A 66,291-nucleotide genomic window follows, 5' to 3' on the forward strand; every position below is an offset into this window, starting at 1 on the left:
TATACATACATATATATATATATAAATACATACATATGTATATATATATATATATCTATATATATATATATCTATATATATGTATGTGTATGTATTTATATATATATATATGTATACATACATATATATATATAAATATATATATATATATATATAGATATAAATATATATATATATATATACACACACACATACACACATGTATATGTACATATAAATATATATATATATATATATATATATATACACACACACATACACACATGTATATGTACATATATATATATATATATATATATATATATATATATGTGTGTGTGTGTGTATGTATATACATATATATGTATATGTACGTATATCTACATACATAAATTATATCATAACCCATGTATCTATAGATGCATATCAGATCGCCATTTAAGATAGAGAACATATATAAATAAATCTAAAATTATATATATAAAAAATGCATATATATATATATATATATATATATATATATATATATATATGTGTGTGTGTGTGTGTGTGTGTGTGTGTGTATGTGTCTACAGTATATGTTAATGGTGGAGGAACTACTAAAAACCTAAAAGTATAATTTACACATGATATTTTGTTTTGCCATTTTATCAAAGTTATTTCACACTTTTTCAGTCATGTTAATAAATGATACAGCAAGTGTTTTTTTTTTCTTGGTTTGCGTCAACCATCTTAATTTGATCTGTTAATATGTCTCATGATGTAATGTCAAAGAATTTAAAATTTTATATGTGATGTCATATAAGGTTTTTAGTTGTCGTCTTTAGTCTTTTTATTTTTTGTGAGTCACCTGCTGTTTAAATTAGTGACCACTGATTTTTCTTTCTTTACGATCTGATACCAATTCAAATTCAGGCTAGTACCAGTGATACCAGTCCAATACCTGATGAAAATATACCTAAAATCTAGGTGTAATTCACGCGTTGCTGCCCTTGGGGAATCATCTTCAAACGACGACAAATAACAGGGCAAAACAAACGGTGGTGTTTTTCTTCAATTAATGTGTTCTTATTTAATTTTAACTCTGTATTTAGTGTCTCTCAATAGCCCACAACAGCGTTTCTCAAACTTTTTTTTCACCATCTACCATCTCGGAAAAAACATGGTTCTCCAAGTATCACCATAATGATGAACATTAAAATACAATAGCATAGTAGGCCTAAGCATTCATTAAAAACAACACAGAGGATTTATTCAACACGTATATTTAGTATGTGTGGCCACTGTAACATTACACACAGTTTGAACAGTAACACTGTGTTTGAATGTAGGGAAATAAAACACTGTACTTTAATCAAGTGTTTCTTTGGCGTGCCACTAGAATCACTAGCCTACAACAATAGGATACATTACATTTGCTGTTTTATAATACTGAGTGACTCATTTTATTTGCCAGTAATCTTCTTAAATAAACAAATGACAGACTGAATGACTGCGTATTACATACTTACCTGTACTTACCTGGTGTTGAAAAAGTAGTTCCCACCAATAGTGTTTCATTTAGACAAGCTCTCAATTATTTACTTACTTTACAGTACATTGTGTTCCTGTTAAGGATACACATTATTTCAAATAACTGAATGTAACATTAGTATCGATTTTTTAATTTGAGAGTTGATATTAGAGCAGGCATTCTCAAACTGTGGTACGGGGTCTATCTAGTGTACACCCAAGAAGCCCTTTATTAAAGTACAGTGTTTTATTTTCCTATATTTAAACAAAAATATAATATATACAAATATAAAATATACTTGGTAAATACAACTTCTGTCTTGTTTTTCATGAATAGTTGGGCTTACGACGCTACTGTATTTCCATTTTGGTCATTATGGTGGTACTAGGAGAGCCAAGTACTTCCTGAGGTGGTACTTGGTGCAAAACGTTTGAAAACCATTGTATTAGAGCACAAATATCTGGTATCGGCGGTATCGATAGTTCAGTATCGCATCGATCAGTGGTTTAAAGTAGTGCTTGGATGTATACTCTCACCTTCTGGCTTTTTTTTGGCACACCAGCAGAATCTCAAGTGATCTAATACAATACGTCTTATTGCAAAACACAATATTTACTTGGCATGAGCGTTTTGAAGAAAGAAAATATTGTAATGGCACAACTCTACCACAAGATGGATCACTACGACTACAGTCACTGTCTTGATGTTGCGTTTGAGGGAATTGGAAACCCTTCATTATTTTCTTAAGCATGATTGTGTATCCAGGCAACATGTCATCATTAGGACAACAATTAGCATCTCTAAACTAACACAGCTTGATATATAAGTCATACAATACACTTTCAACTACAATAAAAAATAAAAAAAAAAATTATATATATATATATATATATATATATATATATATACTTTCAACTACTATAAAAAATTAAAATAAATTATATATATATATATATATATATATATATATATATATATATATATATATATATATATATATATATATAAAACAAAAAACAAACAAACCAAAAACAAAACAAAACAAAACAAATAAATATTTATATACACACATACAAATATGTACAATAATATATTATTGTAGGTGGCAGAGTATTGGCGTACTTATTTCTCAAACTGTGTCAGTATAGAGGTGCTAATATATGTATATACAACTGTATAATGAGGTACAACATTTAAGGTAGTTATTAGAAAGAAGTACACACTGTAAGAAATTGTGCTTAAATCAAACAACCGACAAACATGTTGTTATGGTAGAAAATAATCTTAGACACCAATATGTATGATTTACTAGATTATTTTATTATACATCATAAGCATTGATAAAACTACAGTATGAGACATTTAATTCATGATATGTTTATGTTTGTTTAATTGATGAATACAAAATACTAAAGACAAAAATAAAGCAAATTATTTAAATAAATAAATATTAATCCCTCTAGTATGTTATCAAGCAAAAATATCCCCGAAATGCTACATGAATGTCTTGAATGCACAGTTAGCCGTATTGTGCCAGCTAATTTACTGCAATTGTCCCTCGTCTATCGCTGTTAATTGGTTCCAGACATCCATAGACAAATGAATTTCTGCAAAGTATGAATTATTAAATATAAATCAAATATTTTCCTAGCAAGGGAGTGAAAAAAATGTTTACGAGCTTCCAAATATGTTTTTCCAACCTGATGAGAGCCCTCAAGACATGAAATAAGACCCTTAAGTTAAAGTTAAAGAACCAATGATAGTCACACACACACTAGGTGTGGTGAAATCTGTCCTCTGCATTTGACCCATCCCCTTGTTCACCCCCTGGGAGGCGAGGGGAGCAGTGGGCAGCAGCGGTGCCGCGCCCGGGAATCATTTTTGGTGATTTAACCAGACAATTCCAACCCTTGATGCTGAGTGCCAAGCAGGGAGGTAATGCGTCCCATTTTTACTGATCTCAGGGCGGACACTCTAACCACTAGGCCACTGAGTAGGTCACTTCGGTCACTCTTGAGTCATGCTGACTGAGGCGTAGCCAATGATACTGAACAGCGCGCTCTGATTGTTTAGGTCTATTCTAGTGGCTGTACTATTCCGTTTTTTTGTTTATTTAGCCATTTTCATGCTTGATAATGCTTACTTTAAGACCAAACATTTTTAGAATATTGTTTAAAATTTCATTTGAATACCCCCCAAAAATATGGTAAATCGCGATGTGGCGAGAGACGACTGTATACATGAAATTCCACCAAATATGTATAACTTCACATACAAACTACACCAGGGGTGTCAAAAGTACGGCCCACGGGCCGGCCCATGCCCGCTAACAGGTTTTATCCGGCCCGTGTGATGAGTTTGCAAAGTATTAAAATTAGCTGCTTTTTTTTCCATCCATCCATCCATCCATCCATCTTCTTCCGCTTATCCGAGGTCGGGTCACGGGGGAAGCAGCCTAAGCAGGGAAGTCCAGACTGTCCTCTCCCCAGCCACTTCGTCCAGCTCTTCCCGGGGGATCCCGAGGCGTTCCCAGGCCAGCCGGGAGACATACTCTTCCCAACGTGTCCTGGGTCTTCCCCGTGGCCTCCTACCGGTTGGACGTGCCCTAAACACCTCCCGAGGGAGGTGTTCGGGTGGCATCCTGACCAGATGCCCGAACCACCTCATCTGGCTCCTCTCGATGTGGAGGAGCAGTGGCTCTACTTTGCGCTCCCCCCGGATGGCAGAGCTTCTCACCCTATCTCTAAGGGAGAGCCCCGCCACCCGGCGGAGGAAGCTCATTTCGGCCGCCTGTACCCGTGATCTTGTCCTTTCGGTCATAACCCAAAGCTCATGACCATAGGTAAGGATGGGAACGTAGATCGACCGGTAAATTGAGAGCTTTGCCTTCCGGCTCAGCTCCTTCTTCACCACAACGGATCGATACAGCGTCCGCATTACTGAAGATGCCGCACCGATCCGCCTGTCGATCTCACGATCCACTTTTCCCTCACTCGTGAACAAGACTCCTAGGTACTTGAACTCCTCCACTTGGGGCAGGGTCTCCTCCCCAACCCGGAGATGGCACTCCACCCTTTTCCGGGCGAGAACCATGGACTCGGACTTGGAGGTGCTGATTCTCATCCCAGTCGCTTCACACTCGGCTGCGAACCGATCCAGTGAGAGCTGAAGATCCTGGCCAGCAGGACCACATCATCTGCAAAAAGCAGAGACCTAATCCTACAGCCACCAAACCGGATCCCCTCAACGCCTTGACTGCGCCTAGAAATTCTGTCCATAAAAGTTATGAACTGCTTTTTTTTTTTAACAAAATAAACTTGTGTTCTAAATGTGTCCACTGGATGTCACAATAGCAATTCTGTTAGGCAAGCAAACGGTTTATACGGAGGCCAAGCAGGAGGTACACAGTAAAGGGTGACTATGGCTCCTCCTCCTCCTCGACCCACATCAAACTTAAAACCTGCCGTTTTATGTCTTCTGCTTCAAACAGATCGTTATTTGGCACCCTTACTCCCCCAAAATGTCTCTGTCAAACACGAGAAAAGTGAACTGAACCCTTTTGAATAGTTTTTACCTCTGTTTCTTACGGTTTGTTGAGTTAGCACTGGATTGATACGTGGACATGACAAAGGAGGCATTTGATACATCGAAGAGCCTACATGTTCTACTGATATGTTGGATCCACTATGAACTGGACTCTCACAATATTATGTCAGACCCACTCGACATCCATTGCATTCGGTCTCTCCTAGAGGGGTGGGGGTTACCCACATATGCGGTCCTCTCCAAGGTTTCTCATAGTCATTCACATCGACGTCCCACTGGGGTGAGTTTTTCCTTGCCCTTATGTGGGCTCTGTACCGAGGATGTCGTTGTGGCTTGTGCAGACCTTTGAGACACTTGTGATTTAGGGCTATATAAATAAACATTGATTGATTGATTGATTGATGTTGTGTTTTTGTTCAATCTCAGAAACACTGTGACTTAAAGTTTAATCCTGGCTTTGTAGATACACTGAGACCAAGTCTAGGCTCATTGTGTTTTTGAAGCTGCACCAATTTCCTCAGAATTTTCAACAAACTTGAAGTTTTTTGTCCAGAGGATTATTTGTGATTTGTACGTTTTCAGAATGTGCTTGTTCTATTTTTGGCCAAAGTAAAACAAAGAAAACAACTTGGAGTTGTCTTTATTTTTTAAGTTATCGTGCCATGATTTTACCATTACGGCCCACTTGGGAATAGATTCTTCTCCATGCGGCCCTTGAGTTGAAATGAGTTTGACACCCCTGAGCTACACCATCAATTATTCCAATAACAACATAACTTTCATAGGCTTGACCAAAAATCATGTGAATACATTTGTGCATTAATGTTGTTGACCCCCTCCGCAGCTACGGTATGAACCCACTCTCAAGGCCAAAGGTCAGTCAGATGGCATGCGACTAAATTGCACCTAAGAACACATGACACAGGGGCCCAGAATAACTCCACCCTTGGAGGGAGTCACACAAACACACACTTGCACACTTAAAAAAAACCCTGCACGGGATGAACAAGGGTGTAAGTTTGAAAATGTTCACCAGGTGGCAGGTGGTCTGTATGATTGTTATTATTTTACAACATATTAAAAAGAATGAGTACACATAAAGTGGGACTACACTGCTGACCCCGGTAGCAGCAACGAGACATTTTGACCTGTGAACATATATGCACGTATCATATTCAGCATTTCAACTCTCAATCACTTCGGAGTGCTTGGCTTCAGCTGCCCGGGTGCCGAACGGGACAGGTGGTGTGGCCCGGGAAGACGCGCTGGCTCTCCGCTAGTCAATAAAAATAACTACAGGGCTCCATGATGTCACCCGTGAGCAAATCATAACCCCAAAGAATTCAAAGGGTTAAAGGATACGGCAAAGAAATGTTGCAGTTGTAAGATGCAGTCGGCCGTCTAATTGGTTATTCTCACCGCCATTTTTTAAGTGGTTTAAGAGGTATTCAAGCTTGAGCTCTATGAAGTCTGCCTAGCAACAAGCGGTCATGCTAGTGTGCGATAAGTGGTACAAAAAGTGGAAGTATTTTGTTTGGATATTTTGGCCACCTTTATCGTGTAAGTCCAAAAAATGTGTGCCCTACTGAATTGTAACTTTTGGTGGAAACAAAACTTTGGAGTTGTTTTGCTAGTATTAGTCTAAGTAGTGTAGTGGTTCACTTAGCTGGAAACAGAACCAACTCCATGCAGGCAAAGTTGGTTCAGTTTTTACTAATTATTTAAATGGTTATTTGTCTCCATATGTGCCCTGTGATTGACTGGTGACCAGTTTAGTGGGTATCCAACTTCTCTCACCAAGGTAGCAGGGATAGGTTCCAGCTCCGTACGACCCTTAACCAGGGATACAACAATTATAGATGTTGACTGTTCGAAAATAGTCTGAGTAATAGTCAAGGTTTCTCTTTCTCAGAGAGTAAATGGGACAATGAAAAAGGAGGATTACCTCCAAATTCTTCAGGACAACCTAAAATCATCAGTCCGGAGGTTGGGTCTTGGGCGCAGTTGTGTGTTCCAACAGGACAATGACCACAAACACACGTCAAAAGTGATAAAGGAATGGCTAAATCAGGCTAGAATTAAGGTTTTAGAATGGCCTTCCCAAAGTCCTGACTTAAATGTGTGGACAATGCTGAAGAAACAAGTCCATGTCAGAAAACCAACAAATTTGGCTTAACTGCACCAATCTTGTCAAGAGGAGTGGTCAAAAATTCAACCAGAAGCTTGTGGATGGCTACCAAAAGCACCTTATTGCAGTGAAACTTGCCAAGGGACATGTAACCAAATATTGACATTGCTGTATGTACACTTTTGACCCAGCAGATTTGGTCACATTTTCAGTCGACCCATAACAAATTCATAAAAGAACCAAACTTCATGAATGTTTTTTGTGACCAACAAGTATGTGTTTCAATCACTCTATCACAAAAAAATAAGAGTTGTAGAAATTATTGGAAACTCAAGACAGCCATGACATTATGTTCTTTACATGTGTATGTAAACTTTTGACCATGACTGTATGTTTATAGTTATAGTTTATTATTCTTCGGTCAATGGTCAACAAAATAAACAAACAGTTGTACATTCATAGATTGAAAATGAAAATGTTGCAGACTGAAAGGGTTTAGGCTGAAGTTGAACACTTATTGCGCCTAACCCTATAAACAATGTCAAGTTCAAGATGAACTTCCGAAAATTATGAAATGTCTTTTGTACAACATATTATAAATACACATTATACACAATATGAACACTGTTCAATTATATACACAGTAAAGGCATGTGAAATATCCTTGTACACGTGTTAAAACTTTGTACCAATTTATATACCATATACAAACAAGTATACTTCCATTATTATTTATATCCCACATTTATTATTTTAATTAACATTGATCATAGTATTAACTACTGTGTTGATTCAAGAGTGATATATTTTTTCAAGACATTGGTCTTAAAGTGTTTTTTAAATGTCTATTTATTCATTTTTAATAATCTATTTCCCATGTTATAGTACTGTTATTCTACAAGCCACTGATGTTGTTAGTTTTCTACACTCGGTATATTAACTTACTGTGTCTATATCTTATTCAACACAGACAAGAGGAAGCAATCTCTAATGTTAAGTGGTCACTGAATCAAGCCCTTGACCGGAGTACCTGTTGCTGTTTGTTTACACTCATCTTACTCAATGCTAAACCAAATAAGCGACACATTTATATTTATGTAACTCCCGACCAACTCAATTCTTCAATAAAGCCCCACTTAAGAACTTTCAGTTCTCTTTGATTTTGGAGGCGCCGGTGGACCAAAGCGGTAGAGTTTTGCCTGAATGTAGACCACATTTCGCATGACGACCAGCGCATAGTAGAGATGCGCGGATAGGCAATTATTTCATCCGCAACCGCATCACAAATGTCGTCATCCATCGGCCATCCACCCAATCAACATTTTATCAAAACCACACCCGCCCGTTGTTATATATCTAATATAGACGATGCAAGGCATTAGTGAGGTTATAAAGCTTTTACCTGTTAAAGAAAGGAGACTGATCCAATGCAGCAGAGACATTCAATGCTTGCCACACATTAGTGGCTAAGAGATATTAATGCGTGATAATATTATTTATCATTATTATAGTATTATTGTCAATTCCATTAAGAAAGTGTTGACTATTGTTGCCAATGCCCTCAGATCAGGAGTGCGTTCCTCACACTTTATGTGCGCAGGTGCAGAAAGCAGAACGAGGCTTTTAAGAAGTTAAAAAAATGTTTTAGAAAGACTAGGCCTATATTTTCGTTAGGCAAAAAAAAAATTCTGAATTTATTTCAATGAATATTAACTTGTTAACGTTATAATGCTCAAATAGGGACGAGGGCGGGGTGCACAGTGAAGCAGTGAACAATTTCGCGACAAAGATGAACCTTTATTGATTGATCTGCAGCCATGACAAAATATCAGACAATCTCCATTGTCAACGACAGGCAGGAAAATAAAGATAAACACATAGCCTATGTTGTAGGCATAGGCATAGGCTCATACGTTTTTAAGTTGAAATAAAAAAAAATGTGCCTCATAAGCCTTAGGCTGTCAATCACGCGCACAAACTTAAATTATACAATAACATATGTATGTCATCCCTATTTAAACAAAAATAAATTAAATAAATAATAATAAATTACCTGCAACTTATTGGCCAAGGCAAATAGCTGAAGGGGGGAAATCAAACCCATCAGACTGCACTTTATCATCAAACTTGAATTATTATGAAAATAGACGGTCGCGACAAACAAAGCAGGCTAAATAGCCTTACTTTGGCTACCCCTGTGGTAAATTTTAAATGTGCTTTATAAATAAAGTTGATTTGATTTGATTTGATTACATTGTCGCCAATCGGAGATGCGCTTCACTTGAAAGCGAGGCCAAATAATTAACACACAGTAGTATATCTCGAATAGAAAAAAACACAATAAACAACGCAATTGCCTTAATTCCTTTGCATTGTAGTGCGCCCAAACAACACGTAACCATCAAAATTATTCAGCTGACCGAACTCAATATAGGTTAGACATGGGCTTTTTTGGTATAGCCTAGGTAACGTAGACTAATTTGTTTAACATATCCAACCGTATGTCTACTTACTTTTTTTTTGTTAGCACTATGCAGGAATAAAATGGCATCTACAGTGCCAGGATTCATGCGAGAGCGCCTGGCCTCTAAAATGCGCCCTGCTGCGCTGAAGGAGCGCTCACTTGCGGCACTGTTGCTGGGACGCATAGGATTCTCTTGGCAAGGTGTTGTAATCGTGGGAATGATTGTCCTTGTTTCCCCCAAAAGGAAAGTAGATTTTCCTCTGCTGATCCGTCGAGATGGAAGTTTGTAGAGGAATAATCCTCTACTTCATTAACAAGCACAGGTGTATCCTCCTCCCATTCTGTGAAGTCAATCATTTTCTTTTTCGGTGATGCACCATCAGCTCCACCTAAAGGACCGATAAAATCTATACGTTTTTCGTATGTGGGTAACAACATTTAACTATGTATATATATTTCCGAATTGGTTCAACCCCAACCGCCCGAATCTATTTACAATCTATTTTTTTCGTCATGTCACCCGCCCGACCCGCGGATTATCCGCGGACTCCGCGGTTGTGTCCGCAAACCGCGCATCTCTAGCGCATAGTGTCGTAAATCGTTAGAAAATACTTACGTATATACTAACTGACACAATAAAACCACAAAGATTCAGTCTGATTTATTTTCCTCAAACTTTTTATCTGCGGTTTGCAGTCATCGCATTGTTTTTTTCTTTATACAGTACTTTTGAGTTTGTTGCTTGGCTGGTTGTGTCAGTGTGGAACTATCAAGCTGGTGGCTATGTATTGCTACCACGCTAATTTCCGATAAATAGCATTAACACTATCATTTTGATTTGAGCACCGAAAGGTACTTACTAGTCCTGAAGGAACAGAACCAAGGCAGCATAGGTCTGGAAAAAAAAATAAAAAAAATCTGCGGGCTATAGAGCGTCCTCTATTCGGGCTCCAGTACTATGGAATGCCCTCCCGGTAACAGTTAGAGATGCTACCTCAGTAGAAGCATTTAAGTCCCATCTTGTTTACTCTACCCTTTAAATAGACCCCCCTTTTTAGACCAATTGATCTGCCGTTTCTTTTCTTTTCTGCCCCCCTCTCCCTTGTGAAAGGGGGGGCACAGGTCCGGTGGCCATGGATGAAGTCCAGAGTCGGGACCCGGGGTGGACCGCTTGCCTGTGCATCGGTTGGGGACATCTCTGCGCTGCTGACCCGTCTCCGCTCGGGATGGTCTCCTGCTGGCCCCACTATAGACTGGACTCTCACTATTATGTTAGATCCACTATGGACTGGACTTTCACAATATTATGCTAGACCCACTCGACGTCCATTGCATCCTGTCTCCCCTAGAGGGGAGGGGGTCACCCACATCTGCGGTCCTCTCCAAGGTTTCTCATAGTCATTCACATTGACATCCCACTGGGTTGTGAGTTTTTCCTTGCCCTTATGTGGGCTCTGAACCGAGGATGTCGTTGGGACTTGTGCAGCCCTTTGAGACACTTGTGATAGCCCTTTGAGACACTTGTGATTTAGGGCTATATAAATAAACATTGATTGATTTATTGATTGAAATCCTTTGAGCTCACGCCAGCGAGTGAAAGCCGAGCCAATGTTGATCCTTGACTGTCCTTTTATCCTTGTCTTCTCAGTCAAAAGGTTTTGTTGTTGTTGTTGTTTTGCAACTTTAGCCATGATAGCTGCAATTGCACGCAGACGCATTGACTTCCGTCTTTGCAATGAATGGGAAAAAGGGGGAATGATGTATGCCTTAAAACAAGTCAGCACATTTGTAGTTTTTTGTGTGGCAGGGTTCCTGCCACCCTCCTGAAAGTTGTTAAGTGCCAGGGAAAGCGATGCAGTCCTCCTCTGGCCATGAGAGAGGTGTCATTCAACTAGTTGTAAGTTCATCTACCATTCCAAAAGTATAGTGAAAATATTTTATGAAGGTTTAAAGGTTCCTTAGTGCTGCTTAAGTAACTTGCCACTAACATAATTTCACTCAGCTATTATGTCTTACCTTTACTTTGACGTGTAAAGGTGGGTGATGCACCATATTGGACACATTAGATCCTTTAGCACAGGGATCCACAAACTAACGCTAGCATCCAAAACCCGGCCCACAGGAAGTCCCAAGTAAAATTTTTATTTTATTTTATTTTATTTTATTATTTTTTAAAATCTTTCCTTTCTAATCCATTTTCTACCGCTTGTTACTCTTGGTGTCTCCTAGCCGCTCAGGCAAATCAAATTGTCTAAAAAGGAATTTTCCCATCGATAACGTCACAATGTTAAATGTTGATGAACATCAATGTTAATTGATGTTAAATGACAAAACGGATTATAAAGACAATGTATATATGTATATATACATATATATGTATATATATATATATATATATATATATATATATATAAATATATATTAAAAAAAAAAAATATATATATATATATATATATACAGTATATATATATATATATTTATACATATATACATATATATATATATATATATATACTGTATATATATATATATATATATATATATACAGTATATATGTATATACAGCCTGGCCCCCGGCCAATTTTTTTTAACCCAATGCGGCCCCCGAGTCAAAAGGTTTGGGGACCCCTGCTTTAGCACCTTACTTTGGGCAGGTTTTGCAAATGGGTGGTGAGCCATCATCTTCAACGACTCCCTGGTCATTTTTTAAGTACCCAAAATGTTCTCACAGTGCCAACTTCAGCTTTTTTTTTGCCAGTACGCTGCTTTGTCCTTCTGCAATTTTTAAGCTAATGTAGCATCGTAGCGTGTCTCTTGATAGGTAACTTTGATTTCGATTCTGGTTCTGTGCAGGTTGTGCCGAATAACATACCAACATAATGTCGGTTTATAGCTTGTGGGGAGGACTGAAAGACACGGTGTAGTGGAGCCTTTGCAATTAAATGATTGTGACATCTATTGGAGTTGTGTGTGCCCCACCATTTTTATGCAAATCCTGCTAAACTGGGGTATCCCATATATGTCACCAAAGTTATCTGGAACAGGTCGTATAGAAAATGAATGAATGAATAGTCTACTTAAGTTGTTGGCTCGCCACCATTTTTAATAAAACATAGCTGTTCAACAGGTGACCAGTCCAGGGTGCACCCCAATTCTCTAACCAGAGTCAACAAGAATAAGCTCCCGCTTCATACGATTCTCATCAGGGTAAATGCTAAATAAAAATGTATAGATGTACCAACAAATACTTTTGTTGCGGTTGCCCCACATTTTTTCATAAAACCCTTGCTCTACCGAAGATCAGTCTAAGGTGGTATGCCGCTTCTCTCACCAAAGTTATTTGGAATGAGGTGGAATAGAAAGAGGATGAATAGATTGTGTAAATTGTTGGCTCCTCACCATTTTTCATATAACTTTCCAACTGGAAATCAGTCCAGGGTGTATCCCATTTCTCTAACCAAAATTAGCAGTTCCAGCTCTCTGTGACCAAGAAAAGGGTAAGTGCTATATAAAATGAATACATGGCTGGATTGTCTAAGTCAGGGGTCCCCAAACTGTGAAACCGGCCCGCCAGCGTCCTAAATCCGGCCCGCGGGAAGTCCCAAGCAAAAATAAAATAAAAAATTATTAATTTTTTTGAAATTATTATTTTTTTGAAATATGTCCTTTCTAATCCACTTTCTACCACGTGTTATTCTTGGTGTCCCCTAGCCGCTCACATATATATTATATAAATATGTATATAGTCAAGGTTTCTGTGGTTTATCCATTATGCAGTGCTCAATACCGGTGTAGAACGGAATGTACGTTAGGTCAGGAAAAAACACAGAGCCTATTTCATCCTTACAAGCCTGTTTCGTAGGTTTCCCTGCTCTTCAGGGGATTTTATAACATATACATATATAAAATATAATAGAATCCCCTGAAGAGCAGGGAAACCTGTGAAACAACCTTGTAGGGATGAAATAGCCTCTGTGTTTTTTCCTGACCCGACGTATAGGCTATTTCATCCTTACAAGCCTGTTTCGCAGGTTTCCCTGCTCTTCAGGGGATTTTATAATACATATAAAATATAATGAAATCCCCTGAAGAGCAGGGAAACCTGTAAAACAGGCTTGTAGGGAAGAAATAGCCTCTGTGTTTTTTCTTGACCTAACATATATTCCTGACTATATATATATATATATATATATATATATATATATATGTATATATGTATATATATATATAGGCCAGATTTCTTTTTAAACAAAATGCGGCCCCCAAGTCAAAAAATTTGGGGTCTAAGTTGTCGGTGCCCCAGCAGTTTTCATGTAACTTTCCAACAAGAAATCCATCCAGGCCCCGAACCGAATAAACTGTAAAGAAAATAGATGGCTAGTCTAACTGAGTTGTATATGCTCCACATTTTTTTTATAACAATAAACACTGCCCAACTGGACATTGGGTCAAGGTGGTATCCCACTTCTATCACCAAAATTAGCCGGAACAGGTGGTATAAAAATAAGGGAAGCTTGGTCTAATTAAGTTCTTGGCTCCCAATCCATTTTTATAAGAAATAAAGCTGTCTAACTGGTGATCAGTCCGGGAAGTATCCCACTTCTCTCACCGAAGTAAGCAGGATTTGGCTGCAGAAACACCTGCAACCCTTCAAGATATACACAGTACAGGCCAAAAGTTTGGACACACCTTCTCATTTCAATGCATTTTCTTTATTTTCATGACTATTTACATTGTAGAGTGTCACTGAAGGCATCAAAACTATGACACCTGTGAAGTGAAAACCCTTTTAGGTGACCACCTCTTGAAGCTCATCGAGAGAATGCCAAGAGTGTGCAAAACAGTGATCAGAGCAAAGGGTGGCTATTTTGAAGAAACTCGAATATAAAACATGTTTTCAGTTATTTCACCTTTTTTTTGTTAAGAACATATCATAGTTTTGATGCCTTCAGTGACAATCTACAATGTAAACAGTCATGAAAATAAAGAAAACGCATTGAATGAGAAGGTGTGTCCAAACTTTTGGCCTGTACTGTTTGTCTAGAGAGCTGTTAGAAAGCTTATTACACGATGAACCAATATTTTGATGGGAATCTCAGTCAGTATCCATACCATTGATCTATTTCGCCATGCCTGCTCGCAAGCAACAGCCCTGGAAAGACAGAACCGACTGTTTAGGCCATGCCAGTCACCAATAGCACTTCCACCCTGAGCGCAGTTGCCAGAGAGCGTGTGCAAACTAAAGCCGGAGTCTGATCTCACTCCCATACCTGGCATTCTGAGGCTACAACACCATGCTACCCATGTGGAACCTGATCTGTCGTAAATCTTCCCTCTTTGACCATGTGACATGCCGAATTTGTGATTCCGCCCTCCCTCCTCCCGTGCCCCCGCCACATGGAGCACAAATGTCAGGCAGGAGGGCGACAATTCCTCATGTCTGGGTTGCTCTTTCTGTGAACGCAGGCCATGTGTTGGAATATGTTAGCCCCCGGGCAGCGTATCCATGATATCCTCATGCGCATTTGTGTGAATTTGTGATTGTGTGCGCGCATAACTGTCGTAACCCAGCTCTGGTTGGGCGGTGGGGCACTTTCAATGAGGGTGTCAGGAATGTAGCACTTGTCAGCCTCCCCGAGGATGCTGTTAATTCACATTTGGTTGGTTTCAGGGGGTTAGCCAATAATAAATTAAGCATACTGTATTTAACTGGGACTGGGTTTCTTGTATGTGTGTTTGGTATTTTTCACATGGAAAACATTTCATATTGTAAAATAGCTGTCTAACAATCGTAACCAAGCATGAACTTAATCCATCCATCCATCCATCCATTTTCTACCGCTTATCCCCTTCGGGGTCGCGGGGGGCGCCAGAGCCCAATCCAGTTCTTCTCAATTATTTTCTGTTCCCACCCTCCAAGAAGAAAACATTTGTGAAGTGAATTATATTTATATAGCGCTTTTCTCTAGTGACTCAAAGCACTTTTACATAGTGAAACCCAATATCTAAGTTACATTTAAACCAGTGTGGGTGGCACTAGGAGCAGGTGGGTAAAGTGTCTTGCCCAAGGACACAACGGCAGTGACTAGGATGGCGGAAGCGGGGATCGAACCTGGAACCCTCAAGTTGCTGGCACGGCCATTCTACCAACCGAGCTATACCGCCCCTTTGGCGTTCCCCCACTCGCCACTGCGACTATAAATGCTACCATTTGTCTATAAAATTGTTATAAGTACACCTCTGCATAACATTGTATCCTTAGTAGCATTAAAGAAAACAAAAAAAGACGAAAAATATAGATCGACTTACAAAAATTAATTAATATAGTATTTTAGGCTGTAACAGAAAATATTTAAAGTGCATTAATTTGCCCAAAATTTTAAATAAAATACAACCCTAAACTGGGCAGCATGGTGGAATATAGGGGTTAGTGTGTGTGCCTCACAATACGATGGTCTTTGGTTCGATCCTGGACTCAGGATCGTTCTGTGTGGAGTTTGCATGTTCTACCCGTGATTGTGTGGGTTCCCTCCAGGTACTCCGGCTTCCTCCCACCTCCAAAGACATGCACCTGGGGATAGGTTGATTGGCAACTCTAAATTGGCCCTAGTGTGTGAATGTGAGTGTGAATGTTGTCTGTCTATCTGTGTTGGCCCTGTGATTGTCACCGCCTGCTGCCACCTTGTGATTTGTATGCTCAGTTTTCCCTTGTTGGTGCAGCAGACCTGGCTCTTACTTTTTGTCTTCCTCAGAGTTCCTGTGTTTTCCTGTGGGCGGAGCTGCAAGACGTGCACAGCTGTGTCTAATCTCACCAGCACTACTTAAGCAGCACCTGGTCAGTTGGATGGCACTCGGCTATTCCACTTCTTGACTCTGATCGTATGAAGACTCCTATGCTCCTTGTATTTTTGCTACGTACCATCTTGGCTATTTCCAGTGCCATCCGGCTTGGTATGTACGTTGATAGTTTGCACGTCTTGCAACTTCGACCCAAGTTGAGTTAGTTTGTATATTAGCTTTTGTTCTTTTTGTCACGGTGCTCTTTTTGTGTTCTCTTTTTTCGCACCATCGCTTTTTGTTATATTCTATTTTTGGATCATTGTTGTGATCGCTTATTTTGTTAAGTAAATAACTATTTACTCACAAATCCATCTGCATCCTTGGGTTCCTCTGTTCCACATCTATTTGAATTGTGACAGCGATGGGGTGAGGACTTGTCCAGGGTGTACCCCGACTTCCGCCCGAATGCAGTTGGGATGGGCTCCAGCACCACCCGCGACCCTGAAAGGGACAAGCAGTAGAAAATGAATGGATGGATACAATCCTAAACTATAAAAATGTTTTGACCAACTTGAGACATCCATCTATTTTCTACCACTTGTCCAGTGGGGGTGGCTGGAGCCTATCCCAGCTGCATTCGGACGAAAGGCGGGGTACACCCTGGACAAGTCACCACATCATCGCAGGGCCAACACAGATAGATAGACAACATTCACACTCACATTCATACAGTAGGGCCAATTTAGTGCTGCCAATCAACCTATCCCCAGGTGCATGTCTTTGGAGGTGGGAGGAAGCCGGAGTACCCGGAGGGAACCCACGCAGTCACGGGGAGAACATGCAAACTCCACACAGAAAGACCCCGAGCCTGTGGATCAAACCCAGGACCTTTTTGTTGTGAGGCACACGCACTAACACCTGTTCCACCGTGCTGCTCCCATTTGATCCAAAAAAATACATTTAAAAAAATTCAATAAATAATAAAGAATTCAAATTGATCAGCAATATTATCATTGGTCCATATAGTTGCAGGTGTCTGTGGTTTATCCGTTATACAGTGCTCAATACCGGGGTAGATCGGTATTTGTTAGGTCAGGTTTCCCTGCTCTTCAGGGTAAATCCCCTGAAGAGCAGGGAAACCTGCGAAACAGGCTTGTAGGGATGAAATAGCCACTGTGTTTTTTCTTGAGCTAACGTATTCATATATTACATATAGCGTATTATTTGCGCACTATTGAGATGTGATGCACCGAAAATTCGGTCGTCTTAAAGGGGAACATTATCACAATTTCAGAATTGTTAAAACCATTAAAAATCAGTTCCCAGTGGCTTATTATATTTTTCGAATTTTACCCTTTACGCAATATCCCTAAAAAAAGCTTCAAAGTGCCTGATTTTAACCACCCGTCCATTTTCCTGTGACGTCACATAGTGAAGCCAACACAAACAAACATGGCGGAAAGAACAGCAAGCTATAGTGACATTAGCTCGGATTTCAGCGGCTTAAGCGATTCAACAGATTACGCATGTATTGAAACGGATGGTTGTAGTGTTGAGGCAGGTAGCGAAAACGAAATTGAAGAAGAAACTGAAGCTATTGACCCATATCGGTTTGAACCGTATGCAAGCGAAAACGACGAAAACGACACGACAGCCAGCGACACGGGAGAAAGCGAGGACGAATTCGGCGATCGCCTTCTAACCAACGATTGGTATGTGTTTGTTGGCATTAAAGGAAACTAACAACGATGAACTAGGTTTACAGCATATGAAATACATTTGGCAACAACATGCACTTTGAGAGTGCAGACAGCCCAATTTTCATCAATTCAATCAATCAATCAATGTTTATTTATATAGCCCTAAATCACAAGTGTCTCAAAGGGCTGCACAAGCCACAACGACATCCTCGGTATAGCCCACATAAGGGCAAGGAAAAACTCACCCCAGTGGGACGTCGATGTGAATGACTATGAGAAACCTTGGAGAGGACCGCATATGTGGGTAACCCCCCACCCTCTAGGGAGACCGAATGCAATGGATGTCGAGTGGGTCTAACATAATATTGTGAGAGTCCAGTCCATAGTGGATCCAGCATAACAGTAAGAGTCCAGTCCACAGTGGGGTCAGCAGGAAACCATCCCGAGCGGAGACGGGTCAGCAGCGCAGAGATGTTCCCAACCGATATACAGGCGAGCGGTCCACCCCGGGTCCCGACCCCGGACAGCCAGCACCCCATCCATGGCCACCGGATCTGTGTGTCTCCCCTTCCACAAGGGATAGGGGGGAGCAGAGGAGAAAAGAAAAGAAACGGCAGATCAACTGGTCTAAAAAAGGGGGGCTATTCAAAGGCTAGAGTATACAAATGAGATTTGAGATGGGACTTAAATGTTTCTACTGAGGTAGCATCTCTAACTGTTACCGGGAGGGCATTCCATAGTGCTGGAGCCCGAATAGAAAACGCTCTACAGCCCGCAGACTTTTTTTGGGCTCTGGGAATCACTAATAAGCCGGAGTTCTTTGAACGCAGATTTCTTGCCGGGACATATGGTACAATACAATCGGCAATATAGGCTGGAGCTAGACCGTGTAGTATTTTATACGTAAGTAGTAAAACCTTAAAGTCGCATCTTAAGTGCACAGGAAGCCAGTGCAGGTGAGCCAGTATAGGCGTAATATGATCAAACTTTCTTGTTCTTGTCAAAAGTCTAACAGCCGCATTTTGTACCAATTGTAGTCTTTTAATGCTAGACATAGGGAGACCCGAAAATAATACGTTACAGTAATCGAGACGAGACGTAACGAACGCATGAATAATGATCTCAGCGTCGCTAGTGGACAAAATGGAACGAATTTTAGCGATATTACGGAGATGAAAGAAGGCCGTTTTAGTAACACTCTTAATGTGTGACTCAAAGGAGAGAGTTGGGTCGAAGATAATACCCAGATTCTTTACTGAGTCGCTTTGTGTAATTGTTTGGTTGTCAAATGTTAAGGTGGTATTATCAAATAAATGTCGGTGTTTAGCAGGACCGATAATCAGCATTTCCGTTTTCTTAGTGTTGAGTTGCAAGAAGTTAGCGGACATCCATTGTTTAATTTCATTAAGACACGCCTCCAGCTGACTACAATCCGGCGTGTTGGTCAGTTTTAGGGGCATGTAGAGTTGGGTGTCATCAGCATAGCAATGAAAGCTAACACCGTATTTGCGTATGATGTCGCCTAGCGGCAGCATGTACATACTAAAGAGTGCAGGGCCAAGAACCGAACCTTGGGGGACTCCGCACGTTACCTTAACATAGTCCGAGGTCACATTGTTATGGGAGACGCACTGCATCCTGTCAGTAAGATAAGAGTTAAACCACGACAAGGCTAAGTCTGACATACCAATACGTGTTTTGATACGCTCTAATAAAATGTCAATTAATATATTCTGCAGACATACCCTCATGTCAGCAGGCCAGGGAAGCTAGGGTCGATATTCTTCTCTTGATCATCTTAGGACGGTGTGAGTCAAGACATCCAGGGGGGTTTAGCTCGCTCGTCTGCGGGAACAAACTGCCGCCATTGCTTGCCGTGCTACCGAGGTCCTTTGTCCCTGAATTGCTCACACACTCCGGCAGATTCAATGGGGGTCTGGCGGCAGATTTCTTTGACTTTATCGTTGGAAATGCATCTGCTTTGAGTGTCGCAGGATATCCACACATTCTTGCCATCTCTGTCGTAGCATAGCTTTCGTCGGTAAAGTGTGCGGAACAAACGTCCAATTTCTTGCCACTTTCGCATCTTTGGGCCACTGGTGCAACTTGAATCCGTCCCTGTTCGTGTTGTTACACCCTCCGACAACACACCGACGAGGCATGATGTCTCCAAGGTACGGAAAACAGTCGAAAAAAACGGAAAATAACAGAGCTGTTTTGACCCGGTGTTTGAGAAAATGGCGGATTGCTTCCCGATGCGACGTCACGTTGTGACGTCATCGCTCCGAGAGCGAATATTTAATTCGCCAAAATTTACCCATTTAGAGTTCGGAAATCGGTTAAAAAAATATATGGTCTTTTTTCTGCAACATCAAGGTATATATTGACGCTTACATAGGTCTGGTGATAATGTTCCCCTTTAAATAGAAACTGAAACCGGATGTTGTGATGAAATATCCACTTTCCGGAGCACGCGAATGACGTAGCTCGCCAAAAGCTGATGAAAAAATCTGATTCAGGTCACATTGCGTTTAGACTGCAGTCACATTTCAAAAGATCAGATTCTAATCGGATTCAGGATGACCTGCTGATGTGGCCCGAATCTGATGCCAAAAGATCAGATTTGAAGCACTTTGGAGTGTTTAGACTGCAGGTAAAAAAAAATCAGATCTGTGTCAATTTAAGGCAAAAATATATATTTGGTGTGCAATGTAAACAGGGCCTTAGTCAGGGGCTGCCCAAACATTTTGCCCCCAGGGGCCAAAGTGAAAATTTGCCAATGGTCCGTGGGACAAACAGTGATCTTTACCATGTAACAGTACCATGAGTGAGGAATGTAGCCTTATACTGTCATATATAAATATAAATAGTAGCCTTTGTCACACAGACTGTGTGCCTAATTCAGTTAACATGCAACTCTGCTTTTATGTATATGTTTAACCTCAAAACATTCAAAAAGGCCAATTTCTGTATATTTTCAACATTTCTACGTGTTGTCTCCTAGATATTTTATCTGATCACTTTCAAAATTTACGCACCCACATTAGACGTATGGAGGACACTAAATTTAAGAAGCATTTCATTTTTTTTCCATAGACGTCAATAAGTCACACCTTTTCCTGGAGAGCAGGGGTTCTTAAATTTTAAACAAGTTAGCCTATAAAATTAAAATTAAAATCTACACATTTTACGATAAAACACACTGGCAGCTCAGTCACCAGAATTTTACCAAAGAATTTACAGTGGTCCTTACACCAAAATTATTGTAAATTGCAGTGACGTGCAATCACTGGAGGGGCCTCACCTGCCATCATGGAAAGAAAAAACATGTAAATAGAAAAAAAAAAAATTTAATTGTTATATGTATCCAGTGATTATACTATAAAGTTATTTTCCATTTAACTTCACCAGTTTTAGATTATTTTTATTCAAAATCGCTGAATTTTCACATTTGCCGTTCAAATACTGAGAAGAGACGGTGCGGTGATCAGCAGCCAGTTGAGGCACGTCACTGCGTTGTGCCTCACCATGGATTGCGGACTCAGCTAACTGCTGGCCTGCTGTGCAGTGAGACCATATTGCTATATGAATTATATTATACATTTCCATAGTTTAGTTAGCTGAGGTATATAATGTACAGTGTATTTTGTCAACAACTGTATGTGTGTAACGTATTTCTTGTGCTGAGCGATCATAAAACTACTGCAAAAGACGCACTGGCTGAGGCTAATTCACAACTCCTCCAACACGAACATTATTGTTTTTGCACTTTTTGGCTTCTTATTAAATAACTTATGTAACCTATTTTTATGGGCTTTCCTCTTTGTGATGTTAAGTTCCTGTTATGCGCTGTTATACAGTATATGCCTTGAGCTCTTATTTTGAAGGCGCTAAGAGCGGAAGTGATGACACGTTGGAGTGGAGCGGAGGTTTTTGAAAGAAGGTAAATAAAATGTTATTGTTTGTTATTTTGTAGTTTCATACAGTATAGGCGACATTTATAAACCCTCGGTTACACCTTTTTAAATTGATTCAATCTTGCACGTAGAAAGTTTAAGTGAGGGCTTTAGTTGATATAACACTCCCGTCAGGGGGTGCATTAATCCAGCACAACAGCGGCGCATGGACTTCATTTATAAGTAAAGGTAAGACCATAATAAAGTTTTTTTTATTAAATGTGCTTTTTTGTGTGCTACAGTTTGTATGTGTAAAGTTAAAGTTAAGTTAAAGTACCAATGATTGTCACACACACACTAGGTGTAATGAAAAGTGTCCTCTGCATTTTACCCATCCCCTTGTTCACCCACTGGAAGATGAGGGGAGCAGTGGGCAGCAGCGGCGCCGCGCCCGGGAATAATTTTTGGTGATTTAACCCCCAATTCCAACCCTTGATGCTGAGTGCCAAGCAGGGAAGAATGCTGGTATGAGCTTTTAAACATGACCCGTTAACTGCTGCCAATCAAATGGTGAATAAGATACTCTTTAGGGTTCATATGTTTGTAAATCTGACTGTGATGAAGTCAGTGCCTCACCAGCCATGAACCTCACCGCACGTCACTGGTAAATTGAAAAACTGTACCACTGTTGTTTTCACGTTAAAATGATTGAGCTGCCGTAAAATTCATGGCCATTTTTTACAGTGCAATACTGTAAATTAAAAAAACAATACCACAGTTTTTTTTAAACAAAATTATGATGACTGAGTTGCTACTTTTTTTTTTACCGTAAAATCTATGTCCGTTGTTTTTACAGTGTTTTACTGTAAGTGGAAAAAATGGTACCCCTGATGATTTTATGGTAAATTTCAGGCGATTTTTAGAATCTACTTCTTTGCAGTGTAGCCTTGCGGACATGCCTTCAATGATTGTGCAGCTTGAAAAAGGTCAGTATGAATATGTATTAAATTTGCTACCCACCCTATGGCGGGCCAAAGGATATGACACGGTGGGCCACATTTGACCTTCGGGCCCCACTTTGGGCATCCTTGCCCTATATCCCGTAACCCAGTCATTCTCAATTATGTTCTGTTATGGATGCCCCCAAATTGAAAAGCCTGATAATATTTATTAATCTATCTGTACAAACTACTGTAGGAATTGCCGGCATCTGCATTCGGCATATATTCACCTAAAAAATAGATGATTAAAATGAGCTGAGTTACATCTGCAACAATTTAGAACAGCTTCAAAGTTAAGTTTACTCACAACCATTATTTGAGAAGCACTGCCCGTGTATTTTAAAAATGTAATATATTAAACGTATATTGTGTTTAGGAAGAAAATAGAATACAGTATGCTGGTTAGTATGCTGCAACAGGACTTACATGGGCAGCTTTGATTATGTTGCACATAGGGTTGTACGGTATACCGGTATTAGTATAGTACCGCAATACTAATGAATTATTTTCAAATTTGTGGTATCATCCAAAACTAATGTAAAGTATCAAATGACAGAAGAATAAGTGATTATTAAATTTTAACAGAAGTGTAGATAGAACATGTTAAAAGAGAAAGTAAGCAGATATTAACAGTAAATGAACAAGTAGATTAATAATTCATTTTCTACCACTTGTCCTTAATAATTTTGACAAAATAATAGAATGATAAATGACACAATATGTTACTGCATATGTCAGCAGACTAAATTAGGAGCCTTTGTTTGCTTACTTACTAATAAAAGACAAGTTGTCTTGAATGTTCACTATTTTAATTTAAGGACAAACTTGCAATAAGAAACATATGTTTAATGTACCCTAAGATTTATTGTTAAAATAAAGCCGATAATGCCATTTTTTGTGGTGCCCTTTATTTAGAAAAGTACCGAAAAGTACCAAAATATTGGTATCGGGACAACACTACACATTAAAAATCAAAATAATTAAATAAAGGGGAATAATAGTTATAGAATGCATTCAATAAAATACGTTATTAATTTATACTATTCTAAGATATTAAATAAAACATATGTTTAACATTTTTATTAAATTTTTTTATTTTATTTTGCTAATTACTTTTTTACCTATTCATAAACGATTTCATTCTTTAGAGAAGAGAACTCCATTTTTTATTTTTATTCCTGAATTGTTTATTGTTTATTTAAAAGCTGGCTTGGTTTGTTTGCTTGATTTTTTTTAGACTGATCCTTTTTTTAAACAATTAACTATTAAAAAAAAACAAGCTAAAAAAAAAACATAAATACATCTATTTATTTTAAACATGCACTCTACATTTGAGAAGATTACACACAGACTCATCTTTGTGCAATAAACAATGAGCTAATCGTTTATGTCCATAACCCTACATGGTAAATATGTGCATTACTGTTAGGATACAGTTACAGACATGCTATACTGTTCCGTTGCGGAAGCCAGCGACTTCCCAATATCCTGATTGTCAGCGTAAACAATGAGAGAGTTTGTCTTGGGCGGGAAAAAAAACCCTGCACAGTTGCACATCACCGAGGATTTATCACTAACATTTGTGTGGAACCCTGAGGAGACCTGTCCATATGTGGCGGGCCTCTGTGTGTGTGTGAGTGCATGTGTGTGTGTGTGTGTGTGTGGGGAGATGATTTTGAACAGCTGAGATGAGTTTGTGAGGAACTGGGCAATGGGGCAGCTGTACATCTTCGTCTTGGACATATATGCACACACACACACACACACACACACACACACACACACACACACACACACACACACACACACACACACACACACACACACACACACACACACACACACACACACACACACACACACACACACACACACACACACACGCGCATAAACAGCGGTGGAATCCCAAGGTTCGAACCCCTTGAGACTTAAGCCACACTGAGACCTTAATAAAGGCCTTGTTGTTTCAGGAGGTATAGCTGCTGGTTTCGGGTTCATGTCTCTAAAATGTCTCTCTTTCCAGTTGTAGATCACATTTATCTTGTTTTTAAGCCCGGACTTTTCTCTATTCATGCGCACGAACCACACATGTGGTCGGCTTTGTATTTTACAGTATAAATATTCCCATCTATCTGTCTCGTATTTCTAGCATAAACTTTTAGTGGCGGCGTGGCAATGAGAATAGAGGTCTAAATAAAAACGGGTTGCCATTAGTGTGTCAGCTGGCCTGCAGATTCTCAGCCAATGGGACTGTTGGCTGGGTCAGGCTTGTTTTAAGAGGGGGCGGAGCCTCGATGTCCAACAGGGTCACGGGGAGTGATGTAACCTGTGTTTATTTTCAGCATATAGGTGTAAATGTAGACACACGCACACACACACACACGCACACACACACACACGCACATGCTTGTATCTATTACCTTCTTGAGACCTCCGAAAAAAATGCCTACCTCTTTTGGACCACCCTTTCAAGATATATAAAGATTTGTAATGACAACATTAGTAATATATACATACTATGCAAATAAAAAACGGTGAGCTTTTAGTTCTTGTTTTTTTTGTTGAATTTTTTGTTTGTAATTGTTTTTTTAATTTTCATTATTTACTTCAAGTTATTACAGAATGTCTCTATATAAAAAAAAAAATTTAAATATTTTTTTGTAATTAATTTTGACCAAAGGGGTCGCATTTCAATTTCTTACACACACTTGTTATTATGTATGTTGGCCACAGGGGGAGCACTACAAATTTTTACACACACTTGTTGTTTCATATGTTGACCAGAGGGGGAGCACGTTTAAAACCGACACACAGTCAATTTGAAAAATCCCTCCTTTTTGGGACCACCCTAATTTTCATAGATTTCACCACAAGGGGTGCAAATGAGACATTCTCTATTATAGGTGGTATAGCTCGGTTGGTAGAGCGGCTGTGCCAGCAACTTGAGGGTTGCAGGTTCGATCCCCGCTTCCGCCATCCTAGTCACTGCCGTTGTGTCCTTGGGCAAGACACTTTACCCACCTGCTCCCAGTGCCACCCACACTGGTTTAAATGTAACTTAGATATTGGGTTTCACTATGTAAAGCGCTCTGAGTCACTAGAGAAAAGCGCTATATAAATACAATTCACTTCACACTTCACTTCACAAAAGAAACCACATGATCTTAGTACATCAGTCGAGGAAAATGATCAAACTACATAAATAACATCCTGTAACTTATCTCGATAGATTGAAAATAAACACCAATGAGTTGACTGATGAACATTATCACATAATTTATTCAGAAAATATAAACAACGACAAATAAAGAAAACCGCAACATGTAAGTGTAAACAAAAAAACCCGACAACATTGTGATTTGTACATTTTCAGAATTTTTTATTTTTTAAACAAAGATCTGAAGTTGTCTTTATTTTTTAGTTATCGTTCCGTGATTTTACCAGTCCGGCCCACTTGGGAGTAGATTTTTCTCCATGTGGCCCCCGATCGAAAATGAGTTTGACACCCCTGGTTTATATGAACCCTGAAGAATTTTTTTTTTTATTTGGTCGCGTTTGTAATAGTACCTAAAGAACTGGAGATTCTTACTTTTTGTGAAACACTGTATGTCCATCCATCCATCCATTTTCTACCGCTTATTCCCTTTGGGGTCGCTGGAGCCAATCTCAGCTACAATCGGACGGAAGGCAGGGTACACCCTGGACAAGTCGCCACCTCATCGCAGAACACTGTATGTATGATGCTCAATGATTTATTTCTATGATTTTCTCTTTTCACCATTTCAATAACAACGGATCAGCTCCACTTGCCACAAAATACAAATGATCTTGTCACGGGATATTCAACTTAAGTGGCGCTGTGCTGTTTTTAAGTACTTTCTGCAAAAACCAAGATCATCTCTATAACACTTTAATGTTTTTAAGAATGTGCTGCAAAAAGGTGATTCTCTCGCAAGTTTTTTATTTTTATTTTTTTTATGAAACCGCAGGCCACCAGTTGAATAGCCCAAATGATGAAAAAGAGCTGAGATTGAATGAATCTTGAGGAACACCACTAGTATAACTAAAGAAGTTAATTAAAGTAAACAAGCTACAGCAACAACTTAGTTACATGAATCACATTATGAAAAAAAAGTAACTGCCAAAAAGTAGAGCACTTAAAGGGGTGCCCTACGGAATGCCTTAGTTATGTAAATCACAAGTTTGGACCGGAGTGATCTATTTTTGCAAGCAAGGTTAACATTTCAATGCAAGGACCTGCCAACAGCCACTGACTATGTTTACACAGCAAGTCAAAGTGGCCCAAATGGGATTTTTTTGAGATCTGATTTTTTCTAGCTGACTGTTTACACTCCCAGTAAAATGTGATTTTTGACTCGTGTACATGCGCACAGGCCCCAATGTGGCCCCTGTGTGGCCTCGGCGTCACTTGCATGTGCACTTCGATAAAGTGAAAACAAAGGATTGACCGGGAGGAAGCCGCTACTACTACAAAATAAAATAAAAGTCGCAAAACCTTAAAAATGACTGTTTTTCACGTGAAAGTAAATTAAAGTAGCATAATGTGTGAATTGATGTATATAGTGTACAAAACCCAAAACCAGGGAAGTTTGCACGTTGTGTAAATCGTAAATAAAAACAGAATACAATACAATTGAATAGACTGCAAAGACAAGATATTTAATGTTCGAATTGAGAAACTTTTTTTTTGCAAATAATCATTAACTTAGAATTTAATGGCAGCAACACATTGCACAAAAGTTGGCACAGGGGCAATTTTACCACTGTGTTACATGGACTTTCCTTTTAACAACACTCAGTAAATGTTTTGGAACTGAGGAGACCAATTTTTGAAGCTTTTCAGGTGGAAATGTTTCCCATTCTTGCTTGATGTACAGCTTAAGTTGTTCAACAGTCCGGGGTCTCGGTTGTCGTATTTTAGGCTTCATATTGCTCCACACATTTTCAATGGGAGACAGGTCTAGACTACAGGCAGGCCAGTCTAGTACTCGCACTCTTTTACTACGAAGCCATGCTGTTGTAACACGTGCAGAATGTGGCTTGGCATTGTCTTTCTGAAATAAGAAGGGGCGTCCAAGAAAAACACATTACATGGATGGCAACATATGTTGCTCCAAAACCGGTATGTACCTTTCAGCATTAATGGTACCTTCACAGATGTGTAAGTTACCCATGCCTTGGGCACTACTACAGCTTTTGAACTTTGCGCCTAGAACAGTCCGGGTGGTTCTTTTCCTCATCGGTCCAGAGGACACGACGTCCACAGTTTCCAAAAAACAATTTGAAATGTGGACTCGTCAGATCCAAGAACACTTTTCCACTTTGCGTCAGTCCATCTTAGATGAGCTCGGGCCCAGCGAATCTGGTGGCGTTTCTGGGTGTTGTTGATAAATGGCTTTCGCTTTGCATAGTAGAGTTTTAACTTACACTTACAGATGTAGCGACCAACTGTAGTTACTGACAGTGGTTTTCTGAAGTGTTCCTGAGCCCATGTGGTGATATCCTTTACACACCGATGTCGGTTTTTGATGCAGTACCGCCTGAGGGATCGAAGGTCACGGGCATTCAATGTTGATTTTCGGCTTTGCCGTTTAAGTGCAGTGATTTCTCCTGATTCTCTAAACTTTTTGATGATATTATGGACCGTAGATGGTGAAATCCCTAAATTCCTTGCAATAGCTCGTTGAGAAATGTTGTTCTTAAACTGTTTTGACAATTTGCTCACACATTTGTTGACAAAGTGGTGACCCTCACCCCATCCTTGTTTGTGAATGACTGAGCATTTCATGGAAGCTGCTTTTATACCCAATCATGGCACCCACCTATTCATTTAAGGACAAACGTGCAATAAGAAACATATGTTTAATGTACCCTAAGATTTTTTGTAAAAATAAAGCCAATAATGCAATTTTTTTTAGTGTTCCCCTTTATTTAGAAAAGTACCGAAAAGTATCGAAATAATTTTGGTACCGGTACCAAAATATTGGTATCGGGACAACACTAGCGCAAACAAATAAAAACATGAGGTGTCTCGTCGGTAGAACGTGTGACCACCAAGACGTGAGGTCTGTTCTTAGCAAGGGATAGGTCAGGAAGTAGGAGTGAGAAACACAGTGAGTAATACACTCATTGCCATTAATACTATAAGTGGCGTCTCTCCTGCCTTCCGTCAGCTGCAGCTGTTGATCACGCTGCCGCAACACTGAGATTTTAGCATTGCATCATCCCCCCCACTTCGCCGCCATGCCCTTGTTTACCCTGCACTTATATGGAGCCCGTTTTGCACATCATGCTACGCCGGGGTGCAACCAGCGTGGCAAAAATGAGATTCGATTGCTCTCGTCTGCGGGCACGTTTCGCTTCCTGAGCAAAGGCGACAATCCGCCGCCAGCTATTCATACAATGCGTGTTGCGGGCATAGCGAGATGTTGGTCATGTTCTCCAATGCAAGGAACGCCGCAGAGGGACGATGTAACTTCCCAAGGAGCTTGTCCACTGGCATACTTCAGAGACATTCCACCTCATCTGACACTCGTCCATGGAATTCTGCAAATTTTCCGCACTGTTCTCCGAGGCATTCTGAAGTGCCTGTCAAAAAGACTGGCGTGCCTAAAAAGCAGGCATCTGTAAAGTCCTAAAACAAGGGCGATAAGCTGCAATTTTTTAATGATGTCTTAAGCAACAAACATCTTTTATTCATGCCTTTTTGTCTTTGTACACATGAACAAATGCGCAGACTGGTATACAAATACATGCTTACCCGTTTGTATGTGTGTGTGTGTATGTGTCATTACAAAAACAGTTTGGACCGCCGATAGGTGATAATTTGCTACAGATTTGTGCAGAATCCCTTTCTCTTCCATGTTGGTATGAGCAGTGTATGCAACCTATAGTTGACACCTATGTGTCGTTCTGGGAACACACTAAATACTTCAGATGTTTCAAAGGTTTACTTGGCAACCGATGGCTTTTTTAAGACCGAGGGTACACTTTCAGCTTGGACCGTGCGCAAAGTCTTGGCGGCACATGGAAAGAAATAAAAGGCTCGTTCGGCTTAATCCTTGTCTTATTCGATAATGACAGATAGACCGCACTGGTATTAATCATAAGCTTTCAAATAGCCGCCATGACTAAACGATGTGGGTTTACTTGGATTAATTCCCAAAAATGTAATTGTTCTAACAACCCAGGTTGACTTTAGCCTACCCATGATGTCAGTTATATTATTGTAATTTTTTACACTAAAGGGCTCATATTATGATTTTTTTTTCTACATTTAAAACACTTCCTTGTGGTCTTCATTAGTGTTTTTCAACCACTGTGCCAGAAACAGTCTCGTGTGCCGTGGGAGATTATCTAATTTCACCTGTTTGGGTTAAAGATATTTTTTGCAACCCAGTAATTATAGTCTGCAAATGATGTGTTGTTGTTGAGTGTCGGTGCTGTCTAGAGCTCGGCAGAGTAACCGTGTAATACTCTTCCATATCAGTAGGTGGCAGCCGGTAGCTAATTGCTTCGTAGATGTCGGAAACAGCGGGAGGCAGCGTGCTGGTAAAAAGGTGTCTAATGATCAAACCAAAAGTAAACAAAAGGCGAGTGCCCCTTAGAAAAGGCATTGAAGCTTAGGGAAGGCTATGCAGAACGAAACAAAAACTGAACTGGCTACAAAGTAAACAAAAACAGAATGCTGGACAACAGCAAAGACTTACTGTGGAGCAAAGACGGCGTCCACAAAGTACATCCGAACATGACATGACAATCAACAATGTCCCCTGAAAGAAGGATAAAAACAACTGAAATATTCTTGATTGCTAAAACAAAGTGGATGCGGGAAATATCGCTCAAAGGAAGACATGAAACCGCTACAGGAAAATACCAAAAAAAGAGAAAAAGCCACCAAGACAAGAACTAAAACACTACACACAGGAAAACACAAAAAAACTCAAAATAACTCAGGGCGTGATGTGACTGGTGGTGACAGTACACCTACTTTGAGACAAGAGCTACAGTGATGCATGCTTGGGTATGGTTTAAAGTCATATCCAACAATTGCGACGATGACATTTTACTGTCAACTGTGTTTCGTTTTTTAATGATTTCTGCTGGTGTTGAGCCTCTGGATTTTTTCAACGCAAAAAAATGTGCCTTGGCTCAAAAAAGGTTGAAAAACACTGGTTTACATAACAAGGAATTGGTGGTTTATTGGTCAAAATGCTGCAAAGATTAAGTTTTACAGACTGTTTTCAAGCCGCTTTCCTGACCGTCTCTTCAGGATGTGCAGTTTTGTGTGCGGTCTTATTTACGTGTTTCCACTTTGACTGTGTTTTCTGCCCTTCAACTATGTTGAACTGTAGTTACTGACAGTGGTTTTCTGAAGTGTTCCTGAGCCCATGTGGTGATATCCTTTACACACCGATGTCGGTTTTTGATGCAGTACCGCCTGAGGGATCGAATGTCACGGGCATTCAATGTTGATTTTCGGCTTTGCCGTTTAAGTGCAGTGATTTCTCCTGATTCTCTGAACCTTTTGATGATATTATGGACCGTAGATAGTGAAATCCCTAAATTCCTTGCAATAGCTCGTTGAGAAATGTTGTTCTTAAACTGTATGACAATTCGCTCACACATTTGTTCACAAAGTGGTGACCCTCGCCCCATCCTTGTTTGTGAATGACTGAGCATTTCATGGAAGCTGCTTTTATACCCAATCATGGCACCCACCTGTTCATTTAAGGACAAACGTGCAATAAGAAACATATGTTTAATGTAAGATTTTTTGTAAAAATAAAGCCAATAATGCAATTTTTTTAGTGTTCCCCTTTATTTAGAAAAGTACCGAAAAGTACCGAAAAGTATCGAAATAATAACCACCAGAATAATTTTTAGTGCTTCCATATGGAGTTTACTGACAGAAATAAGTTCAAACTATACACTACTTTGTATTAGAAATGACAACAGCGGAGGAGGCATGTGCATGTACGAGTCAGTCTGCCCCACAACAAGAGGATGGAGAAAAAGAGGGAGCTTTTTGACTACACCGTCGAACTACAATGGCTATTCGGATAATATTCTACCATATAGGGATAATCCGCTGGCACACTTGGGAAAAACGTCACAAATTGGGCAACTTCCAAACGGCTTTTTTGGAGGATGTATGAAGAAAGGCAAGATTGTTTTATAAATATCTCTGCAATGGATTGATTTTAAATTTCTGGGACTTATGCAGATCCAAAATACACAAAACCAGTAGAGGATGTTACAAGTTGCTTTTGCATTAGGGTTGTACAGTAAACCGGTATTAGTATAGTACCGCGATACTAATGAATCATATTCGGTACTATACTGCCTCTGAAAAGTACCGGTCCCACACCCCCCCCGCGCCCCCGTCGTCGTCACGTTGTGTCCATTGCTGGTTTACGAGCAGACGAGCATGTTCGGCAGCGCACAATCACAGAGTACTTACAAGCAGACACAGTGTGTAGACAGAAAAGGGAGAACGGACACATTTTGGCTTAAAAACTAACGATAAAGGTGAAGTTATAACACTGAAACGACCTCAGGAAGAGGTGCTTTAAGACATAGCTAGCTAGCTAGTGGCTAAAGTCCAGCCCCATTTGGCAGTGTTGTAGCTACTTCTAAATCACTAATCCTCGCCTCCATGGCGACAAATAAAGTACGTTTCTTACAAGTATCATCCCTGCAGGACGAGGAATAGCTAAACATGCTTCACTACTCACTGGCATCAAAATGTAAACAAACACCATTGCTGGATCTACACCTAACATCCACTGTAATGATACCAAGTACAGTAGCGTATCCAGTCGATACTACTATGATTACGTCGATATTTTTTGGCATCACAACATCTTCTTTCGTTTTTTTTTTATTTCATTTATATTATGTTTATAAACTCAGGAAATATGTCCCTGGACACATGAGGACTTTGAATATGACCAATGTATGATCCTGTAACTACTTGGTATCGGATTGATACCCAAATTTGTGGTATCATCCACAACTAATGTAAAGTATCAAACAACAGAAGAATAAAGTGATTATTACATTTTAACAGAAGTGTAGATAGAAGATGTTAAAAGAGATATTAACTGAAAATGAACAAGTAGATTAATAATTACTGTTCTACCACTTGTCCTTAATAATGTTGACAAAATAATTTAATAATAAATGACACAATATGTTACTGCATACGTCAGCAGCTAAGTTGGAAGCCTTTGTTTGCTTACTTACTACTAAAATACAAGTTGTCTTTTATGTTCACTATTTTATTTAAGGACAAACTTGCAATAAGAAACATATGTTTAATGTACCCTAAGATTTGTTGTTAAAATAAAGCCAATAATGCAATTTTTTGTGGTCCTCTTTGTTTAGAAAAGTACCAAAAAGTACCGAAAAGTATCGAAAGAATTGTTGTGCCGGTACCAAAATATTGGTATCGGGACATCACTATTTTGCATAATAAAATATATTAAGTTTACTTTCATCCATCACTTGTCAGTTGAACCTTTTTTTTTTTTGTCCTTTTCAGGGAATGTCAGTTGAACCTTTAAAAGTGGCACACTATGTGTACCACTACACTACCAATGGCTGTACATTTAATTGGGCTGTTTTAACACCAAATAGCCACATTAGACTTGTCCCTGTTGTCCGTAGAAACCATTTTAAATCCCCATAATTCTAATCTTATTTGTTTGAACTGAACGTTTTCAATACTTTTACTCCCCCCAAAAAACAGGTCTTCTGCCCACTGCAGAGACTGTTTATGCCCTAAGTGCAGGAACTAAAAATCTAAGTTATCTTTGCAGGTTTCAACAAATAAGTTTTTCTTTATTTTTCTTATGCTGCTGCACTTGAAACCCCCGATTGGGGTAACGTAACATATTGTTTCCTGACACGAGGCACAGTTTTATAAAACATCTTGCTGAGCTAGCACTCCTATTCAGCATCAAGTCAGCACTACCAGTAAGGGTACGTGAATATATCCAAATATCGATAGCGTCGATACGAGATGACATTGATATTTATTTTGTAATCATCTGTGTTTATTTTCCCCAATATCGCTATTTTTTGGTTTTATTTACATGGGTCCACTTAAACAGTGTCTTCCCACCACCATCTTTAATGTAGTTTTTAGCGCTTCCATATAGAATTTACTGACACTTTAAGTTAGAACTAAACCTTAAATTGTATTACAAATGGCAACAACGGCGGATGCATGTGCATTTACGAGCCAGTCTGCCTAACAACAAGAGGATAGCGAAAAAGAAAGAGCTTAGTGACCACCGTGTCGGACTACATTGGCGGACTCGTGCAAAGCACTTTGGCTACATTTTTTTTACCACAAATGGATAATTCGCTGACGTCATCAGTGCGAAAAAAAAAAGGTCACAAATTTTGCAACTTCCAAACGGCGATTTTGGTGTAAGTATGAAGGAAGAAGATTATTTTATAAATATTTCCACAATGCCCCTGCGGTTTGATTTCAAATATTCGAGACTTATGCAAAATGTCACGACTTGGACTATGGAGTTTTTGTTTTCCCAAGATGCAAGTGAATTTGGATCGGACATGGCTTGAAGGTGGGTACATGATTTATTTATTACTATCAAAAAAGGAACAAACGAAAAGCGCGCACAATGGCGGAGGTAAAAAAAACTTGGCGAATGAAAACAAAACTTGCACAAAGGCAGAAACTGAACACGCAATTAAAAAACACTTACTGTGGCATGGGACCGTGAACAGGGCTTGAAACGAGAGGATAGCAGGGTTAGAAAAGATATGACACCAGGACGAACAACAGAAAATTAAAAGCTTAAATAACACAGACATGATTAACAACAGGTGCGTGACTCAAAACAGGTGCGTGACATGACAGGTGAAACTAATGGGTAACTATGGTGACAAAACAAAACAAAAGTGCACAAAAAGTCCAAAAACAAAACCGAACATGACTAAAACAAAACATGATCACACAGACATGACACAAATAGGTAAGAAAGGTGTAATAGGGCCCCTTTAATTGCATTTTAATTCAATATAGTCTTTAAAATAGCCATGTTTCATATAGTATTTTGTGGACTTATGGCATTTTCATTTAAGAAATTCACAATTTAACCTTATTATCATTATGCTATGGTAACTTCTTACAACGACGGTCATTCTTATTATACTTATAGATGCTCCATTTTTCACATAACATCCATTTTCTGACCTCATGTTTACCGTAATTTAGTTACAGTATTATCATTACTTTTACTTTACCTTTACTTGACTTTGGTTTCACTTACTGTATGCATACCCTTAAACGTGCTACTTCAATGTAATAGCTGTGCATTAGTAATGTGATAACTGCATCAAAATTGTATTAAAAAGAAACAGAAGAATTCAAAACATGTATTAGTAGGCCTAATTTTATTTATTTTGTTTTTCGCTAACACATACGTTTGTCATTTATAGGACCAGGTTAATCTAACTTCAATTGCATGTGCAGTATTGTGTTGTTTATATTGTATCATCATTTTAGGATAAAGGGTGTATGCAAGCAAATGTGTGTGGGGTTGAGTCGGGGGGGTGAGTGGGAGGAGCCCACTTTAAAGATGTACAGGACAGTCCTACTCACCCTCCACATCTCGCTGTCGCAGCTGTTGTGGTGCACACCCACACACACACACACACACACACACACACATTTGCAGACACACTTGCACGGCTTAAGTGTGCTCCCTCTGCAGCCTCCATTCTGACTGCTTCACTACTCTGCTCCACTACCATCTACTTAGTAGTACCAAAATCTGCACACACACACACACACACTCACTCACACTCACACACACACACACACACACACACACACACACGCACACACGCATAAGACTGTAATGTTGGTGCTACCTTGCTGGGAAAAGTCTGATTCAGTGGAAGAGTGAAGAAGTGCTCATTTACCATGAGCTGTTTGGATGTTATGTACCCAGCTTATGGACATTACCCGTCTTACTCTGCCTCTGCTCCTGCTTTCATCAACAGTCTACAGGTAGGTTCTTACCATTTATGTTGATATTGACGCATGCCATTTATTATTATATATATATATATATATATATGACTCTTTTGGCAACGATTCAAGATAACGTAAACATTTAAACAAGCCATACAAATAACACTGATATTTGCATATGAAAAAGGAAATAATTAATTGCTGCTCTAATAATGCATATAAAAATATATATTCCTACTTGTTTAGATATACAGTATATGACAAACAAGCAAAAAGGCCTCAATGTCTATGCATATGTATGGGGGCAACATACATTGTATATTTTCTATCAAGTACTTACATAATAATAATAATAATGGATTTGATTTTATATTGCGCTTTTCTATTATTAGATACTCAAAGCGCTCACATGCAGTATACTGTATATATATATATACCCAATCGACTCTGTACATAATGTATATAAAGTACTAGTATCTACATACAGTATATATTGAGTTATATGCATATTTTGTATGTCCTAGTCTACATGTATCACGGTATCGACATAAACACATACCTATTGTGTTCAAATCGACTTACATATTGTACATCTTACTTAGACAAATTGACCTACTCTATGTTCATCGATACATAGTAGACCTGTATACAGGGTCCATGGCTAAATTAAGGCCCTAAGCAGAATTTTTTTTAGAGGCCCTAACCCTCATCAAAAAAAAAAATCTATCTTTTTATGTGAAACAATTTGTACATTTTTTCATCAAACTTTGATTGAATTTTCATGTTTTGTACTAAAACAAATTCATGAGAAATTGTGTCATCTTATGTTTTCCGTGCAAAATAACACATTTAACATAGTTAAAACATATATTTGCAAATGTTCCTGAGGAACTATGAGCTGTAACCGCTGACGCAGTGTACAGTGAGAGTATTTGGGGGACATTTGCCATTATTTTCCAATCAGTGACAGAGCAGGAAGGAGCTTGGGACATTTCATATGAAGCGCTTTGTAATTCATTCATTAATATTTTGCAATACGCCCCGTATTGCAAAATATATATATATATATAGGGCCATACGCACAGTGTTTGCGTATCTGCTGTATATCTATCTCATCATCTACATATATACAGTATGTGATTACTGTATTGTATCTAGTTACGGTATGTATCAAATATCTACATACAGTATTTTGTTATATATATATTTTAAGTCTCACTATCTGCACATCTCTATATTGAGCTATTTAAAATAGGGCCTATTTGTCTGGTATCGACACACACTATCGACTGCCTGTGAAGTAATAATAGCCTGTATGTATATATGTGTACATATTATACTAAAATAATGGATATATAATTAAAAATGAATATAATTGAATAATCAGAGTAAGTAAAAGTTCGACTCCTACCTTCTGTGACAACATCCCTAAAGTTTTGTAATCAAGCAGAAATATCAAGCAGCTAAAATGCGCCAAACATGGCTAAGTATGGAGAGAGTTTTGTATGTGTCCCATTGTGGATTGTAATACATTTAAATGGGTGTAATTTTGAATTTTGTTATGGTACTTGGACATTTTTCTATAATATCCACAAAATTCAGTAAGCAGCGTGTGTTATATATATGTGACCATGACTTTTTTTTTTTGCACCGTGAGTAGAGAAGGTTGGGTCAAATAAGTAAATGCTGTGCTTTGTTCAGTTCACACACAATTCATGGTCATTGACCTGATTTACTCAAATTATCCACAAGAGGGCGACAATGTTGCATCAATAATTCTGAAAGATACTTGAGTTTGATTTGGATTCACCCCGTGGGCAAAATTCCTTACAAAACTCATGATGTCTCACAGGCCAAACTGCAGACGCAAGCCGGCAGCACTAGGCTGTAGTTTGAACACCCCTAATGTAGACTTATCTCTAAATATAGTGTACTTATATATAATGTACTGTATCTATTTAATACATATATACAGTCGTGTTCAAAAGTTTACATAATGTTGTAAAGAACATATTGCTGGGTATTGTGGCCAAACAGCTCAATTTTTGTGTCATCTGACCACAAAACTTTCCTCCAGAATGTCTCATCTTTGTCCATGTGATGTCAGATGAAACAAAAATTGAGCTGTTTGGACACAATACCCAGCAATATGTTTGGAGGAGAAAAGGTTAGACCTTTAATCCCAGGAACACCATTCCTACCGTCAAGCATGGTGTAGGTAGTATTATGCTCTGGGCCTGTTTTGCTGCCAATGGAACTGGTGCTTTACAGAGAGTAAATGGGACAATGAAAAAGGAGGATTACTTCCAAATTCTTCAGGACAACCTAAAATCATCAGCCCGGAGTTTGGGTCTTGGGCGCAGTTGGGTGTTCCAACAGGACAATGACCCCAAACACATGTCAAAAGTGGTCAAGGGATGGCTAAATCAGGCTAGTATTAAGGTTTTAGAATGGCCTTCCCAAAGTCCTGACTTAAACGTGTGGACAATGCTGAAGAAACAAGCCCATGTCAGAAAACCAACACATTTAGCTGAACTGCACCAATTTTGTAAAGAGGAGTGGTCAAAAACAACCAGAAGCTTGCCAGAAGCTTGTGGATGGCTACCAAAAGCGCCTTATTGCAGTGAAACTTGCCAAGGGACATGTAACCAAATATTAACATTGCTGTATGTATACTTTTGACCCAGCAGATTTGGTCACATTTTCAGTACACTCATAATAAATTCATAAAAGAACCAAACTTCATGAATGTTTTTTGTAACTAACAAGTATGTGCTCCAATCACTCTATCACAAAAAAATAACAGTTGTAGAAATTATTGGAAACTCAAGACAGCCATGACATTATGTTCTTTACAAGTGTATGTAAACTTTTGACCACGACTGTATGTGTGTGTGTGTTTCACAAGCTGCAAATATTCAGGTAAGGTAACACCATGAATATCAAGCTTTCTGCATATGCATATCTTGGTTTGCCTATGCTCAGTATAGAGCTTAATGTTAGCTTAATGTATGTGTAGATTATCTATTATCGTCATATTTTCAGGTATTTAAATAGGCACAGCTACAAATCTATTTTGCTGTATACCTGCTCTACATCTTGCTATGTACAGTACAGGCCAACAGTTTGGACACACCTTCTCGTTTCAATGTGTTTTCTTTATTTTCATAAAGGCATCAAAACTATGACACCTGTGAAGTGAAAACCCTTTCAGGTGACTACCTCTTGAGTCTCATCTAGAGAATGCCATGAGTGTGCAAAACAGTAATCAGAGCAAAAGAGTGGCTATTTTGAAGAAACTAGAATATAAAACATGTTTTCAGTTATTTCACCTTTTTTGGTTAAGTACATAACTCCACATGTGTTCATTCATAGTTGTGATGCCTTCAGTGGAAATCTACAATGTCATGAAAATAAAGAAAACGCATTGAACGAGAAGAAGGCGTGTCCAAACTTTTGGCCTGTACTGTATATACTTAGCTATCTTCATATATACATTAATTTACCTGTATATAATATAATAAGTTTGCTCCATATGTGCTTATCCTACATGCAGTATATTTTCATATCTCTAGTTAACAATGCACATAGGACCAGTTATATTACATTTTTGACTGGTACAGTTTCTCGCTATGCAGAATATATTTGGATATCTACAGTATCAAACTACAGTATGCATCTCATGATCCCCTAACCCTCTTGACAGACTGCCACCAGTGTAACCAGCATCTCACCTCCGTGTCGGGACTTTATGGACACTCCCAGGGGTGCAGAAGGGATGCCCGGGGCCCAGGGCACCGTCGGCGGGTCCGCAACCTCATCCTCTTCGTCCGCTTCTTCCTCCTCCTCCGCCTCCTCGTCTTCATCCTCCTACACGCCGGCAGCTCTGCGGCCAGACGGGGGTGCCAAGGACAAGCAGGAGGGTCCCGAGGCCGAGTACTTGACCTCCCGCTGCGTCCTCTTCACCTACTACCAGGGGGACATCAGCACTGTGGTGGACGAGCACTTCTCCAGGGCGCTCAGCTCCTACATGGACGGGGAGGGCAAGCGGCGGGCTTCGGAGCAGCAAGCCGCGGGTACCACAGGTAAATATAATGGATTTACTTGAAGTGGATAAACAGAAACACTTTGATACATCTCTTATATTATTGGATCACATTGGACTGTTGGTAGTGTCCTTTGTGTGTTTCCTAAAAACAAAGTGCATAGCAAAGTGTGGTCTGAAATAAAATTAAATAGTCAAAATAAAATGAATGCGCAAAAAAACAAAAAAACTATGCAATGAGAAAAAGCCTACATTTTGTTACTAATAACTAACAAAATTATTATATTTACGGAGCTTTCCACATGTAGCAGATAGAAAGACCAAAAAAAAAAAAAGAGCATTAAAAATCAACTCACTATAACGCTGAAGTTGTGGGAGCCCTAGGCTAATTCTTTGCAAAGAGAAGGTCCCCCGCATGTTGATGGCATATACTGTATACCAGTGTTTCTTAACCATAGGGCCGGGCCCAGTGTTGGACCGCGAGCGCCCCCCTAGAATGTAATATATGTGTTTTTCAGCTGTGGTCCATATAGGCAGCAGTGGTACTCAGTTGTAATACACTTTTCCACCACTTGTGGCAGTAATGACAATGTAAAACAAACAGAATAAGTCTGGCGCGAATGTCATAGAGAAATGTCTTAAGCGCAAAAATTATGACTAAAGTGGTGAAGCTGTATTTTCATTTGCGCTTTAAATTTGTTGACAATTTAGTTAAGAAACATATGTATTGATGGGAATCAGCACCTCCAAGTCCCAGTCCATGGTTCTCTCCCGGAAAAGGGTGGAGTGCCATCTCCGGGTTGGGGAGGAGATCTTCCCCAAGTGGAGGAGTTCAAGTACCTCGGAGTCTTGTTCACGAGTGGGGGAGGAGTGGATCGTGAGATCGACAGGCGGATCGGTGCGGCGTCTTCAGTAATGCGGACGCTGTATCGATCCGTTGTGGTGAAGAAGGAGCTGAGCCGGAAGGCAAAGCTCTCGATTTACCGGTCGATCTACGTTCCCATCCTCACCTATGGTCATGAGCTTTGGGTCATGACCGAAAGGACAAGATCACGGGTACAAGCGGCTGAAATGAGTTTCCTCCGCCGAGTGGCGGGGCTCTCCCTTAGAGATAGGGTGAGAAGCTCTGTCATTCGGGGGGAGCTCAAAGTAAAGCCGCTGCTCCTCCACATCGAGAGGAGCCAGATGAGGTGGTTCGGGCATCTGGTCAGGATGCCACCCGAACGCCTCCCTAGGAAGGTGTTTCGGGCACGTCCGACCGGTAGGAGGCCACGGGGAAGACCCAGGACACGCTGGGAAGACTATCTCTCCCGGCTGGCCTGGGAACGCCTCGGGATCCCCCGGGAGGAGCTGGACGAAGTGGCTGGGGAGAGGGAAGTCTGGGCTTCCCTGCTTAAGCTGCTGCCCCCGCGACCCGACCTCGGATAAGCGGAAGAAGATGGATGGATGGATGGACATATGTATTGTTAATTTAGTTGATTTATTTTAGCACAACATAATATATTGTTTATTTGGTTAGTAGTTACTTTTCAAATCGGCCTGACCTAAGCTTAAAGTTTATTTGTTAAATTGATAATATAATCTTTGTGATGAACGCATTATTTTAATTTTTTATTATTTTTTTATTTTCTATTTTTTTATATATATATATAAAATATATACAGTATATTATAAATGTATTATTATATATTATTTGACAAGGTAGTAAACTGTAAGTAGGTTAGATATAATTATTGAATAGGATCAAAATCAAGAATAAGATGACTAATTTAGTGTTAATATTGGAGTGGTAAGTCTGGCAGGATTTTAAAATGCTCTAATTGGTGTTTATTTTTAATCTATCAAGATAAAAAAAAACACTATCTAAATCGAATTACAGGATGGTATTTATGTAGTTTAGTCATTTTCCTCAACTGTGAGGTTTATTCTGTACATATGTGGCATTATCTAGAAAGATACAAATAATTGCTATAGCGACATCCAGTGGACACATTTAGAACAACAGTTTCTTTCATTCAAGGATTTCAGCCCATTTTTATACTTAGCAAACTCATCCCGCGGGCCGAATAAAACCTGCTCGCGGGCCGGGACACCCCTGCCTTATACTATTATGACACATCTATGCATCAATATAGCGATACAGTCGGCCCCTTGCAACATCAGGCTTCAAATATTGCAGCTTCGCGACATTGTAATTTTTTCTTTGAAGCATATTCTACAACATTTTTTCCCTAAGTAAAGCATTTTCAAGTATACAAATATTAATAATACAGTACTGTAGGTTTTAGTGCGACTTTGGTAAGCTATGAAGCCGCACCGCTTGATGGATTGTCGGCGCATTAAACATACGAGTATTATTATGGTGTGTGTATAAGGTAAGACATATTATCTGGCGGGTTTTTTCGCAATATTATGCAAAAGCAATTTTCTTACCTTCTCGTACCTGCTGATCTGTATTTGGGATCTGCATGAATCTTGAAAAATGGTGCGCGTCCGCCTTTGTAGTTCGTGCCGACTACGTAGTCGATAAGCTTCTTATTTTTCTCTATCTTCTTGTAATGTGACATTCATCCTCCGCTGTTGCCATTTCTAATATAAAGTAGTGTAAAGTTCTTACTTATATCTGTCAGTAAACTCACCATGAAAGCGCTAAAACATACCGGTGTAGTGAGTTTACATTATTCACCTAAGGAACTTTAGTTATTAGAGTTCCGGTCGGACGGTTTTTCACGGGGACACATTTCCGGTGTGGTTGTTTCCGGATGAGGAGATGCTGCTCCGTTATTGATTGAAGTAAAGTCTGAATGTCATTAAAACAGTTAGCTCCATCTTTTGACACTTCTTCCACTCCCGTCCTTGCACGCTACACCGCTACAACAAAGATGACGGGGAGAAGACGCTGCCGAAGGTGAGCCACGTAAATAAGACCGCCCACAAAACGCACATCCGAAAGCGACTGTCAGAAAGCGGCTTGAAGATGATCTGTAAAACATAATCGATGCAACATTTTGGATATACCCCACCAGAAAACACAATTAAATGTTACGTAGACCACAAGGAAGTGTATTAAATAATAATATGACCCCTTTGATAGTTATTACTCAGAAAAGTTTGGTTTTTTGATTTATTAACTTTAGCACTTTATATGGACCTAATGTTTTAATTTAGTAAATAAAACAGACTGCATCTGTTTAAGTCTGTTAAAAACAATACATGACTTTATAAAGCGACTTTTTTGTGTAAATATCTATCTTAATAATGTAATGCATTTAAATGAAAATACTTTACATTGAGGGCTTTTTAATTACAAACCCCAAAACCAGTGAAGTTGGCACGTTGTGTAAATCCTAAATAAAAACAGAATGCAATGATTTGCAAATCCTTTTCAACTTATATTCAATTGAACAGACTGCAAAGACAAGATACTTAACGTTCGAACTGGATAACTGTGTTATATTTTGCAAATATTAGCTCATTTGGAATTTGTGAAGGCACCATTAATGCTGAAAGGTACATACAGGTTTTGGAGCAACATATGTTGCCATCTGAGCAACAGTATCATGGACGCCCCTGATTATTTCAGCAAGACAATGCCAAGCCACGTGTTACAACAGCGTGGCTTCATAGTAAAAGAGTGCGAGTACTAGACTGGCCTGCCTGTAGTCCAGACCTGTCTCCCATTGAAAATGTGTGGTGAATTATGAAGCCTAAAATACCACAACGTAGACCCCGGACTGTTGAACAACTTAAGCTGTACATCAAGCAAGAATGGGAAACAATTCCACCTGAAAAGCTTAAAAAATTGGTCTCTTCAGTTCCCAAAAGTTTACTGAGTGTTGTTAAAAGGAAAGGCCATGTAACACAGTGGTAAAAATTCCCCTGTGCCAACTTTTTTTGCAATGTGTTGCTGCCATTAAATTCTAAGTTAATGATTATTTGCAAAAAAAAAAAAATGAAGTTCCTCAGTTCGAACATTAAATATCTTGTCTTTGCAGTCTATTCAATTGAATACAAGTTGAAAAGGATTTGCAAATCATTGTATTCTGTTTTTATTTACGAATTACACAACGTGCCAACTTCACTGGTTTTGGATTTTGTAGTTACAGATAATTATTAATTACTACATTTTAGCATTGCTTGACAGCATTAGCAATTAGAATTTTTTTTTTTTACAAAATAAAAAAGTATCAAAATGGGCCCCGCATGCTTTGACTTTTCAGTATGTGGCACTTGGAGGAAGAGGTTTGGTTGTAGGGTGAGTAGCCGGGTTGCAACATTCATTCATTTGCATACGTACAGATGGCAGAGTCGCTGATGTGGCATCTTTTGGGCCACACAGAACATCAGACAGGTGGGGTGTCATGACTGCTTTTTGGAACTGTTGTTGTCTCTTGGAGGCTGTCAGGTGCCTGTTGGCAAATGTTGCAATAAAAAATAAGATTTTATGATCAAAAACAATTATTTTTTATTTTTACACACAAAAGTACCGGTATCGATGGCCAGGTACCAGGAATTGGTACCGTATCGGTTCAAATGTGAATGGTACTCATCCATATGACCACTGTGAAACACAACTTAATTGACCAAATTACTCACTGCGTCACAAAGGCGTAGGGAAAGATAAACGAGGTGGAAAAGGGAGTTGTGCTGAGGGTTTGTGGACTTTGTGCTTATTTGCATCTATAACTGAAGTCATGCAAGTGTAAAAATAAGTATAATGTACAGTATAAGTATAATTCTCTGTATAATGCAACTATGACAAGTTCAAATTAATAGGCAGGCATAGAACAGGGGTCGGCAACTCAAAATGTTGAAAGAGCCACATTGGACCAAAAATATAAAACAAAAATCTGTCTGGAGCCGCAAAAAAATAAAAGCCTTATATAAGTGTTATAATCAAGGCAACGCAGGATGTAAGTGTCTATATTAGCTATATTAGCCTACTATCAAAGGCAGACGCAAATCTTCGTTGACAGAAATGTTGTATTTTAATTTTTATTCTACACATGTTTCCAATATTGGAAATCATTAGTAAAATGGAGGCTTTTCACAGGATTAGATAACTTCTGGAAATGACTGGCTCAGAATGGCCAAAGGTATAGATGTGTGTGTCCAAGTTTAAGGAAACGGCAGGCCGTCTTCTTCTAATGGGTTTATTTACAATCTTTGCAAGCTGGGTAACGTTTGCTGTGGTCTGGAACAACATGGCACACGAACAACTATCAGAAATGCAGCCAATATTACATACAAATAATGCCATGAGACACGCAAATATAAATTAAATACACAGAGGACCTAAGTAAAGGAAATTAAATGAGCTCAAATATACCTACAAACGAGGCATAATGACGCAATATGTACATACAGCTAGCCTAAATACCATGTTAGCATCGGTTAGCTTGCAGTCATAGATTGACCAAATATGCCTGATAAGCACTCCCACAAGTCAATAAAATCAACAAAGCTCACCTTTGTGCTTTCTCACAAAGCATAAAACGTTTGGTGGACCAAACGAGACAAAGAAGGAGTGGCATAAAACACGTCTTTCTGTGGCAGTGTCGAAGAAATGTGTTCATGTAAACAAACTAAGATGAGTTCAAGGATCGCTGAAATTAGTAGGACAAAACGGTGCTTGCCAAATACTCTCATCAGTGAAGTATGTTTAATATAAACAGTGGGATTTCTAACAATTAGGAAGGTTTGTGTCATGTTTGTTCTCCTACAGAAAATATATTAAAACAGGAAAAGTATTGCTCATACCAATGCTGATACTGATACTTCAAATTTTCAAGATTATTGAATGATTCAATTTTTGATCACGATTATAATCAGACAAAAACACAGGATGGCAGTGTAACAATATCAATTACATATTCAAATTACTTCCTACTATTAGCTCTGATATAAATTATTTGTTTTATTCCCCTTTAAAGCCCTCCTGTGTCCAAGGACTTATTTCTTGTATACATACTATATTGTACGGTATAGTACCGCGATACTAATGAATCATATTCGGTACTATACCGCCTCTAAAAAGTACCGGTACCAGACACAGTGTGTAGACAGAAAAGGGAGAACGGACGTATTTTGGCTTAAAAACTAACGATAAAGGTGAAGTTATAACACTGAAACGCCCTCAGGAAGAGGTGCTTTAAGATATGGCTAGCTAGCTAGCGGCTAAAGTCCAGCCTCAGTCTGCAGTGTTTTAGCTACTTCTAAATCACTAATCCTCGCCTCCATGGCGACAAATAAAGTACGTTTCTTACAAGTATCGTCCATGCAGGACGAGGAATAGCTAAACATGCTTCACTACACACCGTAGCCCACCTGCGTCACAGCTAATGACGCCATTCCTGAATGTAAACAAACGCCATGAGTGGATCTACACTTGACATCCACTGTATTGATACCATGTACGATAGTGTATCTAGTCGATACTACTATAATGACATCGATTATTTGTAGCATCACAAAATCTTTTTTCGTTTCCTTAAAATGTATATTATGTTTATAAACTCAGGAAATATGTCCCTGGACACATGAGGACTTTGAATATGACCAATGTATGATCCTGTAACTACTTGGTATCGGATTGATACCCAAATTTGTGGTATCATCCAAAACTAATGTAAAGTATCAAACAACAGAAGAATAAGTGATTATTACATTTTAACAGAAGTGTAGATAGAACATGTTAGAAGAGAACAGTCAATGAACAAGTAGATTAATAATTCATTTTCTCCCACTTGTCCTTAATAATGTTGACAAAATAATAGAATGATAAATGACACAATATGTTACTGCATACGTCAGGTTAGAGTGTCTTTCCCTGAGATCGGTAGGTCGTGAGTTCAAACCCTGGCCGAGTCATACTAAAGACTATAAAAATGGGACCCATTACCTCCCTGCTTGGCACTCAGCATCAAGGGTTGGAATTGGGGGTTAAATCACCAAAATGATTCCCGGGCGCGGCCACCACTCACTGCTCCCCTCACTTTCCAGTAGGGTGGAACAAGGGGATGGGTCAAATGCAGAGGACAAATTTCAGCACACCTAGCGTGTGTGTGACAATCATTAGCATAACTCAACTTTTGGGTTAAATAATTCAACCCAATAGTTGGGTTGAAAAAAAAAAACCCAAAATGTTGAGTTAAAATAACTCAAACAAGGGGTTCGTCATTTTCTGAACCAGCAGTTGGGTTGAAATTGGGTTAAAGTTAAAGTACCGCTGATAGTCGCACACACACTAGGTGTGGTGAAATGTGTCCTCTGCATTTGACCCATCCCCTTGTTCACCCCCTGGGAGGTGAGGGGAGCAGTGAGCAGCAGCGGCGGCCGCGCTCGAGAATCATTTTCCGTGATTTGTGAATTATTAGTGAATTATAGGGCAGCACGGTGGAAGAGAGGGGTTAGTGCATCTTCCTCACAATACGAAGGTCCAGAGTAGTCTTGGGTTCAATCCCGGGCTCGGGATCTTTCTGTATGGAGTTTGCATGTTCTCCCCGTAACTGCGTGGGTTCCCTCTGGGTACTCCGTCTTCCTCCCACCTCCAAAGACATGCACCTGGGGATAAGTTGATTGGCAAAACTAAATTGGCCCTAGTGTGTGGATGTGAGTGTGAATGTTGTCTGTCTATCTGTGTTGGCCCTGCGATGAGGTGGCGACTTGTCCAGGGTGTACCCCGCCTTCCGCCCGATTGAAGCTGAGATAGGCTCCAGCGCCCCCCACGACCCCAAAGGGAATAAGCGGTAGAAAATGGATGGATGGATAGTGAATTATATTTATATAGCGCTTTTCTCTAGTGACTCAAAGCGCTTTACATAGTGAAACACAATATCTAAGTTACTTTTAAAGCAGTGTGGGTGGCACTGGGAGCAGGTGGGTAAAGTGTCTTGCCCAAGGACACAACGGCAGTGACTAGGATGGCGGAAGCGGGAATCGAACCTGGAACCCTAAAGTTGCTGGCACGGCCGCTCTACCAACCGAGCTATGCCGCCCCAATTAACCCCCAATTCCAACCCTTGATGTTGAGTGCCAAGCAGGGAGGTAATGGGTCCCATTTTTTATAGTCTTTGGTATGACGGGGTTTGAACTCACAACCTACCGATCTAAGGGCGGACACTCCAACCACAAGGCAGGTATTTTTTAACCCGACATTTTTTTTGGGTGTGCTTATCATCACAAATGTCCTCCGTGAAGCTTCTGCCGTTTTTTTTTTTTTAATCCACCTGCATTTCTCCGTGACCTCACTCCGGCACGTCTTCATTTCAAGTGCGACGCACGTCCTGCCTCACAACTCATGCTATGTTTGTACGCGGCCGTAAGCGCGCAACCTCGCTCGCTCGGCGTATCTTCCTTCAAAGATGTCGCTCCCCCTACAATGGCCGGCGAGATTTATATGCCCCCGTGTGATCGGACCCTGGCCCTCGCCGCGGTGTCTTTTTTCAGAGGAATATCTAAATATAAAAGGTCTGCCGCTGAAAACATATAATGGCCTGCTGACATTCTGTCAAGGGCGAGGAGGTGGAGGATGGCACAGAGGGGTGAGGGGGGGGGGGTCGGGTGTGCAGAGAAAACAACAGGTGGGGGGGTGCAGGGGAGAGGGGCTTGCACAGGGCCGCTGTCTGTGCGCGCACATGGGTGTGTTTTCGGACTCTCACAAGGACTGCGTTGACATGGGAGTGAGAGATGTCACCACGGAGAGTGATTTAAGACTCTTTGGCCTCCCTCTAGGTCACCGCGTCTGCCTTATATAGCATTCAGGGATATAGGGTCTCTCTCGCTCTCTCTCTCGCTTTACCTCGCTGCGCTACATGCGGTTGTGTTTATTTCTGTGTCTGGTTGGAGCGAGCACCGTGTGACGGTATGATCCAATGGGGAAGATATCTGGGCAAGAGGGCTGAGCGGTCATGTGACTGTCGGCTACTATTTAAAGGGGAACATTATCACAATTTCAGAATGGTTAAAACTATTAAAAATCAGTTCCCAGTGGCTTATTATATTTTTCGAAGGTTTTTTCAAAATTTTACCCATCACGCAATATCCCTAAAAAAAGCTTCAAAGTGCCTGATTTTAACCATCGTTATATACACCCGTCCATTTTCCTGTGACGTCACATAGTGAAGCCAATACAAACAAACATGGCGGAAAGAACAGCAAGCTATAGTGACATTAGCTCGGATTCAGACTCGGATTTCAGCGGCTTAAGCGATTCAACAGATTACGCATGTATTGAAACGGATGGTTGTAGTGTGGAGGCAGGTAGCGAAAACGAAATTGAAGAAGAAACTGAAGCTATTGAGCCATATCGGTTTGAACCGTATGCAAGCGAAATCGACGAAAACGACACGACAGCCAGCGACACGGGAGAAAGCGAGGACGAATTCGGCGATCGCCTTCTAACCAACGATTGGTATGTGTTTGTTTGGCATTAAAGGAAACTAACAACTATGAACTAGGTTTACAGCATATGAAATACATTTGGCAACAACATGCACTTTGAGAGTGCAGACAGCCCAATTTTCATCAATTAATATATTCTGTAGACATACCCTCATCCGCGCTCTTTTCCTGAAAGCTGATCTGTCCAGTTTTGGAGTTGATGTCAGCAGGCCAGGGAAGCTAGGGTCGATATTCTTCTCTTGATCATTTTCGGTGGCATAAGGGACGGTGTGAGCCAAGACATCCAGGGGGTTTAGCTCGCTCGTCTGCGGGAACAAACTGCCGCCATTGCTTGCCGTGCTACCGAGGTCCTTTGTCCCTGAATTGCTCACACACTCCGGCAGATTCAATGGGGGTCTGGCGGCAGATTTCTTTGACTTTATCGTTGGAAATGCATCTGCTTTGAGTGTCGCAGGATATCCACACATTCTTGCCATCTCTGTCGTAGCATAGCTTTCGTCGGTAAAGTGTGCGGAACAAACGTCCAATTTCTTGCCACTTTCGCATCTTTGGGCCACTGGTGCAACTTGAATCCGTCCCTGTTCGTGTTGTTACACCCTCCGACAACACACCGACGAGGCATGATGTCTCCAAGGTACGGAAAACAGTCGAAAAAACGGAAAATAACAGAGCTGATTTGACTCGGTGTTTGAGAAAATGGCAGATTGCTTCCCGATGTGACGTCATCGCTCCGAGAGCGAATAATAGAAAGGCGTTTAATTCGCCAAAATTCACCCATTTAGAGTTCGGAAATCGGTTCAAAAAATATATGGTCTTTTTTCTGCAACATCAAGGTATATATTGACGCTTACATAGGTCTGGTGATAATGTTCCCCTTTAACATGTACTTGCTCCTCTTTTTACGGACCCTTCGGCTCCACACCATGTTTTTTTTTTTTTTTCCCTCTCTTTTCCATTGTCAAATAGGGGAGGGTTCCTTGGCTTTGAAATGGTTCTTGGGTCGGACCATAGACTCCGCTATGTAAGGATTTGTAGGTGATGCACACTGCAAAAACTGAAATCTAAGTAAGATTGAATATCTCAAGTAAGGGTGATAATTGCTTATTTTCTGTCTGATAAGATAATTCTTCTCACTAAGCAGATTTTATGTGAGAGTGTATTACTTGTTTTAAAAGTTTTGGTCCTAAATGATCTCAGTAAGATATTACAGCTTGTTGCTGAGATCTTATGACCTATATTGAGTAAAACATGCTTGAAACTAGAATATCAACTGTTGCAAAGCTGTGTCATCAACACTCACAAGTATAAAACTACTTTTTTAAAGTAATCATTTCTTATTTCGAGCATGTAAAAAAAAAAAAAATCATGACTTTGACACAATTGTGTCTCATATTAAAACAGATGACAGCCAAATGGACTTTGCTGTTTTATTTTCAATGAAACAATAGAAAATACGTACTCATATAGTAGTGCACTTGTTATTAGTGAGAATATACTTATTTTAAGGTATTTTTGGGTTCATTTACTTGTTTTGGAAAGTCTTGACAAGCCAACTTTTCTTGTTCTATTGGCAGATAATTTTAGTTAAAGGGGAACATTATCACAATTTCAGAAGGGTTAAAACCATTAAAAATCAGTTCCCAGTGGCTTATTTTATTTTTCGAAGTTTTTTTCAAAATTTTACCCATCACGCAATATCCCTAAAAAAAGCTTCAAAGTGCCTGATTTTAACCATCGTTATATACACCCGTCCATTTTCCTGTGACGTCACATAGTGATGCCAATACAAACAAACATGGCGCATAGAACAGCAAGCTATAGCTACATTAGCTCGGATTCAGACTCGGATTTCTCTCTGATAAGATAATTACTAACAACTATGAACTAGGTTTACAGCATATGAAATACATTTGGCAACAACATGCACTTTGAGAGTGCAGACAGCCCATTTCAGGCGCGCTAAGAACATATATTTTTCCACGATTTCAGCACTCAGGTTAACCATACCTAAATAGACACAAAATTCTGCATTACACAAGACTACCCGAATGTACTCGAATGATTGAAAAAAATAAATGTTTTTAAGCTAAATTATTGGTAAACACAGTTTATGTATAATAATTACGTAAAACCGCGAGTAATGAATAAAGTTGTCATCAATTAATATATTCTGTAGACATACCCTCATCCGCTCTCTTTTCCTGAAAGCTGATCTGTCCAGTTTTGGAGTTGATGTCAGCAGGCCAGGGAAGCTAGTGTCGATATTCTTCTCTTGATCATCTTCGGTGGCATAAGGGACGGTGTGAGCCAAGACATCCAGGGGGTTTAGCTCGCTCGTCTGCGGGAACAAACTGCCGCCATTGCTTGCCGTGCTACCGCGGTCCTTTGTCCATGACTAGCTCACACACTCCGGCAGATACAATGGGGGTCTGGCGGCAGATTTCTTTGACTTTATCGTTGGAAATGCATCTGCTTTGAGTGTCGCAGGATATCCACACATTCTTGCCATCTCTGTCGTAGCATAGCTTTCGTCGGTAAAGTGTGCGGAACAAACGACTGACCATTTCGTCGGCTTTCCCCACACCCTCATATTTTGAACAAATTTCGTCCAATTTCTTGCCACTTTCGCATCTTTGGGCCACTGGTGCAACTTGAATCCGTCCCTGTTCGTGTTGTTACACCCTCCAACAACACACCGACGAAAGTGAGAAAATGGCGGATTGCTTCCCGATGTGATGTCACGTTGTGACGTCATCGCTCCGAGAGCGAATAATAGAAAGGCGTTTAATTCGCCAAAATTCACCCATTTAGAGTTCGGAAATCGGTTAAAAAAATATATGGTCTTTTTTCTGCAACATCAAGGTATATATTGACGCTTACATAGGTCTGGTGATAATGTTCCCCTTTACAAAAAAACACCCCTAATTTTTGTATTTTGTTTTCTTGTTTTTGAACACTTGCTTTTTGCAGTGCGCTAGTGTTGTCCAGTGTTGTGTTGACAGTTTAAGTTAAAGTTAAGTTAAGTTAAAGTACCAATGATTGTCACACACACACTAGGTGTGGTGAAATGTGTCCTCTGCATTTGACCCATCCCCTTGTTCACCCCCTGGGAGGTGAGGGGAGCATTGAGCAGCAGCAGTCAGGCCTTGTGGTTAAAGTGTCCGCCCTGAGATTGGTAGGTTGTGAGTTCAAACCCCACCAAAGACTATAAAAATGGGACCCATTACCTCCCTGCTTAGCACTCAGCATCAAGGGTTGGAATTGGGGGTTAAATCACCAAAATGATTCCCGAGCGTGGCCACCGCTGCTGCTCACTGCTCCCCTCACCTCCCCGTGGGTGGAACAAGGGGATGGGTCAAATGCAGAGAGTAATTTCACCACACCTAGTGTGTGTGTGACTATCAGTGGTACTTTGATTTGTTAACTTTAATTATGCTCTCTCTTTTTTTATTGCATACCACCCGTTGTTGTTTCTCTTTTATTGTTGGCTTTGGTCTTAGAAAATAGAACGGTGCTTGAAAAAAAGGGTTAGTCTTGTATTCAGGTTGGTTTCATATTTGATTCGATATAGGAATACATAGATGTGACGATACAGGTGGTAGAGAGCGGTGCTAGACACATTGCAGTCAAAACAGTATCGTCGGGTGTGTGCGACAAAGAGCATTGGTATGTCAGAACATACGGAATGTATAGGTTCAGCCATCCATTTTATTTGTCCTCATTTGGGATCACAGTGAGCTGGAGCCTAGGAGTCTTATATGTTAAGAGTTGCTTGGATTTCCTATTAAAATTGGTGTACGTTCAAATACAGAAACGCAAGAAAAAGTGTGCACATGCACTAATCCAAGCACATTTGTTTTTTACATCCCAATCAACGTAGAAGTGACCGCAGACGTTTGAGTGATTGGGCAACCCCGTTATAAATACACTTATGATATTGAAATGAGCCATGTGCTTGATATCGGCACACTCGGTATTCATACTTGCCAACCTTGAGACCTCCGAATTCTGGAGATTGGGGGGATGGGGGGGATGGGGGGGCGGGGTTAAGGGGGGAGGAGTATATTTATAGTTAGAATTCACTGAAATTAAAGTATTACATATATATATACACTGTATATATATATGTATATATATATATATATATATATATATATATATATATATATATATATATATATATATATATATATAGATAATGTGCTTCGTACACCTGCAGGACCGCAAGCAAGGTCGCAGAGAAAATGCGAGCTGGAATTTGAGTGATGTGGGCATTTTCTATATGAACAAGTGGAATGGATTGGATACCGACGCACGAAAGGGGCTCTCTACCTTACGCTACGAAGTGAGGGGAAACTGAGTGAATAATAACAGGTTATATGATTATTTATTTAAACTCATATTTGGGCCACTTTATAATGAATATGTCGGCATTTATTTGTAAAAAACCCCCAAAAAAACAGCAAATTATTTAGGGGGGCTTAAGAATATTTTAGGGGGGCTTGAGCCCCCGTAAAATAGGCCTAACAACGCCAATGAGTTAAAGTACCAATGATTGTCACACACACTAGGTGTGGTGAAATTTGTCCTCTGCATTTGACCCATCCCCTTGATCACCCCCTGGGATGTGAGGGGAGCAGTGGGCAGCAGCGGCGCCGCGCCCGGGAATAATTGTTGGTGATTTAACCCCCAATTCCAACCCTTGATGCTGAGTGCCAAGCAGGGAAGAATGCTGGTATGAGCTTTTAAACATAACCCGTTAACTGCTGCCAATCAAATGGTGAATAAGATACTCTTTAGGGTTCATATGTTTGTAAATCTGACTGTGATGAAGTCAGTGCCTCACCAGTCATGAACCTCACCGCACGTCACTGATATATATATATATATATATATATAGTATAGTACACAGCATACTTGCCAACCCTCCCGAATTTTCCGGGAGACTCCCGAAATTCAGCGCCTCTCCCGAAAACCTCCCGGGACAAATATTCTCCCGAAAATCTCCCGATTTTCAGCCGGAGCTGGAGGCCACGCCCCCTCCAGCTCCATGCGGACCTGAGTGAGGACAGCCTTTTTTTTATGACGGGAGGACAACAGGGTGACAAGAACTAAATGATCCAGACTAGAGATAAATTGTATTATTATGTTTATCTTACCTAAAAATAAATATATTTATTAATTAAAAAAACAAAATTAAATTCATTTTTACTATATTTTGCTAAAAACATCAAAATTAATTGTATTTTTATTTGTATTTTTTCTGACTCCATAATACATCCAGCCATAGAATTATACATTAAAATAAACATATTGGAAATAATTAATTTTAAATGATCATAATAATTCATTTAAAATGACCATATTTAATTATTAAAATAATTGCTTCTTTATCAACACCTTTAGCATTTTATTCATTACATTTTGAAGCTCTCAGAAGCCAAGTTATGTTATATTCCTTAAGATTTATTTATGCAAGTTTGAAGTATCAATTATCTAAAAACAGTTTTGTTTGCATATTTTCAGGATGTAGATATATATATATATATATATATATATATATATATATATATATATATATGTATATATATATATATGTATATATATATATATGTATGTATGTATATGTATATATATATATATATATATATATATATATATATATATATATATATATATATATACATACATATATATATATATATATATTTATATGTATATGTATGTATATATATATATATATGTATGAAATACTTGACTTGGTGAATTCTAGCTGTCAGTATACGTAAGTATGGTACACAGTAATGAAAACACAGTTGTTCTACTAACTGTACTGTACTTGCTGCTTACTTAAAAAAAAAAAAAGCACTTACCTATCACTATTGAGTAGCTTTTGTTCTGCCATTTGAGTACTGGCGAATCCGGGAACATATCCTTCATGGATTTGTTGAAAACATCCGCAAATGAGAACGGGATGTTGCTTGCAAGGTGGCCCATAATACTGCGTTGCAGCCGCCTTGTCATGAGTGACTATAACCATTCGGCCACCGTGTTATGGGTTATAGATAAACCTATGGATAACGGAGACATATATAATAGTCTCCTTTTCAGGTGAGAGGACGCTAAAGGCAGTGCGTTTAAGGCACGCCCCCAATATTGTTTGTCCTGCTGGAAATTTTCGACATTACTACTTGCCGTAGTTTTGAAGCAATGCATGATGGGAATCCGGATGTTGTGTGTCAGTGTATTAACGTGCCGGCTGGAATAAACACACGCTGAGAAATAGCTCCGTGCCTGCCTACTTTATGGGTTATAGATAAACCTATGGATAACGGAGACATATATAATAGTCTCCTTTTCAGGTGAGAGACGACGCTAAAGGCAGTGCCTTTAAGGCACGCCCCCAATATAGTTGTCCGGCTGGAAATCGGGAGAAATTCGGGAGAATAGTTGCCCCGGGAGATTTTCGGGAGAGGCACTGAAATTCGGGAATCTCCCGGAAAATTCGGGAGTGTTGGCAAGTATGTCGGTATCACTCAATATCAATTCAGTAGGAGTCAGCGGGAGGTGCTTCTTTCTTGCGTTTCGAGCGAACAAAAGATGGTTGAGATTGTGAGCCTGTCATTGCTGTGAAATCAGAGAAGCGCACACAGGAACACATAAGAAATTAGAAAAAATAAGTATGTGGTACTACAATAGGAAGAATGTGAAGAAAATGATGGATATGCACGGCCAAAACAGGCAAGGGTACCGGAGATAAAGTAGTGATGCACCCCGTTCGAAAAGATAGTCGCTGCAATTATGCATTCAACTTTGGAAGAGGTGGGTTACTCTGATTACACCTAATATGAATATCATTTGTGTAATTTACAATTATTTGTTTTCATACAATAGCCAATAGATTAGAGTAGAGGTGTCAAACTAATTTTAGCTCAGGGCCCGCATGGAGGAAAATCTATTCCCAAGTGGTCCGCAATGGGAAAATCATGGCATGATAACTTAAAAATAAAGACAACTCCATGTTGTGTACTTTGTTTTACTTTGGCCAAAAATAGAACGAGCATTTTATGAAAACGTACAAATCACAAATAATCCTGTGGACAAAACGCTTCAAGTTTGTCGAAAATTCTGAGGGAATTGGTGCAGTTTCAAAAACACAACGAAGAACACAATGAGCTTAGACTTAGTGTATCTACAAAGCCAGGATTCCAATATAAGTCCCAGTCTTTCTTGGATTGAACAAAAAAAACAATTTAACTCTTCAAGGTATCAAATACCTCCTTTGTCATGTCCGTGTATCAATCCAGTGCTAACTCAACAAACCATAAAAAACGGAGGTAAAAACTATTCACAAGGGTTAAGTTTTCTCGTTTTTAAAAGAGACATTATGGGGGAGTTAGGGTGCCAAATAACGATGTGTTCGAAGCAGGAGACATACAACGGCAGGTTTTAGGTGTCATTCAACGCTTTACGTTGTACCTTTTGATTGATTGATTGATTGATTGAAGCTTTTATTAGTAGATTGCACAGTACAGTACATATTCCGTACAATTAACCACTAAATGGTAACACCCGAATAAGTTTTTCAACTTGTTTAAGTCGGGGTCCACGTAAATCAATTCATGGTAAGTTGCTAGTCCTAACATAATTGCTATTGTGACATCCAGTGGACACATTTAGAACAGCAGTTTCTTTCATTCCAAAAAAAATGCAGCTAATTTTATTACTTGGAAAACTCATGGATAAAACCTGTTCGCGGGCCTTATCCGGCTCGCGGGCCGTACGTTTGACACCCCTGGATTAGAGTTTCATGTGAACATTTTGTAATATTTGGTTTGAAATCTTTTACATTTAAACATGCCAGCATATCAAAAAGGATAGGCAAGACTTTGACTCCTATTTGATAACTCAATTCATTAGCGCAACCTCGGAGAGCTAATACGTAACACAGAGTCAGGCCATTGTCTCAAACACTGGCGGTTGCTGTCCCCCTGACTGGCCAAGCTTGTGCTTAGTTCCAGAGATGCTGGAACTAAGATTTCCTGACCGTGCGTCCAACCTGCTGTGCGACATAAGTGATGTGTACATAGGTTAAGTGAGTTATTGCATGTTAACCTGTGTCCCATTGTCCACCGTCCCCCAGAAACCCCGTCACCGAGCAGCCGACGAAGCTTCCCTCCATCCTTCTGGGACAGTAACTACGCCTCGCCTCAAGGCCGCCCCCACTGCGAGACCGGAGCACCTTCGTATTCCATGGAGCCCTACGCTTCGGGGCTCCACCCGGGTCTGCCGCACCCACATGCCCACCCACACCCACACCCACACGCTCACCCTCACTCCCATCCTCCTCACCCAGCGGAGAGCTGGGGGTACCCCCAGGCCCAGGCTTACGGACCCCCGAGGCCTCTCCATGAACTGTACTCCCCTTCCGCTCTGGAGCCCCACTACGGGCCGCTGCTCATGCCCACCGTGCGACCGCCTCACCTGGCAACCTTGCCCAGCCACTATGAAGTAAGCAAGCTGGACCCCACGGCCTCCTGGCCCGGACTGCTCTCCTCAGGGGACGTCGGCCAGACGTTGGCCCTCAACATGGACGCAGGTAACAGTATTGATCATATCAAAACTCATCAATCGCAACTGGACTGTTCAGTTTGTCTTAAAGTTAAAAGTTAAAGTCCCACTGATAGTCACACACACACACACACACACTAGGTGCGGTGAAATCATACTTGCCAACCCTCCCGGATTTTCCGGGAGACTCCCGAAATTCACCACCTCTCCCGAAAACCTCCCGGGACAAATTTTCTCCCGAAAATCTCCCGAAATTCAGGCGGACTCAGGTCCATGAGGACCTGAGTCCGCTAGCCCACAATATTAACAGCATACTTGCCCAATCACGTTATAACTGTAGAATGATGGAGGGCGAGTTCTTGGTTTCTTATGTGGGTTTATTGTTAGGCAGTTTCATTAACGTCCTCCCAGCGCTGCAACAACACACAACAACAGCAGTCACGTTTTTGTATACCGTAAAGCAGTTCGTCTGCCGTAAACAGCAATGTTGTGACACTCTTAAACAGGACAATACTGCCATCTAGTGCATTTGATGAAAGCACTTTTGTGCGTGCCACACAGCAATGCATCATCAGAGAGGGTTTTCAGCATGGTTTGAAAAATAGTGACAGAGAATAGAACAAGGATGGACAATTCAATCCTTAACTCAACAATGAGTAGATGAGTGTTATGTGTGTGTATACGTGTAAATAAATGAACACTGAAATTCAAGTATTTATTTTATATATACATTTATATATATATATATATATATATATAATAAAATATATATATATATATATATATATATATATATATATATATATATATATATATATATATATATATATATATATATATACATGTATATATATATATATATATATATATATATATATATATATATATATATATATATATATATAGCTAGAATTCACTGAACGTCAAGTATTTCTTATATATATAAATATATATATATAAATATCCATCCATCCATCCATTTTCTACCGCTTATTCCCTTCGGGGTCGCGGGGGGTATATATAAATATGTATATATATATATATATATATATATATATATATATATATATATATATATATATATATATATATATGAAATACTTGACTTGGTGAATTCTAGCTGTAAATATACTCCTCCCATTGTAGCCACGCCCCCAACCACGCCCACCCCCACACCCCTCCCCCCACCTCCCGAAATCGGAGGTCTCAAGGTTGGCAAGTATGGGTGAAATTACCCTCTGCATTTGACCCATCCCCTTGTTCCACCCCCTGGGAGGTGAGGGGAGCAGTGAGCAGACATAATATACATTTTTTAAAAACGAAAGAAGATGTTGTGATGCCAAAAAATATCGACATAATCATAGTAGTATCGACTACATACGCTACTGTACTTGGTATCATTACAGTGGATGTTAGGTGTAGATCCACCAATGGCGTTTGTTTACATTTTGATGCCGGTGAGCTACGGTGTGTAGTGAAGCATGTACTTTTTAGAGGCGGTATAGTACTGCATATGATTCATTAGTATCGCGGTACTATACTAATACTGGTATACCGTACAACCCTAACCTGCACAATGGAAAGCAATTTTCTCTTCAAATTTTGCACTTTTGTCCAAACTACAAATACATTTTTTTCTATGTAAAAAAAAACAAAACTATTGTCACCCCACATTTTTAATCGTACATCTTTAAAAGAACACTGTTAACATCTGGAACACGTTGTGACGTGCGTACAATTGCCGAGGATGAACAACCCCACCTCCGCATTAGCACTCACCATTGTGGACGCCGCCACAAACACCTTCTAATCATCACATAAGCCTTCTTCAACAGAATGTTTGGCCCCAAGCAGCCACCATGACAACGTGTGCTCCGCTGTTGTCCGACATGCTCCTAATCATCTCTCTCTCTCTCTCTCTCTCTCTTTCTCTCTCTGCCAGGCCTCCAGCAGCACAAGAAAGGCAAAGAGCTATACTGGTTCTAACAAGGCCCTCAGTCACATTGACCAGCCATTTACCAAAGCCAATTAGTCCTTGGACCTGCTCCGCTATTGAAGAAGCGTGTCGCCTTTGTTCCAACCCCCCCCTCAGTACCACCAGCAGCATGCATCTCCCCCACCCCCCCCCCCATCCCCCTTGACAAGGATGCAGCTCCAGGTGAACGCGGGTGCACCATGGAGATAACACATAATCTGGACCGGCAAACCCCTAGCCCGGGAGGACGCCGAGTTGGACCTGGAAAGACTTTTGCTGACGGAGGGACGGACCCAGGGGGGAGTCGCTCCAATGTGCCTGCTTATCTGCATTTGTGTCTGCCGTACTGTGGTCGTCATCATCCACCAAAAAGAATTGGACTCTGTGACTATATTCACATGCACTCTGGAATAAAGTGTTTCTATTTATTGGTCTTATTCTTTTGAATGGTTTGGTTCATAGGCCAGTGCTTCTGCAAGGATTGTTGTCAATTTTATTTTGGGTTTTTTTTCATTAAAGAGAGATGACTGACTGGGAATTTTTTTTTGCTAAATCTTGCTAGTGGTGAAGTGTTTTTGTTGTTGTTTTTTTTGCATTTTTTGCTCATAATTCTCCATATTTGAAGCTATTTTGAATCGCAACAATTTTTTGAGTGTATGTGTGTGTGTGTGTGTGTGTGTGTGTGTGCCATTTTCATTTTCTTGGTTTATTTTGCCAATATCAATAAATATTTTTATGGTAAAGTTTCACACTTCCTCAAGTGTACTAAAGTTGCTTTATGTCAAATGTATTTATTATTTTTTTCAACCAAAAAATAAATATAAAGTCACCAGCACTGGTGAGTAATTTAATAATAATAATAATAATAACAATATATTTTATTTATAAGGCGCCTTTCTGGGCACTCAAGGACACCGTACAAAATCACAACAATAAAATCAAATTGGATAAAAAAATAAAAAAACAACAACAAAGATAGAAAAGAAAAGATGATTACAATGAATAGGCAGTCAGGAATAGGTGTGTTTTGAGTCTTGATTTGAAGAGGGATATTGAATCTAAGTTACGAAGGTCTGGTGGTAAACAGTTCCAAAGATGTGGGGCAGAGCGGCTGAAAGCTCGGGCACCCATGGTGGACAGTTTAAATAAAGGGACAGTGAGATGGACGGATGAAGAGGATCTTAGGGAACGTGAGGGCGGGGTGACATGGATCAGGTCAGAGAGATATGATGGAGAGAGGTTATGGATGGCTTTGAAAGTGAGGAGAATTATTTTAAAGTGCATACGATGTTTGATGGGTAGCCAGTGGAGTTGCTGCAGAACAGGGGTGATGTGCTGGATTGAAGGGCTTCTGGTGAAATGTTACTGTGAGTGGTTTAAAACAGCGTTTGTTAACCATAGGGCTGGGGTCTATTTGATTTTTGGAATTTTGCCTATCAAATATAATCATAATGAGAGGCCATGATGATGGATGTTATATTTTATGCATTCTAAATATTAAATAAATGCGATCAAAAATCGGCTTACAATGGAGCTTATGGGAGCCGCTCAATTGCGCCTATAAAGCCCTTAAAAAATCATCCAAACACCTCCTGTAGAGTTTTATATACATGATGTAATTACAATCATAATGAGAGGCCATGATGATGGATGTTATTTTTTATGCATTCTAAATATTAAACAAATGCGATCAAAAGTCGGCTTACAATGGAGCTTATGGGAGCCGCTCAATTGCGCCTATAAAGCCCTTGAAAAACCATCCAAACACCTTCTGTAGGGTTTTATATACATGATGTAATTACAATCATAATGAGAGGCCATGACGATGGATGTTACATTTTATGCATTCTAAATATTAAATAAATGCTATCAAAAATCGGCTTACAATGGAGCTTATGGGAGCCGCTCAATTGCGCCTATAAAGCCCTTAAAAAATCATCCAAACACCTCCTGTAGAGTTTTATATACATGATGTAATTACAATCATAATGAGAGGCCATGATGATGGATGTTATTTTTTATGCATTCTAAATATTAAACAAATGCGATCAAAAGTCGGCTTACAATGGAGCTTATGGGAGCCGCTCAATTGCGCCTATAAAGCCCTTGAAAAACCATCCAAACACCTTCTGTAGGGTTTTATATACATGATGTAATTACAATCATAATGAGAGGCCATGACGATGGATGTTACATTTTATGCATTCTAAATATTAAATAAATGCGATCAAAAGTCGGCTTACAATGAAGCTTATGGGAGCCGCCCAATTGCGCCTATAAAGCCCTTAAAAAAACAACCAAACACCTCCTGTAGGGTTTTATATACATGATGCAATGTAATGTAGTAATATAGTAAAAGGCTGTCAGAGTGTACCAACTTGTCGGATTACATTCTCTGCCATCTACTTTCCAGGTGAGAGGCATGATTTATAATCTACAATAAACTTCCATGGAGCAGGGAAGCAAGGAAACAGCAGACTTCTCGATGATGTAAACACACGTTAGTGATTACAGCGCCGCTATAAATATTTTGTCTGCGTTCGCGCTTATAATAATAATATCATTAATACTTAGTTATTATTCAAGTCACAAAATGTAAATGGAGTATTGTTGGCGCTTTTTGAATGGATATTTATTGGGTTTTATTGGCGGAATAGAGGACATCCCATAGGCTCTGTTGTTAGCGGACTTTTATTTACATTTGTTTACAACTTAGAATGCATTAAAACAAATCTATCCCTCCTCATGTCTTTTATAATGATTGTTAACGGTGGGCAAAAAAAAAGTGCAGTTCCCCTTTAAGGGCTGTTAAAAAAACATTGGTTTCTCAGTCAGAACTCAGTTGCAATACACTCTTCCACCACCTGGACCTAAAATGATAGTGAAGTTTTTTAAGTGCAAAAATTATGACTAAAGTGGTAAAGCTGTATTTTCATTTGCACTTTAATTTTATTGACAGTTTGGTTAGGAACATATCATTATCACTTTATCGTATTTTTCGGACTATAAGTCACAGTTTTTTTTCATAGTGCGATTTATATATGTTTTTTTCCTTCTTTATTATGCATTTTCGGCAGGTGCGACTTATACTCCGGTGCGACTTATACTCCGAAAAATACGGTAGTTTATTTATTTTAGCACAACATAATTGTATGTGAATGTATTTTCGTGTGTTAATATTTGAATGGACCCCAGGGCCCACAGGTTAAAAAGATTAAGACAGATTGAACAACAACAAAAATATTTTTTTACAATTTCGAATTGAATTCTATCAATTTGTCCAAAAGAAAAAAACCTGGCATTACAAAGACAGCTGGAAATGGTTGTGAATGACGACAACATATTCCGTATGCAAAAGTATAGAGATGCTTTCTTATGTTATTTAATGACAAGGTATATCCTAACTTTGAGTCTACTGAGGGACGTACAAAATGTATTAAAAAATATGATGCAATGAACAAAGAAGTTTGTATTTATTAAGTGTTTTTAAGCATTTGTGGTTTTATTCGGCCAGTTTCAGATTCCAAGAATAAGGTTGGCTTGAACCAAACGGTAATGTGCGAACGGAATACTAAACATTAGGTGGTAATCCCAGAGTAACTTGTGATATGATATTATTATACAGTAAATACAATGGGATATTAGGTCAATGTTAATACTGTCACTCGATAACTGTTATGTAATATTTGACATACTAAAAAACCTGATAAAACCAAAATATATAAATTGCATTACATCATGCATTGGTATCTTTATCTCTTACATGACTGTATCAATACCAGAATCAGGCTTTTGAATGATAATAAAACATAGCAAATGACAAAAAAAACCAAACCATTAGATCAATGTTTTATCAGACTACTTGACTGTATTAACAATGACAGTAACCTTTTTTTTTCTATGACAGTAACCTAAATAATGTGATGTATCGATAAATTTTCCCCCCAACTTATATTGGGATATACATTTTTGTTCATATCACACAGCACTGCAATGAGCAAGTAACCAGAATCTGAGGAAAGCTGCAAACTTCACAAAATATACATAAAAAAACCACCAGTTTTTATATAACCTTCCTTACAACCATTGTCATCTGCAATGAAGATTTGTGTTGTGTTGTTTACCAGGGCTTTTTTTTTTTTTTTTAATTTGTAGCAAAACAGACCCAGTGTCCACTGTTGTGGACACTGGGTCTTAGGAGGATAATCTCTAAAGTTAAAGTTAAAGTACCAATGATAGTCAAACACACACTCGGTGTGGTGAAATGTGTCCTCTGCATTTGACCCTTCTCCTTATTTACCCCCTGGGAGGTGAGGGGAGCAGTGAGCAGCAGCGGTGGCTGCGCCCGGGAATCATTTTGGTGATTTAACCCCCAATTCCAACCCTTGATGTTGAGTGCCAAGCAGGTAGGTAAGGTAGTCTTTGGTATGACCCGGCCGGGGTTTGAACTCACAACCTACCGATCTCAGGGCGTACACTCTAACCACAAGGCCACTGAGCAAACTTCACAAAATATACTAAAAAAAACCTGTTTTTTATAGAACCCTCCTCAGAACCCTTGTCAACTGCAATGGAGATTTGTGTTGTGTTGTATACCAGGGATATTTTTTTGTATGTGTAGCAAAACACCCAAAACAAATGTCCACTATGGTGGACACTGGTTCTTAGGAGGATATTCTCTACACAGGGGTGCCCCAAAGACATTTGGTGCCAATTAAAAAAAAATCACATTGGGTCCACAGTTACCTATTTTAGGGGCCCCTGCCAGTCAGAAACTGTCCTAATTCCATCTCCTTTATGCTACATCTGTCTCTCAGAAGAGATTCGCCGCTCCACACTTTAGAAAATGCTAAATTGGGGAAACTAAACCATTAGATTAAAAAAGTTTGGTTACACTTTAGTATGGGCAACATATTCACCATTAATTAGTTGCTTCATTAGTCATTATTAAGTACGTATTAATGCCTTATTCTGCATTGCCTTATTATACATGACGAGAATTTTTAATACTGGTTTTAACTAGCTTTTTATCTTATGTTGTATTTTTCCATTGTATAATGTCTGTTATTGCATGTATTCTTTGCATTTTTATTTTGTATGCTCCTATATGGACCCCAGGAAGACTAGCAGTCGCCTTGGCGTCAGCTAATGGGGATCCATTCAATAAACAATAAACAATACAACCAATTATAAACCCTAACCATAACCCCAACCCTAACCCTAACCCTCTAACCCTAACCATAACCATATAACTCTCAATTAAGTCTGTGTTACTTAGAATATGTTCCCCTAGTGTCCAAATAACTCTCAATTAAGTCTTTGTTACTTAGAATATGTTCCCCTAGTGTCCAAATAACTAAATTAAGTCTGTGTTTCTTAGAATATGTTCCCCTAGTGTCCAAATAACTCTCAATTAAGTCTTTGCTACTTAGAATATGTTCCTCTAGTGTCCAAATAACTCTCAATTAAGTTTGTGTTACTTAGAATATGTTCCCTTAGTGTCCAAATAACTCTCAATGAAGTCTTTGTTACTTAGAATATGTTCCCCTTGTGTCCAAATAACTCTCAATTAAGTCTTTGTTACTTAGAAAATGTTCCCCTCGTGTCCAAATAACTCTCAATTAAGTCTTTGTTACTCAGAATATGTTCCCTTAGTGTCCAAATAACTGTCAATTAAGTCTTTGTTACTTAGAATATGTTCCCCATACTGAAGTGTTACCAAAAGTTTCTGTCAGAATGGAACCTGTGTCAAGAGTAGAATCGCACACCTGCTCCGTAAAGACCTGCACCGAGAGCTGGTCCAGACAGAAGCGCCGATCGAGGCTGCGGTGCCACTTGTCTCATTTAAAAGGCCTGCCGTTGGAATTCCTGCTCGCATTCGCACTTTGTCACCTATAAAGTGGGAACGAGTGCCGAACGCCAGCAATGCGCAACCGGAGAAGACGCCGAGCATCCCGGCTATTCCCTCAATGTTGTTGTGTTATTGATCCGATAATCAGATTATGCAGCGAGGTATGCCGGTCGGGGCCACTGTCACAATTTAGCGGCTGTTATGTGTGAATCCTACCCCCCCCACCCCCCACCCCCCTTTTACCGCCATGCATTTGAGAGCAGCCAACTATGTGATTGGCTCTAAGCTGGGGAAATGTGTAGTGTATGGTAATGACATTAGGAGAGGCCAAGCGTCTTTTCACACTTGACACAACTAGGCCTCATGGCGTTGGATCCTCCTGGATGTACGTCACCGTCACGATGTAT

At 39.6% G+C, this 66,291-nt stretch overlaps 1 protein-coding gene across 1 annotated transcript; it reads left to right on the forward strand.

Annotated features, from left to right (window-relative positions):
* Positions 1–35,826: 35,826 nt before the first annotated feature.
* On the forward strand, positions 35,827–60,461 carry vgll2b (vestigial-like family member 2b). Its single transcript, XM_061967931.2, has 4 exons — positions 35,827–36,076; positions 39,747–40,125; positions 57,631–58,086; positions 60,001–60,461. Exons 1-4 carry the CDS (start codon positions 35,990–35,992, stop codon positions 60,042–60,044), a joined length of 966 nt encoding a protein of 321 aa, XP_061823915.1. The 5' UTR covers positions 35,827–35,989; the 3' UTR covers positions 60,045–60,461.
* Positions 60,462–66,291: the final 5,830 nt, after the last annotated feature.

This window comes from Nerophis lumbriciformis, linkage group LG08, assembly GCF_033978685.3.
Source record: "Nerophis lumbriciformis linkage group LG08, RoL_Nlum_v2.1, whole genome shotgun sequence".
Taxonomy (NCBI): Eukaryota; Metazoa; Chordata; class Actinopteri; order Syngnathiformes; family Syngnathidae; genus Nerophis; species Nerophis lumbriciformis.

What these genes read in the sequence shown, in the direction of transcription:
- vgll2b (XM_061967931.2), top strand. Translation starts at nt 35,990, where the DNA reads ATGAGCTGTTTGGATGTTATGTACCCAGCTTATGGACATTACCCGTCT. An exon ending in GCAAGCCGCGGGTACCACAG is followed by an intron (nt 40,126 to 57,630) that starts GTAAATATAATG and finishes ACCGTCCCCCAG; the next exon opens with AAACCCCGTCACCGAGCAGC. An exon ending in GGCCCTCAACATGGACGCAG is followed by an intron (nt 58,087 to 60,000) that starts GTAACAGTATTG and finishes TCTCTCTGCCAG; the next exon opens with GCCTCCAGCAGCACAAGAAA.